Below are 69,661 nucleotides of genomic sequence, written 5' to 3' on the forward strand. Positions count from 1 at the left end.
AAGTATATAATGTTTTTCACCTCTCACACAAGAAGGCCTATAAATAAAGTTTTGAGACCACATATTGGGTATCGGTTGAGAAATGAGCCTATATCGGATCAAAGAGTACAATATTCTTGTGTGGGGTCTAGTTTTACATGCACATCTTGTACTTTTTTTTGACCAAATTAAACCCACCATGTTAAAGCTCATCTTCTATAGCAAGCTAATGAAAAGTAGTTGATGGTATAAAACAACAAGGATATATATATATTCATTCACTTTTAGGGTATGTTGCCAACTAGCATAATTTGGCATTTGCTTTATGAGCAAACCAATCTTCACGTGACATGCCCACTAGGGTTTTCTTTGTTTCCTTCTTCACTCCCATTATAAAACCCTCCTACACTATTCTTCTTCACTCCTCAATAACTCTTCCTTTCTTTCTTTGAAGAAATTAATCATGGAGCCCTCAAAGGTGTCAGCAATTCTCTTCATTTCTATGCTCTTCATTTCCTCAATCACACCAATTCTTGGACATTGTGGTTCATGTGGAAAGCCACCACCAAAACACAAACACCCCAAACACCCACCTAAAAAGGGTCCTATCACACTCCCTCCAGTCCACTTGCCTCCATTGCCAGTCCCAATTCCTCCAGTGACTACTCCTCCGGTGACCGTCCCGCCGGTTCCAAAAATCCCAATTCCTCCAGTGACTACTCCTCCGGTGACCATTCCTCCTGTTCCCAAAATCCCAATTCCTCCAGTGACTGTTCCTCCAGTGACAAATCCACCATCAAAAGGAAAACCATGCCCACCACCACCACCAAAAAAGGACACTTGCCCAATTGACACACTGAAATTGGGTGTTTGTGTGGATCTTCTTGGAGGGTTGGTGCATATTGGCGTTGGAGATCCTGCTGTGAATCAATGCTGCCCAATTCTTAAAGGACTTGCAGAGCTTGAAGCTGCAGTGTGCCTGTGCACAACTCTTAAAATCAAGGCTCTCAACCTTAGTGTCTATGTTCCAATTGCTCTTCAGCTTCTTATCACTTGTGGGAAGACACCTCCTCCTGGTTACACTTGCTCCCTCTAGATGATCAAAGTTAAGTATTTTGCATCAATAATCATCATATATTTTTTTATTTCAAGGCAATGATTAGGAAATTATGCATGAACACCCCCTTAATTTGTGTGTAAGTAATTTTAAAAAGGGTATTTATGTAATTACAAAAATCTTAAGTGGCAATAATGAGGAATGTTGGGTAATCTAAATCTAGTTATGATAGAAATTTTAGCAGCCGGTATCTCAGTTATCCGAACTGCTAAGTTATACGCATAAGATTTCATATACATCACGTGGGACGTGTGGAGCGCACAAATTCACTTGGATACCCAACTGTTGGGATTTTATCATTTTTGATATGGATATCTATATTGTGCTCTATATGTAAATATTTATATATTATAAGAAAAACATGAATGGTTAATTTGACTAATAGGGTTCACAATTTTATGGGTTTGCAGGTCGTCAGATTTCATGGATGAACAGTTGATATCGACATGAGAGGATGTCGATTGAGCCTGCTTTTATCTCTCTCTCTCTTCTCTGGGTTTTCAATTCAATGATTGGAATTGTTATTATTGTTGATGTGTTCTTTATCTTTTGTACAACTATTTCTTTTATAGTGGGGATTGTTTAATGTTTAGCAATGTGCTTGCTTTTCTCCCTTTGACCGAGGAAAATGGTCCAGGATGACTTTATTTGACTTCACTTTCTTTGATTTTCCACGTTCACTTCTTCTTTTCAATGGTCGATGCTTGAACTAATGCTTAATCGAGGACCTTAATTAATTGAATCAATGTCTAGTGTAATGTAACCAATAACAGGTGTACATAGTATGTGGGGTAAAAAGTTTTGTTTACATTCTATATGTCGACCTTGACCCATCATTGCAAAAGTTTTGTGCATAAAAGTTTTTTTTTTGACGAGGGAATCCTTTGAAAGCCTAGCCCATCGGATTAGACCCCAATGATAAATTTATAGACCACATGCAATACCTGTAAATCACATGGACCAATTAAGAGTGCGAAAATAACATCAAATCACGTTAGCGTTTGTGCGGAGAAGTTGTTTACCTTTTACTTATATTTTGGAAATATATGGTTAGATTGTGAAAAGACTACTTACTTTTTACTAGTAACTGTGAATGATGGAGGGTAGGACTAAGAAAGAAGCTTCCTTACCATGTTAAAGCAAATTCATGTAATATCTGTAAATCATAGGACCGATTAAGAGTGTGAAAATAACGTCAAATCACGTTAGTGTTTGTGCGTAGAAGTTGTTTACCTTTTACTTATGTTTTGGAAATATATGGTTAGATTGTGAAGAGACTACTTACTTTTTACTAGTAACTGTAAATGATGGAGGGTAGGACTAAGAAAGAAGCTTCCTTACCATGTTAAAGCAAATTAGACCCTATCTATATATATGATATATCTACGGTGAAACTAAGTAGGGACCAGTTTGAGATTGGCCACATGATTCTTGTTTGTCCCTTTCTCCCATAAAAGCATGTGATGCCCTGTTTTGCTGATAGGGTTCATTCTAGTACAGATCAAGATATTCCTTGTTTATTGATATACAGTGAGATCTTCTGATACTAATTAAGTTGATTGTAAGATTAGAGACAAGTCAATCATCAATGCAATAAGAATTTAGAATTATATAGATAAAAGTGTCAAGGCTTCTAAAAAGTCTCATATTGGTTTGATGTAACCCAACGATGTGTTTGTCTTATAAATGTAAGCCCAACATTATGCACTTGAATCGTCTTTTGAAGGACAAAGTCACTCGGGTCTCAAACCCAAAAGGGATACAATATCTCAAGTGGATTAACCTAACATCTCTTTTCAGATTATAACAAAAAGAGATATCAATCAATATTTTGTAAATTTGAAACAATAAGAGATGTGCTTTTATGTCATCTCATGCATAGAAAGAGAATCAATAATTTGGGTTGAAGGACCCGAAATGCCTTCCATGGTGTGTCAGACAGACATGTGGGTCAAGATTAGTATTCAGATGGACCCTCAATGTGCATGGGGTCTCAAGCTGTTCTCTTGGTTTCCCTCCCTAGTACCTACCGTAACAGGTCAATAATGTAGCATGGTGTGTCTATTACTCATGGTATTATTGGATGACTAATGGTTATCTCACGTTTTCATGAACCAAACAAACATGTTTACAATCCCTTTTCTAACCCTCTTTCCCTTTTTTCTTTCTTTTTTCATGGAGTTTCGTGAAAAATTAGTGTGAACGGAAAAAAGCAGGTATTTGACAATGATGGCTCGTGTAACTCAATACACAAATAAGACAACAATATCATATCCATTGCTTGCCCGAATGGGCTTCCTCCCTCCAGTTGTATCCTGTAAGCAATGATCTCAAGACAAAATTGCTTGATAGAGAAGTTACTGAAGGAACCAAAGAAAGAGATTTAAACCAAACGGAGAAAAACCCACATCATTCCTCTCTGGTCTCTACCAACAACAATGAACAGTCCACTAGTCAAGTATTCCTTCAACTGATGAGAAATTCAAGTCCAGCATGAACAAAAACTTTCTATTCCTCTATTCGATTTCAAGAACAGTAAATGATATATCTACTATTGAATGACAAATAGATTACCCACTAAAACATGAAAACAAGAATTACACTCAGCTTCGAGAGGTGGACATTTTGCTCTAACCACAAAACCCAGCCGCACCACCGACTAATCAACCCTAGATACGGGGAAGCAGAAAAGAATAAATGGTAAAACAAAAAAAGAGAGATTATTCTCTAAAATTGGACTATACTTATGTTACAAATCCCTCTACAAGGATTGATGATCTAACTGCTAACTAAAATTTGAAAATTTTAGATGTTACCGGGATGACCATCAAGAAGACTTACTCACTTGTAAACTGCTGGGAAGAAACCTGACATGACTACATTCTTTTAACTTGGCAAGAGCTTCTTGTGACTTACCAAACGTAAGATCCAAGTAAACTGCAGTCAATGTTGCTTGCGGATTATTTGGCATCAGGGACAATGCTTCAGTCACAAAATGGCGAGCTCGATCAAATTCACCTTGCATTGCAGACAAGGCAGCAAAATTTGCAGAAAGCACTCCACGTGCTTCATCTGGCTTGAGGAAGAGAGAACCTTGTGTACCCTCTTGAGGGGCACTCTTGACAGACCCAAATACTCCATTCAACTCTTCACAATCTACTGTTCTCTCAACTTGCAGTTGCTCCAAGTCCTGATGGTTGAATGGAAATTCAAAGCTGTTTCCTCCAGACAAATAAACCAACAAATGGTCAGCCGCTTCCTTTGGCTTGTTTAACATGCAGAGGGCCTCTGCTGCATACACATGACCTAGAAAAATATAAATCTTTGAACATTCCGCTAGTTCCAGAAGAGATCTCGCTGTCGACAAGGCCTTCAAAGGGTTTTTTAGTTCCAACTCAATATAAGCCAAATTAGCCAGAAGAGCTTGCTTAATCATCTGATTTTCCCTTCTTTGAACGTCTTCATGATAGGAAAGGGAATTCTGAATAATATCCTGACTTGATGTTTTTTGCTCTTTTGAATCCCCATTCGCATCGATCTGACTCAAGCTTGTTGATAAAGTTGACGCCTTCAAATTGGTACTCGGTAACTTCTTGTGATTAGAGTTTTTAAACGATGTTTCACTCAATTCGTTTTCCTCCAAGGAGATACTAGAAGGCAAACTGGACTCCCCATAAGGTGGTGGCTCAGAAGCGTTTAGTATGTGCAAAGCATTAAAAAGGCACTGCCGTGCAAGTGGCAGAGAGAGTTTGGGCTGCCCGTCACTTCCCAAAACAGCATTATTCTTTTCAATAGAATCTACCAGTCCATTTCTCGTGCTTCCATTTTCCACAGCGAGATGTCTCCACTTGCCCTTGCCGATAACATGAACTTTGATGTCTAGCCCAGCCTGACTAACGTTTAACAATCCCCTAGCAAACGCAATCAAACAGCATTCAGCGAGTCGGAGCCACAGGAGAGGTCGATTATAGAACATTACACTTGCTTTCTGGAAACAACGAGCAGCGAGTAAGGGTTTTCCACAAACCAAATACTGCACACCGCAGTTATAAGTTATAAGGAGCGATTTATCCTGTGAGAAAGTCAACAGCTTCAGAGGCTTCTCTTTCCGAAGAGATGAGCTATTACTCAGAGCCTTGGAAAACAATATTGATGCTGTATGGCATTTCCCAAGCTGATAATAAATGCATCCAAGATTATTGTGAAACATGCTCATACTCCCTGTTTCTGTGCGGTTGCCTGATGCCATCAACAGCTTGATGGCTTTGCGGTGGTTTCCACGAGAATATTCAAGCTGAGCCTTCAAAAAGAGAGCCATGGAAGAATCCCTTCCACGTGCAATGTTCATAGCATGCTTAACTTCACGCTTTGCTTGTTTTAGGTTCCCAGTGAGAAGCAGAAACCTAACCTTGTAAAGTTGCAGTTTGAGCTTGACATCTACATTTGTGATAGACCTATCAGATGGCGTCCTTGAGAAATCATTTGAAGGTGAAACACCAACTGGTCTTTGCAAGTTCTGTCCACCAATATCAAGCGAAAACATGGAATCATATTCTAGTGTGTCATCTGACAAAGTTCTTGATAAAGGATTCTCTGTGGCATTTACACCAGAAGCAGAATCTGAATTAGCAGCATCCGTCACGGATGCATCGGTTGGGACAGAAGATGATTTTGTGACAAGGTTTGCAGCTTGCTGCTGTCCCACGCTTCCATTGTCACTTTGGCTCAGACAACCAACCCCGTATGTTTTCTCCAGATACAGTAGCACATTCTAAAGAAAAGATAAAAATAGAATCAAAAGTAAAATCACCAAGCATTAATCTCGTGCTGCCACAAAATTCATAACAAGTATACTAACACAAGGAATACATCTCAAAAAGTTGCAGCATAACTCAACGGAGAAGAGCATGATATGTCGGGCTTTTTTTCTATAAGTAAGATATGTGAAAAGTAAAACTATGCCCCGATCAAAACCATAATCTGAAGAAGGTTAGGTAACAAGAAACCACTCCATGATAGTTTAAATTATCTGCGAAGGAGGCACGCCAAGGAGATCATGTTAAACAGAACTATCAACCATGCCCTGACAAGAAAAATAATATAGATTGTGGTAGGGTGCAATGCCATGAAAACTCGGTTATGTCGATATTTCACTTTCTTTAACCAAAGGCACTCCCAGCTCATAAATAAGGAAATCCATGTTAAGTTAATAACAAAGGGGTTTGGCACCTTAGTCCTGGTGGTAGCCACCCCATTCCCCCCACCCCCTTCCTTTTTACATTAGGTCATCCTACCCTCCCGCAAAAGTCAAAAAAAAGGGTTGATAATTAAGAATATAATATTTATTTTGAGAAGGTGAAGAAAAGAAAACAGAAGTGATAGGGATCCCAGTCATCCCAGTAACCAATCATGTCCCTTGATTGATGTACATCAGATTTTGTGGGCCCCTACACTTACATCAATCAATGGCTAAGATTGGTTACTAGGATGACTCGGATCCCAAACATTTTTGAAAAGAAAAACAAGCAGGATTTGTCAGGTTCCATCTAGGTTCTTATCATTAAAGCACAATAGCTGGACTGTAACAATACCCATGATCCCAAAGAAAAGATGTTTTATGCACACAAAAAGTACAGTTCTGTATATTGAACATCTTTTCTATGGTTTTAAATTACCCTCTCACCATATGTGGTCTTGCTAAAATTACGAGAAAGGTAAAAGCAATAAAGACCACATAAAGGCCACTTTAATGGTTACAAATGAACTGAGGAGGCCAACCCCATCACTCAATATTACAGCACTATCAATGAAACATAAATGCTAATTGGAGAACCACGTAATAAAGCTGGAAGCAGGGGAGACAGTCGCACAATTACAACGAGAACTTACAGCAGATTTTGATGCATCATTGCAAGCAAGTAAAACATCCAGCAACAGGAAGCAAACATTAAGAGCTGTTGTCTGTAGATAAGTAAATCAAGAGGAAGTTAGCAGGACACTGCGATCACCAAACCAAAAAGTATTACAGCTCAAGATTACAGACCTCATCTATGGGCTCAATATTTTGAAATAAAGGTTCCAGAACTGCTAAAGCCTTTGCATATTCATGAGCATGGAACCAAACAACTGCCTATACAGTCCAATATAGAACAGACACGTCATTCAAACCAGAAAATTAAAAAAAAAAATCGATAAGCGAATAACTTAAACAGTATCATTAACAGATTAACTAGACAGGGACCCAGGGAATATACCATGTTTAGTGTTGCCAAAGAAGTGTCAAATTCATCCACATAAACAATACTTGCACTACTTCCATCACCATATTGATTACCACTTCCTTTAGGCAAGGAGTTGAGTTTATTTCTGATATCCAACTGCTCTTCAGAATCTTGAGCAAGCCTTTTGTTTCTCATCTGAGTCAAAACCAACAAAAGGAGATGAGAAGATTTTTGAACAAATATGAAACAGTTCACAGCAGTTCAGATATATGATGTGGGTGTATGAGTATACTTGCAAGTTCATATGTAGAAACACAGGAGTGGACCAAAAGGTACGTGACCTGGTCCGAACAACTTTTCTCAAGAAAAATAGAGGCAGAAACGCTGGTTTTTGGCTAAAAGATTTAACTGCTTGTTGTCTATATTTGATAATCTGAGAATTAATAATGCTACCAGTTTCACAAAGAGCTAGCATTAAAAGATACATACACAATTTCTAAGGATGTGAATTACTACAATGCCACAACTTTGGCAGAAATTTTGTAAACAATTTAAAGAGGTTGACAGTTACTACATACCCACAACCTCGGCAGAAATTTTGTGTGCTCGTTAATTAGTTGTCACACTAGTCACTCATGACAACAACTGAGGTAAAGAGAATATGAACTTACAAGCAAGCTTCCAATTTATATTACAATAAAATGCATCTATAAACTTCATTCAGAAGGCACCATCGGAAATTCATCCAAATTCCATTCTGAGTAATGTCTCATTTTCCCTCTTTTTTCCTCTTGCTCAGAAAAATATCATCTGTCTTCGCATAAAAGGAAACTATATGAAAGGTTCAAATGTTTGTAATAAAGCACATAAATATAATAGAAACATCGTAATTTTGGAAAGGAAAAGAACATATGTTTTTAATTGAGTATACGAACTAGGTTTAGCATAGCATTTTCCTTGGGTTGCAGAATGATGTGCTTGCATGCATGGGGAAGCGAAACATTTTCACCTTCACATCCATGTTTCAAGTCACTTATTGACTTATCAGAAAGAACAACAATCCCCGCACATTACAATGTTACAAACATCAATTTTGCAATGCAAAATCTCAATGCAGTCTATAAATAATAGGTGTATTCATTGTGTTGATAAATGATGGTATTACATAAATCACAACAGACTTGGGGAGGGTTTTCTTATACCTTGACATCATCGAGTGCTTCAATCAACTTTTTTGGATCAGAACAACCATCACGACAGCATTCTGCAATTACAATGTTATGAATAACCTGGAACATTCACCAACAAAAAAATGAATATAACTTAGAAGAATATCAAAAAGATTAAAAAGAGAAAATATCAGAAAATACCACAGCATAAAAATGAGAACTCAACAACTGCTACGTCAAGAAGAGCCTAGAACATCTACATTGATTTAGAAATCAAGAAACACAACATGAAGGCATGCATAATTTGAACGCCATTTAAGTTAAATTGAGTCACAAACATCAGGTCTATAACCATTTAAATAATTGTGTATAGAAACAGAAACATGCGAAAGGATTAATCAACAGGTCTTGATCATGATATGCAAAAAAAAGACCCTAACATAGTAACGTTGCCCATAACAAGGTAAACAAAGCTCCTCAAAACTGAATTAAGCAAAATGTAATGTAGTAGTGATTATCCAAATGGAATTAACTTGTTAATGTAAAATTCGCAAAACCAACAGCCAAATATAAAACAAATGGTCCAATTGATGACCCACTCAATATGAATGCAAAGAGCTAAATGAACCCCTCATTTACTATTCAAACAAAATTATCATCAAACTGACAAGGGCTAATGTACAAAATGTCTAAAAGATCAAGACTTATGCTTCTCAATAAAGTGCAAATCATTGCATGAAAACAATCAATATCACAGCTGGAGCTGTTCTAATCTCCTGATCAGTTCATGGCAGTGCCTACTTACCCTACATACTACAAGGACCTTCGTGGCAGAAAATTTCAGTATTATAAATAAAACCACTCTTTCGCTGCCGTAACTGCCCACAAATATAAACTTGAGTGAAGAAAATATATCAAAAATTATGAACAGGTTTCTTTTTTTTTAAATGGGAAAATATATATCCAATATTATAATGCTATTTGCTTATTTGATAGTTCACAGATGAAGTTCTCAAAAGAAAAGTTGAACCTATCTAAAAAATAAAGGACTCAGCTCAAATGCTAAAATGTACAGTTTGGAGCTTGGACTACCATCATGGTCAAGCAGAAGCGCAAATACAATAACAGTGACATATTTCCTTTGAAAGGAAAATAATGTTATTCAAAAGGTTCAAAGAAGGGGCAACAAAGCTTACAAAGAGGAAAGACAGATAGCCTCAAGAAGTGCATTAGCGCATATAGTTTTTGTTAGGTGATCCAATTTATTCAGTAATGCCCCAAAATGTAATCTTACAAGTAGAAGTTCACTAAATGAATGCCATGAAGGCCCAAGTCTCGCTTGAAGGCTAAAGGGCTGCTAGGCCTCTCCTCACTTCACACGACCACTCAGAGCGCCTTCGACAACAATGCTTTATATACTAGGCCACACAACAAAAACCCTAATCTTGAAACGAACATCAACATAAAAATAAAGCTTAGACATCAATCAGATAGCAACCTCCATCTGTTCTAGTCATTTCTATCCAATAGCCTTTCTTCTTTCAATTTTACACTTGCAATTACACCATATATGGATCAGTGAAGATTTCTTTTTCTTCAATTCAATTCATGCACCCAGAAAAATTATTTGTAAGTTGATTAACACAACCTAGCTGAATATTAACACAACTATATCCCCCACAAACATATATTATCCACTCAACAAAGTCAAGTTGCCACACCTCGGATTCAGAACATGTAGCAACAAAGCACAACAATTTAGAAATCTCCTCCATGAATCCGGGGAAGGGAACACAACAACAAACAAAAGCCACATGCACGTCCCACCAGAAACAAAATGGCAATACCACTCACTCAAGGATCCGCACATAGCAAACCACACAAACCATTACTTCGATATCACCGTTTATCGAAGCAAATTCCTCCACACATAAGCATATGCGTACAAACATCAGCACACGGAGGAGTTATGTATGTTCTCAACTACCTTGGGATCGTCGGGCTTCTTCTGCAATAGCTGATTCAAGACCTCAAGGCACTCGACATACCGACGAGCCTGGAAGTGGAGGTAGGCTTCCTTGGCGATAGCAGCAGTAGCGGTAAAGAAGGCATCATCATCACCGGCGTTAGAGGAGGACACGTCTCGATTCGACGCAGGCAATTGAGAAGATGAATCTCGCGAATCCATGATCAGATCGACAAATACCACTCGTCTGGAACCCCCACTTGTATATCCGAATGCAGATACGGAAAAACCCTAGCTATATTTTTCACTGAAATCTGGATAGAAATGAACCGCGCAATTTGAACTTCATCCGAAATCGAAGGTAAAGCCCTAGGGTTTTGGAGAGAGCATGAGCATAGGTTTCCGCTTCAGATGTGCCTGATGCTTTGCAGAGTGAGATATAACGAGACCAATTTGGGGGGAGAGATGCGGATAGAGAGAGAAAATGTGAGTTCGGGTTGCTGGGTTATTACGACTTACGAGTTACGAGTCCGAGGTGAGTTAACATGAATGTGGGTTTTGCTTATATTTCTTTATTTTATTTTATTGGTTAGCTTTTTATTTTCGTAAGCTATTTAAACATTTTTTTAAAAACAGAACTTAACCAACTCTAAAATTAAAAAAGAATTTATGTTCACACATCATAACCAATCAAACCATCAAAGTGCTAATGTGCCATAGATCATAAACATCTCAAGTTAGGCACCAATGAACACATTAATTTATCTATGTCGTACAGATCCTTCATTGTCTAGACACAACGACGCAATTATTAAGTACAAGTTTTACCATTGAGTTAATAATCTCTCACGTGAGTCTCCCATTGGGGTACGCAATGTCAAAAATGAGAGAAATTATACCTCCTCTTTTATTTTTTACGTCCCCACATCGCCACATGGAAGAATCATGGGGACGTTGTTAGGGCTCATGATGCCAAAAGCGAGAGATACCTCATCTTTCTATTTATTTATTTTTACGTCTCCATGTCGTTATATAGAAGGGACATGGGGACATTAAAAAAATATCATGATCCGAGTCTTTATCAGAAATGTGTATTATCTAGTATTGTTTTGGGGCCATGTGTATAATATTTATTTAATTAATGTGTATTATTCTTTATGAATAGGGCAAAACACACCCTGAAACTTCCATTAAAAACCAAACACAATAACAGAACAGGACTACCATTGAGTCGAGAGCTTGTTCAGAAAAAGAAGCTTCATATAAACACAGTTTAACAAGAATATGAAATTCTACAATTCTACTATAATTTATACTGTATATGATACATTTTTTTTTTTGATAAATATAATACAATCGACCAATAGGAAATAACAATAAAGACACTATTACCAACTTTTATGTGCTCTCTGAAGCTCTACAAGTTATTTCCAACATCAAGCCTATAGTTTCAAACAAAAGGAACACATCCCATTTGAGAGCCACATGCTGTTGATTCCAATGCCATGGATGATTTTGAGGAGGTAAGAGCCAACAAACGGAAAGGAAGAGATGGCAGATAACAAGATAACCACGGTTACCAGAATCTGTTTCCAATAGTGAAAGATTTCCACACCATCAATGCTATCATTAAGTCATTCAGCTCTTCGTCTCCATATCCGCAATTGCTAAATCTCTGCAGCTCTTCTCGGCTCGGCTCTTCCAAGCAAGACTCTGGATTCTATATTTCTTGACTCTCTTGAGAGTCCCCATTACCTTGTGAAAAATCTACATTAGTATAAGTTTTGATTCCCGCACCATGTCCACTACAATCCCTCTCCCTTCCTTGCTGAGCGCGCCTGACTTCTTTTTGATGCTCGGTTAGTTCTATCCGCTTGCGTTTCAAACTAGAACACACCTTAACTGTTTGCTCAGATTGGTTCAGTGTATCCTCCACTAACTCTACTCTTTTTGATATGCTGTTGTTAGTAGCAGTAGCCCTATATCGATGACGAGCAAGGACCTCCGATGTGGATTGACATTTTACAAGAAATGGCAGGTTTCTCTTCTGAAGAGTTATTCTCTTGTTTCTGGAGAGTTTGTCTAAGACATTGACTAAATTCTGGGGAAATTGTAAGTTGATCTGCTCCCCATATGTGGAATTCCAAAAGGCAATTGTAGGCTCTGATATAGACGAATTGGGGTGATCAAGTGTCATCTCCAATAGAGGTGCATGGAGTTTGAGAGAGGCAGAGTCAAAAACTATTGGTGGCTGACACCTCCTTAAACAAAGAAGAATTTCTTCCCATAAAAGCTGAAGTTGATTACTGACGCTATCATCTTCTATAAGAGAAAGCCATTTAAGAAGTGGATAGGATATCATCTGCAAGAAAGTACAAGAGAGATTTATATGTTAGCTCAAAAGGGACAAAGGTTTCAAGATGTCGGTAGTTGAAAAGAACCAACTGATCACTAGCGCCTCTAAAGATGTTTCAGATCAAATAAGATGACAAACAACATGATGGCAGGAAGCAAGGTTATTTTATTATCAACCAGCCATACTGCTATGAATGGTGGCTCAATACACCTTCCCAGAACAGCTTCAAGCAAACTTTATGGCAACATGGCATGCACAGTGTATTAGAAATGAGAGGGTTACAAACCTCAATGAACGAAATAATTCTTTGCTTCAAATGAAGGCAGCACACTAAGCATGTTAAAGCAGAGAATACCCTGTAAATCTCATAAAGACGTGAGATACAGACATCAGTATTTTGCAAAGAAAAAATCAAGCGTAAAGCATACGAAACCAGTATTTTTTTACTTACCCTGACATCTCAAAATGGCCAGGTGATTTGTGTTTCTCTCTCTTTGTCCATGAAAACTCCAAGAATCTGTACCACGACATGAATATTAGCAGTGGCAACAGGGTTAATCAAGCAGCATAGGAAAACAAGATAAACAAATTCTTTCTTTTTCTCCTAAACTGACCCTTTGTCAACAATTCTTTCATGTAAGATATTTCTTGAATGGAATAATAGAAACTCATCTGAAATCCTTATCATCATAATAGAGATAAATTCACTTTGAATAAATAAGTTAAACAAATTATTGCCTTAGGAAGAAATAGATTATATCAGCTTACTATCATGTTCAATATCTCGTCGGGGCAAAGAACGCAACTTAGTATGAAACAACAGTATTCATCACAACATTTCCAACCCAAAAGAGCTTGAGGTACTACCAAACCACTTGACTAAACTATCATATTTCATTGACTATTTATGGGCTTTGCAAAAGTTCACCTAAACTCCATTGCCTCAACAACAAGCTCATCAGGAACAGCAGCCTAATAGAATTTATAAGTAATAATGAGTATATAAAAAATTGGCTTTTAAATATAGGAAAGACATCTCTCATTTGAAATTATCGGCAGCCAAGTTAATTTCGTTACACAAATCAGCTAGATGTCAATGAGGGTGTCTAGAGATTTATACATCAACAAGTGTATCCAAAACAGGGTACGATCAGATGCAAGCATGCAGCCTTGTTGCACCGCCAAAAGCGATGCAGTACAACCCTGCCATTGCCTAAGAAAATGTTGTGGGTAATGCGGCTTATTATATTGGATATTCCAAGTAAGCAAAATGTCAACACTTACCGGGCAGCAAAACCCAAGCGACAGTTGATTCCCCCTAATATTCCGTTATTTCCATCATGTTTACTTCTGTTTCCTTCTGAACTTGTCTCTGAAGTTGAGAACTGTTCCAGACCACATAGAACAATGCTGCCAAATAAATGAACGAAACCAAGATCCAGATTTTTGTCACTTAAATCACATTCAGTGTCAAATTCAAGCATGCTAGTATTTTTTTCAAAGCATTCGTTTAGCATTGAAAACAGCTCCTCAGGAAAGCATTGTATCGAAGACTCTAAGTTTGAGGAACTACAAGAAACATAAACTAACTTCCACACTTCAACAGCGCACCCAAACTCAAGTTTTTTCTCTGATAATTCATGGCTCTCAATTGGCAAGCCACTGATGTCCACTGGGATGATTCTTAGCTTGAGGCAGCAGCCTACAACAAATGGATACAATAAGAGATGGCACATGGTAAGATAACCAGGGCTATCAGACTGCAGTTTCAATAGAGAAACATTCTCCACACCATCAAGGCAATCTTTAAGTGCTTCAGCTATTGGTATCCATATCCATAAATAGCCAAATCCCAAGTATTTATATAATAAACCAACAGCTGCAGAAAGACTTTCCAGAGGATCGTATAAAAATAATATGAACTTAAAAAATGCATGGACTCGCTGTAGAATGAACTCTCTGCCATGTCCATTCAGGATTGACTCGTTTGCCTTACACATGTAGAGCACAACTAGATAAACTGCCGGTGAAACCATGTCCATGTAAGCAATGGAATTGATACCAGCAGGTATTGCATATCTACTATTATAAGCTAACTGCATGTTTTCTATGTGCTTTGGGTCCAGTGGAACCTTGTAAAGAGTGGATCCCAAGATTGAAGGCTCTAGCTCCTCAGTGACAACCTCTATAAACTGGAGGGCAGTAAGATGTAAGTCATTCCTTCCTCTGCCATCTGAATGTACATCTTCACAAGTCTTCTTCACAAAATGCAATAATGTATTCAAGCACATCATGATCTCATTATAAGTAGAAGATGAACTTTTTAACTCAACCTGGACCCCTTTCAAAACTGATCTAAGAATCCTTAAGGCCGCAACAGATGCTGAATTAACATTGTCGAGGGAAGCTGGTCCAGCTGATATATGGCTGGTGATAATATTTATCATCTTCAGAAAGAATTCGAACTGACTAAGGTCCCATGGCAACCATTTAACAGGATAATGTTTCAATGAGCATTTGGCAGATGTCCTAAGCATGCAGGCACCAGCTGATAAATTGTGACTCTCTTGACTATTGGATTTACTGTCTACATGTTGAAATTTTGCCAATATATAGTCGTCAAGCAGATCTAGGCAAAGATTCCATGACCATAAATTCTTACTGTTAGGTCCCATACAAAACACTGCTTGAAGGATTGGATCCAGTGTCAATTTTACAATTGATGGATGGTTGATCCAGGTGCCAAGTTTATCTAGTAGATAACACCACGTGCTCAAGGACGATGAGTGAACACATGCATCACATTTACTTGACATTATGCCTATCAGGGGTGTCATAATGAGCTTTATGCTACTACACATGCTACTAGCTGGAACTTTGCTGCTATTTTCCATGGAGGTTTTTCCTTCTTGAGCACTATTCTTTGTAGCTACATTTGTCACACAAGTAAAATCTGGGGGGTGAATAAGAGCATCAATAAGACCTTCGCATGCAACCTGCAAAACCAAATACATGACCAGTTTACTTAAAAACAGCGTTGAGGTGTTACTGTGACTAGGGCCATTCACTCCGTTCGAAAAAGAGAATTTCGTTAAACAGCACTGTAGTCATTGGGAGGCCTGAAGCTAACCCACGAAAAATTCAAAATATCAAACCTGCAAGCTTAGCACCAGAAAACTTCATCCGGAATCAGAAGAACACCATCTAAGCCAGCATTTTATGGCCCAAGCAATTGCTAACATATTAACTTGTACTGGCATGCTATCTACAGAAATCTGATCCTGGCATGAAAATGAATACCTGTGAAGCAACCTGGACTTGCGGATTTTTATCCAAAAATGTCTGTTCTGGTATCTTCAGCATATCATTAATTAAATGCCTGTTCTTCAAAGCACGTTGTCCTAATAAGCGAATAAACCATCCCCATGCTTGCATAGTTTGAAGTTTTCTCCCCTGATCCAACAGTTCTTTCATCCCAGCGAGCAATTTTCCATTCATATCTTCTGCAAGTGCCTGTCAATAAAAATACAATTGAATACTGTATTGAGTAGTAATTTTTTATATGACTGCATTTGTACATTAAGGATGAATCTCGGAAATTGAAAGTTTTAGTACCTTGGAGAGAAATGATGGAGGAGGAAATATCATAAATCTTATCGTCAATAGACACCTCTCTGACATATCACGCTCTCTCTTGTCAGCACTAAGAAGCCTTCTGTATATTGGAGGAGCCCATAAATGTGATGATTCTCTCATATTCTCACTTACTTGAGACGCCAACTTCTTAACAGCCTATAAAATAGTATCAGAAGATTAGGTGCAAATACAAAAAAGTGGGCTTTCAAATTCGATAGTTACCATAATCAATTACATAATATATCAGCTTAAAAGGTCTTGCAATGATAACCAAACAATTAATTTTCTCAAAAGTCAAAACTGGGAAAACTGCTTTATTTCCAGCTTCAGAAAAATCAAGAATTGATGTGCAGCTGCCAGATAAGATTGAGAATTTTGGTTTGTTCAAAAGGAAAAGCTGTAACTTTGTTTGAGTGGCTAACTTGCAAACAAATTTTTGTGCATAAATTTTTGATTATTGATTTTACTAGCCAAATTTACCTAAAAAGAAAGAGGATAACGTTTAACAATGTGTAATCCTCAATGGTATAAGAAAATCAAAATTTAAATAAACATCAAGTTCAGTACCTGCAACATGCAAATGAATATCAGGACGAACATAAAATCTAATGACTATATGAAAACTTTAAATTGTGCTATACCTGCATAGCCTCAAACGTCGTAGATAAGGAGCCAATGGGATTGTCAAGGGCATGAACAACTGCCCGCAAGAACAAATGGAAGTGAGAAGACAGAAATGATGCATTGATTTGCTGAACGGATATACACCAAATGCCCAAATTAGAAATGGTCTGTGATGGAACAACAAACATATACAGTCATTGGAAATTACAGGTTATCAAAACAATTGAAAACAATTATTTCTCAGTTAATGGACATGCACCTTCATTTTCGTGGATGTGATGAGTTTAGCCAATGATTGAAGAACTAACATTATGTCATCCGCTGCAACACGATAAAAAAAGATGAATTCATTAACAATAGAACATCCCCTGTAGGAAACTCCACATAATACAAACAGCAACAAGCCAACAACAGTCACAGTCCAATGTCCAGAGACCGTTTTGTTTAAAAAGTTCCACTGTGTTCCTTCATGAATGATCGTGCTGCTTATTTTATTGAACTGATATTCAATTAAGTGTTCCTGTCTCCCTTTTTTTCTTCGCTGAATGTGATTACTGTTGTCTACTTATCTTATTAATAAAAGGAAAACTCAACAGTAGCAAATTATCAGATTGGGACGCACAACTAGCAAGTATTCCAGCCTAGAAAGAAACTCCAGCTTATACAACAGACCTCCGCGAATTGCCCATGTCAGGTATCATAATCCAAATCGAGCAAAACATGGTACAAGGAATTAAGGAACAAAATTCATTTCTTTTAATTACTAATTCGCAGCCTGTGTACCTGAAATTGAGGCAACAATGGATGGATGGTATATCATGAATCCCAAACACTTCAAGGCCTGTGCAGCACTGAAATCAAAAGAAGACAGACATTAATTCAAATTTTGGAAAGAACAAAGGCCTTTTGTGAATACAGAGAGAAGAAACCCCAATTCACACGAAAATAAAATAAACATAAAAGCTATTGATGCATAACTCACATTTCTTCGTCATCATCCGCTATATCCACAGCTATCAATGAGATAAGAGCATGAGCTCCATCGGCCAGTCCTCCGATTGAAGACTGATCGTTACATGAGTGTTCCTGGAGGTGTAGGAGAGTCGAGTAACCAAAAGACTTGTCCGAATTCGATTCTGAACGAATTAGAGCTTTGGTTTCTTCGAGCTGATTGGAGAAGTTCGACATTGTTGAACGGATTTAGAGGATGAGGTGAAAAATCTTACGAGGCGAAACCCTAATTTGAGGGTTTTATTTTGGTTCCTGCTGCTTCTTCTTTTTTCGCGCCAAACCTTGTGCTTGATTCGGAGTAGCAACTCGTGTGGCGGGTACGAAGGATCTGTTTGGCTTGTTGGCAATTTCGCCCAAAACTTAACGCGAGTTAGTTTCCGGTATCGGATAATCCAAAACAATGTCTACATCGCACTTGTGCTAATACATAAGACTAACAATTACCCTCGAAAATTTAGAAATTTACAATCAATTAATGAATTGTGATCACGCGTCGGGTTTGACCCAACTTACCACGTTAGATGGAAAATTTTGTGCGTACGACCTTAACGATCCGAGTTTAAGCTCATATATATCATGTTCAAAGGACAAATTTGTAGGATATCGTTCTCGATTAGCCAAACAAAAAAGAATGTTTGAGTCAAATCAAGTTGAGCTACTGTAAACCCTAGTTTGTTCTAAAATTGATTTATAACTCGAATTGTTCATTAAACGAACCAAATTATACTCTTGGACTTTTCAAGATTACTTGAGCCTTTATAATAAATAAACTCCAAGTTAAAAACTAAATCAACTCATTTGTTATATATCAAAATTAAATCAAGCATTTATATAGTCACTTTATGATGTAGAACATGTTGCATAAAGGTTTATGCATCATTGTCTAATAGAAATCAAAAACTTATACCAGTAGCTATGCCACTAGCCCGGTCACTTTTCGGCCAAATTAGCATCTTTGCCATTATAAGAAATATTTGTTTCTTTTATATCTTTTTATTTAGAAGTTTGAATTGTGATTCATCGATTATGACTTGTTCCGAATTATCAATGGTATTACTTTGTAGACACTAGACGGTATTGATTTGTGGATCTAACCCGATTTTATAATTTTTGGCATATTTGTCAATTTTTAGGGTTTCCTTATTTTTGTTTAAATAAGATTGTAAAGCTGGGCTAAGTAATCTTGAAATAAAATAAATCTACGTTTTCAAAATATCGTTTGTGTTTCTTCTTTCTTGTAGGTATTGATGTAGTTCATATCTTTGACTCATTTCCATTTTGTGGTACTCTCTAACAACATTTCTATTCACTTGAGCCTCTACTTATTGGGAGCATGACTTGATCTAGCGGCCAAATTTTCTATTTTGAATCCCGTGTTTAAGAGGTCACAAATTCAAAACCCTTGATCCTATATGCCTACTCACATTCATGATATTATTCGTTTTGAATTATCTAGTTCTCGTAGATATATCGGGTCCGCACGACTTTGTTCATCTTGGGTTTTCTCACTTAATGGTCCTTAAACTCAAGAAAATGTCTCATACATGTGAGAGAGGGCTTACACTTATAAACCTACGTCATTTGGTTTAACCAAACAATGTGGGACAAATAACTTTCGTACACTCTCATAAAAATGTTTTCCATAGTTTCGTGAGCCTTTATACCGAACAATTCATTTTTTAATACATCTAAATTTAGTAAAGCACTTATAGGATCACTCTCGGACAACATTTCCATTCACCTATGCCTTGGAAGTATGACTTTATCTAGTGGCCAAATTTTCTATCTTGAGGCTCATATTTCAAGAGGTCACGGGTTCAAAAAAACTCATAATTCTATTTGCCTAAAAATAAAGTGGTGCTTTAGATAGTCCATGCGGCATTGCTTTTAAAATTTTAATAGTCTATAGATGAATCAAACTTCTATACCAACCACACTCAAACCTTTCTTAGAAAAAATAATTAAGAACGGTGTAACGATGTAATCTCCAGTCGTGTCGTGGATAACTTTATCCGCACTCTTTCTTTGAAATAGCAAAGTTTGCAAATGACATTTACCCTACCAATCATAATCCGACTATGAAAATTTGCAGACTTTCCACTCTTTCCAGGTACGCATGTCTCCAAAGTGGGTGGTCCAAGAAAAGCAAAATCCCAACAAACGAAAGCATATTCTCAAGACCCCAAAGAATCCTTTAACTCGATCACTCTTCTCGAGTATGCCAAACAAGACGCGCGCTCTCTAATGACTCCAGGTGGCGGACGTTATGTAGGGTCTGTTTGAGAATGTGTTGTGTTTTGATCTCTTACAATGAGGTGAGGTGAATTCCGAAATTATGATTAGAGTAGGTGAGTGCAATGACAAAAAAGTGTTTGGTACACTAATGTTATGGTGAGGACCGTGAGGTGGGAGTAAATTTTGATATTGTTCATAGAAATTAATTAATTTTTGGGTGAACTTTTTTTATCAGAAAAATGACAATTTCAATCAAAAATATAAGTGAAATAATAAAATTGATTGAGAAAAAAATTGAAAAAATTGTTTTTGACGTTAAAAATGTCGTAAACCGCGTTGCTTCAGGAGGGAAAACAACTCCTTACAACTTCATACTGACTTGGTGCAATAATACCATAATACATCGTTCGACCAGCCATTTTTCTGTCTTAACGTAACGCGTTCAAGTCAAAAGCGGTGCGATTGGGGTGCAAACACAGTCCAATTGTTATTGGACGATCCGCGAGTATTCGGTTTTTGATATACTCGCTAGATTTTACGTGTACAGCTATATTCGTTTTTGTCTTATTGAACGGCTTAGGATCTTGTCGTCATGCGCGTCCCGTATATTTTTATAACTCCCATGGAGATCCGTGTCTGAATAAGATATTTTTGTCCTGCAAAAGGCGTTGCAGATCTTGCACCTGCACGTGCTATGGTCCTCTTGTTGCCCTATAACAGCATGACACGTATGTGGTAGATAAGTAAAGATGGTTGGGGGCAAATTACGAAAATCGGATGGAAAAGGACGAATTACGTGGCACTAATGACTAAAAACATATATTAGGAAAAGAAAACGATGATTTAAATGTTTTGTCTTGACTTGAATGTCCAAAGAATTTGGCAATGAGAGGAGGACGAGAGAGACTTGGCTTCAACAATGTTGGTTTCTTAATCATTATGATAAGGTTGCCACACTCTATGCTTACGCATTCCTCCACGATTTGTTTCCATATACATGAAAAAATCAACATTTGGTTTTGACCTTTTTGTGGAGGTAGTTCTCCACCACTAAAATCTTGATTTTTTAAAAAAAATCTTGTGTGAAGTACATAATTTCTATAAAATGATTAGAAAACATTAGGGATTTTTGAAATTTTCTACGGCTGAATTGTATGAAATCGGAAGATCCTTGATTCAATTCTCACTGGGATGAGAATAATCTTATGGTTACATGTAGAGTTTTCGTCTAATTTTTGTATACATGGGCCTAACGGTCTTAGTTTAAACTCACTTCAGATGTCTAAAAGATAAACTTATATATTATTGTTTTTGGTTACCAAAAAAAAAAGATTTATAGAATTTTGAGCACAATATTTTTGGAAAACTTTAAAAATTGAGTTTTCCTAGTGAAATCCTTAACAACACCAAACATTCCAAGATAACAAACCCACATTCTTAAAATTTTAATTTATCCAACTTTCGTGCATCCTAATACAAGAAATGCACAAGAGTACACGATTTAAACTTGGACTCTTGAATTTTACTTTATTTAATATTTTGGTATTGAATGTTGATTTTGATGATCGAGTTCAATGAAACTTGAACAATAAACACTCGTCTATTTCCTTTTACATCTCCAAACCTAAATCATTGACATAAATATCTAATCATTAAACCTAGGTTGAGTAAGAAGTGGGAAGATTCAATCATAGTATCCCAACCATAAAGCATTAAATTCACATTTCAATGTCAATATTCATTGATGTTAACTCAACTCTTGATTAAATTCACAAGAATTCATGATATTTGGATCCAAAATTAATGAACCAAATAATTGGGGGTCAATAATTGAAACAATAAATAATACAAAAATTAAATTTCAAAGAACATTTGTGCAAAAAAAGATGCCACTTGCCAACATCCCCATGTGGGTTCACTAGTTGTTGTTGTTGTTTCCATCCCATGACAAAGATCCTTTACTTTCGGAGATCAATACAAATGTGTGGGATCCACTTGTACTAATGACAAGTGGACAACAATCATTAATTCATTTTTATGGTGGGAAAATTAGCACTAATCATTGATTCATTTTTATGGTGGGAAAATTAGCACTAAACGTAATACAATCAAACCGTTTGTTGAACGAAACTGAAATTTCATTTGGTAGAGTATATTTGAGAAAAATAAATTAGCATATAAATTGTCAAAAATAAGTTAGTTTATAAATGTTAAATAAAGTGTGAGATGTTTTGTTGATACTTAAAAAAAAAAGAGAGAAATTTGTGCGTTAGTATAACTTTTAGAAAAACACTTCATTTATAAGTTTTTAATTTGAAGCATATGTCATAACGGAATTGCTAGCATATTTAGGTCGTTGGGTGGAATTTTTAGGTAGTATAATTCGCTCCCGTTATAATTATATGAAGAATAGTGTTTGAAACCGCTTAAATATGACCCAAAAGACACTCAATTAATATGAAAATATAATATACATACGGGTTCTCCCCCCTTTTCTCCCCACCCCTCTCCCTCCTCTCTAGAAAAAGAAACACAATTTGAAAAAGTTTTGGGAGAGGAGGAGCCGCCCCCCTCTCCTCTCCTCTCCCATCTTCTCCCATCTTCTTTCATCTTTTTCTCCCATAAGTTAGATCTATCATTTCTCAATCCATATCTGTTTCATTTTGTGATGTTTTATGTTTGAATAAGGATTTTACAGGGATTATCTTCTTCGGATTTTGATCTCCTTCATATGTCCCGGATCTTTGATCATTGGCGTTTCCGGTGCTCTAGCGACATCCATTCAGAATTTTAGTGACTACATTTCAGATATGAGGGAGTTTGACTTCTCTTGTTACAGTGAAAGCCAAGATTCGTGTTGTAGATTCAAGTTACAGTTTGTGTTTGTTTTTTCTGTTTAGTTTTTGTTACCCGGCTTAGATTGGTGGAGTTGGACTCGTTGGACAGTGGTTCCGAGGTGTATGGTGTAATCCGGTGCCTTCTAACAATGTCTGGCGATTTTCGGTTTAGTGTTGTGTTTTATTACTTTGTTTTTGTGTTTTTTAGTCTTTAGTTTGTATTCCATCTTTATAGTGACCCGAGCGCCTACGAGTATCAATTATTCAATTTATTGGATAACCTAATACAATAAAATCTATGACCTCTTTTTCAAAAAAATTAATATGAAATGTGAAGTGTTGAATATTAAATCTACATTATGTAGTATATGTTTATAATTAACTATTATTTCAGACATAGATTTTGGGGGAAAAAACGAGGACCATATTTTGAATGGATACGTGAAGGTGTACGTGGACACAGATCAGCACATGAAAATAATGCGACGGGACAATTGTTTTAGCACAAAGCAGTGACGGGTAAAGAACCCAAGCCCACTTATCGCTTTACACGTATCCATCTGCAAGTCTCAGTTTTACGTAAAAATTTGATATCTACTGTGACGGGAGAAATATGACCGGAGTTCGTTGATTGATAAGACCTGGATCTGACGTGGTGGCGTGATCTGCCGTTAGAACTAACGGCCAAACCGACGGAGATTATTTTTTTTTTCATTTTTGGCGTCGTTGGATAATATGACCAAGTGTGACACGACACGATCCTACTGAACCGGACGAGAAAGTCTGTATTTCTAAAGAAGACGATTGGTTACTGACGATGGTGTCTATGCATCACAGTATTCGATCTCCCGCTATAAATATTGTCTCCCGCTTTCATTTTTCTTCACAATTGGCTTTGCGATCTGCGTATCGCCCTTACATTTCAAAGCCTCGCCAGAAGCGCTCTTCTAGTGTTGTTTCTGGTAATTTGCTTTTCCTTCTCTGTTCAGATTTTCTTTTTGGGTTATGGGAAAACAAAGAATTGGTTTTCCAATTATTTCTTAGTTTGCTTCGATTACTGACGAATTTTGCTTTCTGGGTTCATGCAGTGAATCTCCATAGAAAGAATTTTGGTGTTTACCTTTTAAAGGTTTGTGACTAAGCAATAAGCATGTTTATCTGGTTTTTCTATGTTGAATATTTGAATGTGCGAGATGAGCGATATGTTGAAATTTGGATTTGCAGAAAAGCGAGTTAACTGCACCGTTAAAAAGGGCCCAGGAGGAAGAGAAGAAAGAAGCGATGACGATCAAACCAGTGGTAAAAATCGCCGACAGGAAGGTAATCGTCAAAGACAGGACGATTCTGACCGGAGTACCGGACAATGTGATCGCCACGTCCGGTTCAGCCTCAGGCCCGGTGGATGGAATCTTCCTCGGCGCGGCGTTCGAGGAGGAGAACAGCAAGCAAGTGGTCTCGTTAGGCACTTTGCGGGACGTCCGGTTCATGGCTTGCTTCCGGTTCAAGCTCTGGTGGATGGCCCAGAAAATGGGCGACCAAGGGAGGGACATTCCTCTCGAGACTCAATTCCTTCTGGTGGAAACCAAGGACGGCACCCCCCTCGAACCGGACGATGGAAATGAAGAAAATCAGATCGTCTACACTGTTTTCCTACCTCTGATCGAAGGATCTTTCCGATCTTGCTTGCAAGGCAATGTCAACGACGAGCTCGAGCTTTGCCTCGAGAGTGGCGACAGCGACACTAAAGCGTCGTCGTTTCAGCACTCTGTTTTCATCCACGCCGCGACAGATCCTTTCCTCGCAATTCACGAGGCAGTCAAAGCCGTGAAACTCCACCTGAAGACTTTCCGGCAACGCCATGAGAAAAAATTGCCTGCAATCGTCGATTACTTCGGTTGGTGTACCTGGGACGCCTTTTATCAAGAAGTGACACAGGAAGGAGTCGAAGCCGGCCTCGAGACCCTTGCCGCCGGCGGCGCTCCAGCTAAATTCGTGATCATCGACGACGGATGGCAATCAGTCGGCGGCGATCCACGAGAAGAAGATACCAGTAATCAGGACAACCAACCTGCGCAGTTGCTAAGGTTGACCGGGATCAAGGAGAACGACAAGTTCCAAAAGAAAGACGATCCGACGGTCGGGATCAAGAACATCGTCAACATAGCGAAAGAGAAATACGGATTGAAATACGTGTACGTATGGCACGCGATAACTGGATACTGGGGAGGAGTCCGACCCGGCGTGAAGGAGATGGAGGAGTACGATTCGGCGTTGAAGTTCCCGATGGTGACCAAAGGTGTTGTGGAGAACGAGCCGACGTGGAAGAACGAAATAATCGCACTTCAGGGAGTCGGGGTTGTGAACCCGAAAAAAGTATACAAGTTCTACAACGAGCTTCACAGTTATCTGGCGGCTGCCGGGATTGATGGTGTGAAGGTCGACGTGCAGTGCTTGTTGGAGACTCTCGGTGCCGGTTTGGGTGGCCGGGTCGAGTTGACTCGGCAATACCATCAAGCCCTTGATTCGTCCGTTGCAAGGAATTTCCCTGACAATGGTTGCATCGCTTGCATGAGCCACAATACTGATGCACTCTACTGGTAACTCTCCTTCCTCAAATAACAAATGCTAATAATCCTAATGTTTTTTTTCCCCCAAAAAGATAAACATCCGAACAGTTAGGATCCGAGTTATTCCAACTAATGAGTTAGACGCATAGGATCAATGAATTTGTGAACTTTACATATCTCACATAATACACATGAAATCATGTGCGTACAACTGGATAACTGTAATATCAGTTGTTGAGATCCATGTCATGACTATTTTTGCCTAAGTAATTTTAAATTTTGAGATAGATGCACATAATTCATCTAAATCATAGGCCCTATATAATACATATGAAATCGTGTGTTTATGTCGAATAAAAAATGTTAAAGGATTTTAAGGTTTTTTTGTCCCACCAATCACAAATTATGATATGGATGCACAGGATTCTCACGAAATTATGGACCTGTAGAAATCATGTGCATCTATTTTAAATATTTTAAATTAGAATAATTGGGATAGAAAACTCTGTGATTCCTAAGGCTGTTTTGGAATAACTATTATCATTTGTTTTTCAATTTTTTAGAGCTTTTGTCTAATGTGGGTTAATCCATTGGGTCTTGCGGTGCAGCTCGAAGCAGACGGCGGTGGTGAGAGCATCAGATGATTTCTTTCCACGTGATCCAACTTCCCACACCATTCATATTGCTGCGGTTTCATACAACAGTGTGTTCCTTGGAGAGTTCATGCTACCTGATTGGGACATGTTCCACTCGCTCCATCAAGCGGGTGAGTACCACGCATCAGCCAGGGCCATTAGTGGTGGGCCAGTCTACGTTAGGTAATTAATCACTGCCGTTGAATTTCATTTTCATCGTTGATTCAACTCAATAGGTTGTGATGTAGGGTGCCTGATGTTGTCCTGATCTGTTGGTTTTTTGCAGCGATGCTCCTGGGAAGCACAACTTTGAGTTGCTAAAGAAGCTGGTCCTCCCAGATGGGTCCATTCTTAGGGCCCGTTTGCCTGGCCGGCCCACTAAAGATTGTTTATTCACTGACCCAACCCGAGATGGTGTTAGGTAAATGATTTCTTCTTAAGCTTTTTTTTTTAAAAAAAACCTAGAAAGTAGAAACCATCCAGCCCAATATACCATTTGAATGTTGAGTTGGAATAAATCTCAGGTATGAAAATGAGGTTCCTAACCCTTATTTAGAAGTGAGCCTAAAACTCACGAGACCAGGATAACATAAGGGAAATAGTCCTAACTAGTTCGAACTCCCGATCTTAGCAATCAAAGCTGAGAGATATAATCAACTGAGTTATTGCTCCGTGATTCTTAAGCTTATTCACTATAAGGTTTAAGGTTTTATGTTATGGTGGATTTAAGTTTGGTAATGTCATAGGGGTTTTCTTACCAAAATGGAACTTTTGTCTGATTTCAGCTTGTTGAAAATATGGAACATGAACAAGTACACTGGGGTGCTGGGAGTCTACAACTGCCAAGGAGCAGCATGGAACAGTGTTGAAAGAAAGAACACCTTCCACCAAACCGGAAGTGAGGCCTTAACCGGTGCCATCAGGGGTCGAGATGTCCATCTCATCGCTGAAGCTGCGATCGGCCCTGACTGGAATGGTGATTGTGTTGCTTACTGTCACCGGAGCGGCGAACTTGTGAGCTTGCCTTACAATGCATCATTGCCAGTTTCCCTCAAGGTCCTTGAGCATGACATTTTCACTGTGACGCCCATCAAAGTTATAACTCCTGGCTTCAGCTTTGCACCTCTGGGTCTGATCAATATGTTCAATGCTGGTGGTGCCATTGATGGGCTTGAATACCAACTCATAGATGCTACCTGCAAGGTTTCAATGGAGGTTAAAGGATGTGGAAAGTTTGGTGCTTACTCATCGGCTCAGCCGAAACGATGCATTGTGGATTCGATTGAGGTTGATTTTGAATATGATTCATCGTCCGGGCTGGTGAAATTCAATCTGGATAGCCTGCCTGAGGAGGGCAAGAAACGTGCAGTTGAAGTGGAGTTAGTTTTGATGAATGTTAGGCTGTAGGATGGAGGTCTGGTAGGGCATTTCATGGAAGGAGATTTGACAATTTTCCCTTTGAATTAGCAGTTGTCATCTTGAATCTTATGTAGTTGGAACTTGGAAAGGGAAATTTTAAATAAAGTTTTATTCTTCTCCTTTGATACACGCAAAAGAACTCCAATCCATGTCTAGTCTGTTAGTTCTCCTTCAGTAATAAAAATTTTCATGCTTTTAATGTAACAATTTCAGTTCAATTATCTGGTCGTGCTGTCTTGGCACACCATGTCATATATGCTGATCAGTGTTCCGGCACACAATGCATGAATAGTTGATAATAGATTGTAATTCAATTTTCAAAAATATACCAACCTCCTCTAAATTAACACCTTCCCATTGATTTTGGTACCATCACATCAACATATGCGTCGTATGCCAAAACCATTGAATAATTAATATCTTGTAATAGATAGAGAGCTGCACAAAAAAGAAGAGAATCAAGTTTTTAAGTCCCAAATACTTTAAAACAGAGCTTGGAACGTGAACATTTCCTTATGATGATCATTCATTTTCCAATCTTTAAAGCAAGCAACTCGGCACCACACAATAAAAAATTTTGAAAATTTTCTGAACTCCCAGGCAAAAAGGGATAATAATATAACAATTCATTAGATGTTCCATTAACGACCGACTTGGAAAGAAAACATTAAGTTAATTTTTTTATACAATAGAAGTTGTATAACCATCAAAACAAGGACAACAAAACTAGTTAACAAGAACATTTTATAGCCAGAGTCATGTATGACCCTATCAAGCAAAGTGCCACCAGACTCTAATCTTTGAACTACTTCCACACTCATTCCAACAATTGCAAAGAACTAAATATTTAAAACAAAGAGCTTGGAACACCAACACTTCCATCACAAATATGATCCTTCGTTTTCCACTCTTAAGGCAGCACTTGGCACAACACAAGTAAAAAATACGTAAAAATTCGCTAATCCATCTAGCAAAATGGATGATAATATGAGAATTTATTAGACGCTCCTGGCATATCCACTGTTCACAATGACATTTTCTGCATAATGTACATTCCCTTTCAAGATAAATACCTTTGTAAACTTCACAATCACATCTATCAACGGGAAAGATTGTGAGATAATAAAATATTCACTCGAAATGCCTATCAGGTTTATTTTTATATTTTGAGCAAATCTGGAAAGGTCTTACTGTATTGACCAGGAAAACAATGAGAGTGTTGGATCAGCAAAACGCATCAACTGCTTCACCTCCAGAATGATGATTTTGCTCGACAGTAAATGGCCCTTGAATTGAAAATTCGTATCCTTCCACGTCGCTGTAGCATATCATGGATAATTATTTTGCTAGATGATTCATGCTTTGCTACCCAAATTGCAATATTCTCGTATCCTGGTTTTAAGTTTGAGATAGCATCAATTCCAGTTCACGATCAAAGCCATCATCTTCTTGATCTTCATGTGGCACTGATTGTTGTCGTACCTCCAGGACCATCTGTCCAGTGACTCCAGTTTGTTCATAGAACAATTGTCTTGATGCATTCCAGTCCTCAGAGATTTTCTCTACTACATCTCCTATCAGTTCCTTATCATCTGATATATGCTGTATGTTTTGGACATCCACCACCTCACTTGCCTCTATAAAAAAAAAGGGTAGACCAACAAGTAGTAATTAGTTCACATTCAAGTAATAACTTGACACGCAAAATGATGCAAAGTTGAGAAATTTTTGAAATATTAGGGCGCGGAAAGTGAAAAAGAACGGAACTGAAACATATTCCAAAACTATGAATCCGTTTCTAAAGTCAATGTTGAAGAAACATGTAGGGGATATCAGATAATTAAGCAACAAAGTTACAAGCGATTTGCAGCGCTGATATGATTATAATATTTGGATGCATAAACTGAACTGTAAGAGTTACAAGCAAGATCACCATTTGACATCATGAACAGCAAGTTTGGGTTCTTATCTAAACGTAAATGCATAGCTTAATTTTCTATTTGATAATGAATATACCTTTGATAGCTAGTTTCTTGACATTTGCATATTCTGTTGACATTTTCTTTAGTATGCCCAGATCAACTTCCATACCCTGGGATACAAAGGAACAAACACATGAGGTCTTGGTGAATACAAACACACTAGCATCTGTACAGAAATACAGAGCATCATTTAATGCTATGTTGCTCAGACTCAGGACCAATATAGGATGTTGTAATGTGTGTAACAATCAGGTTCTTCATTGTTTTGACATATTTTGTTATTATATCATGCCTGCTACTATAAGATTCGTGCCAGATGCTAGTACAACTATAGGGAAGCTAAAAAAAACTGAATAATGCAGACTTAAAAAAATCTTGACAGGCATGCATATTTTATCAGTTCTCTAGGAGAGACAAAAACCTAATAGCTCTGTGAGTTTGGTAACTTACCAAGTCCATGTTAAGAAAGTCCTCAATCTTAGTGTTCGTAAGTAACCTACCAGTCAAAAGGGAAAAAGGAAAGCAATAAGCAAGAATGTAGGAACTGAAATCAGGATGTGTTAAGGCTGACAGAGAATACAACATGGAAATAACATAGTGAGAACATACTTCTCATATGCAACTTGAATCCGGGCATTCTGGACCTCCGTAAGCTGGTTCAGTGTCTCCATAATAGAGCCTTCATTTACATCCACAGATCCAAATAGAAATATGTTCCTTTTTAGCATGCTTTTGATCAAAACATGCACTACTTTTATATCTTTTTCTTTTGCCTCCACAACAAGCTCTTTCAGTCTCTTCAGCTCTCCTGGAATGGAATTAAGGCAACTGGATAAGAGAAAAAGTGCACATAGAAAAAGTAAAGAAGCAACAAAACGCAAAACGCCATAATCAGACCTCTGATTGCAGTTCTGTTACTACATTAACGTATTAAACATGCAGCGTGATAGGGATCACAACTACCTTAGCAGTCCGAATTACTGAGAACCAATGAAGGAGCCTCCAAGAGAAAATTATTTAAGTAGGTACATACATTTCAAATAAACACTCATTCAAATATGTTGGAAGTTTAAATAACATGTTTTTGCAGTGCACTTGAGGCCTAAAAATCAGACCTATTCACAGTAGAATCATACATAAAGCGAGGAAAACTGTTTACTTGTGATTGAATTGAAATAATGGCCCGACACAATGGAAGAAATCTCATAAAGCCAACTACAAGATCGCAAGTCTTAGTTGACATTGTGGCATCTAACGAGTATATATTAGTTATAGTCAACCCAAAGCCACATAAATGTTGCGCTATAAACACATCATGCTCAAATTACCAAAAAGAACAGCAGATGTACATCATCTCTATTCCATGCAGATGAGTAGGGAGATGGGAGAAAGTGAGAAACAGCTAAATAATGTGAAATTTAAATCGCATTCATCTCAGTGTTGTTAAAGGCGAGAGGCACACCACCCATCAAACGCCCGAGGCGCAAGGCGAACGCCTAGGCACGCGCCCGAGCGAAGCTAAGCGCAATTTTTTAAAAAAAATGATAAAACTTAAAATTCCTGGACTGCACAAGGTATCCAGCTCATTGTAATATAAATAACTTCATTTATATTATAAATGGATTACCATTACTAGTGTAAATTATAATATAAATAACTCCTGTTATGTGTTTTTCACTTTTTCTTGAAAAATTCAAACCATTTTATAATGATAAATTAAGGAAAATTGAACAGACCTGAGAAAATAGGGTCAATAGAGTAATTGTGCTCTGATATAATGACAGAGCATGTAGGGTCACAAAAAATAGATTAATAGAGTAATTATGCTCTGATATGTGTCATGTCTACTTTTGTACGAAAAGTCAACATCCACATAAAAAAAAACTAATTTTAGAAGAAAAAAAGAGTCTGTCTTCTTCACTTCATCTTCAACCTCGAGAACAAACCAAACGTTGCTTATAAGCCTTCCCTTCACCATCAACAACCGAAATAACAACACACTTAACCCTATTTCTCCTAGGTGCACGACTGACCAGCCTTGCACCTAGTCTGAGGCGCGCGCCTAGGCCATGCCTGGCGGAAGCCAGGCGATTGAGGCTAGGTGACGCACCTAGGGTGCGTCTCGCCTGGCCTCGCTTGGAGCGCCTAGGCGCGCGCCCGGCCACCTCGTGACAACACTGATTCATCTATTAATACAATAGCATGATTTGAGATTATAAAATAGCATGATTTGAGATTATACGATAGCATGATTTGAGATTATGCTCATCGCCTTAGCATCATGTACAATGCAGATCAAAACGGGCACACAACAGTTGAGTCTCAAAAGCAAAGTGGAAACGTACCAATTGAAATATAGATTTTAATAGGAGGCCTGAAGGGTTGGGTCTCATAAAGGCAGTAAAGGCAATACAGGCCAGCCAGTCTATGTAATAGCGAGGTAGTGTTGATCACATGACCTGCATATAAGTATTTAAGAGCCAGCCAAGTAAATAGTGGAATAATATGAATGTAAAGAACACAAAAGTCTAACCTCATTGAGAATGAAACAAATAGTTATTGCATTTGCAGATGTAATTTGATAATTGACCATCTTTAGGGAAATATTTAAATTGTTCGTTTTCTGAAAGAAAGAAAATTAAAAGGATGGACAATGCATTTTGCTTTATATAGTTGTTGCTGAAGGTAAAAATAAAACACCCAATCTCAGTCAACAACAAAGCGCTAGGTACTAATTCTGCAATTTATTTTTTTGAAAGAAAGCATCTATCAGGAAAATTCTCATATTGAAACTAATCATTCACAAGGAAATTCTTGCTTGAGATTGTTATATGCTAGGTGACGTTACATTGTGTTGAAGAGTAGTGTTCTGTACGTACACATCACTTGGGTTAGTATTTAAAGAACATCACCTCACAATCTCTATATCCAGAGGTATGCAGGGAACATTGCACATCTTAACAGTAGTTGCTAGACGCAAGGGTAAAAATAAGAGACATAAAAATTCAGAACCTGCAAGAAGTGTCGCAAGAATTGCTCACCTCAGTGTCTAATATACAAGAAAGTAATGTATCAAATAGCTTACCAATCGTATGGGCGTATAATGACTGCATAAAGAAGGCCAAATTGGTTGAAGGTCTAGCCTCGTAAATGTAGGAGAATTTCTTGGAGAGCCAAACCCTTTTCATAGCAGCAAAAGTTGTTGATCCTTCCTACCAGTTATCAAACTCCAACATAAATATGAGCTATTACAATGTAAGAATAAAAAAACCTATTTGACACAAGAAACCAAACCAACACATATTCCCACATGAAAGTGAGATAAAGTTGAAAAAGAAAACCACAAAAATTAAAGGAAGTACCATAACAAACTCATCAATAAGTTCATCAATGTCGCGCTCAAAGGAGGAGAGATCCATTGTCCCCAATGTTCTTGGTTGGCCAATGGCAATAATATGACCTTGTATCTGGCTATTTGCTCATCAAAAACCCAAACATTATCAAAAGGAAAACATGCAATTCTAGAAAGAAAAAAAAAAATCAGAGCAATCATGACAATGAAACAGTTTTATGAAATTCAATGCATCTCCTCTCTATAAACTCTCCAAATTAAGCCCCCGCTTGGTTTTCAAAAAAAAAAAGAAAATTGGAGACAACCATGATATTTTGTGCTTCGCAACAAAACAGAATGATACTTAACAATGGCTTTCAAAAACCTATGGCACCAGTGGAGCAAAAGTTTTCAACTGCAAGAAGGCAGTGCTAGAAGAATGCAATTAAAATTAAGCAAACAATCTAATTCTTAAATGAATAATGGAATTCACCGACAGAACAAGACAAAAACAGGCTTGCAGGTATAGCTTGGCTTAGGAATAGATCCCCACACAACTATTAGCATGCCCCGGACGAGACAACAACTCTTTCAAAGGTGGGATTCCCAACCCCCTATTCAGATTAGCCTAACATTCTCATTCTCGGAAAAGGAGGTCAACATCATCACTTTCAACTAGGGTTGGCATTCCAATCGCGGGAAGGAATAACAAAGCCAGCTCTTCTTTCCTTTCTCCTCAGCTCGATGGGCAGGCTTACGGAAAGACCAGATGCAGATAGCGGATATTGATTACAAAACTCCTTAATCGCTTAGACAACCTTCTAACTCGCTGCAAGGAGAGACTGGGAAGCGTGACTATTCTGAAGTAAGAGGTATCGAGAGTAGGCAGAGGCTTATAACATAGAAGAATGGATGGATGCCCGGTCTTTTTCTCTCGAAGTCAACTCTTTTAATAGAAAGAATCTCTCGCTGGTCTAGCTCCTAAAGAAGTAGGGCGATCAGTCGAATCAGAACCTAAAGGTCTGGAAAATTTCTGGTATAATTTCCTTGAATCTGAAAGCGATGGCAGCTAGTCAGCTTAACCTGCCTGTCCGCGGAAAGAAAAGAAGGATAGTTGGTAAAGGGGGCCGCCCAGAGTCGAAGTCGTGTAACCGTGTAACTAAGCACATAACAAAAACACTAAACATAAAATTGAATCAGAACATAAATGGATTGAAAATTTTTTTACCTCTCTCGTTTGCAAAGGCCAACAGCTATTTGTTGTTGGATGCTTTCACACAACCGCGGGCACAAGATTAAGCGTTTCAAACCTAACACGAATTCTGCATATAATGGAATGAATTTAGTCAGTTATTCGTCTTCTGCGCGAAAGGATCGTCGAAGATTGATAAGCTGATACTCGAAGCTTCCATGGCGCGCAGATGTTCTCCTTCCCTCCTCCTGTGAAGATCGTGCTTCTCTAGAAGCTTTGGATTGAAATTGAATGCCCTGATGTGAGAGCTGAATAGTGGGCTTTGTCTTTGCTGTAATCATTCTGGGCTTTTATCCATTATCTTCATTGGGCTTCTTTTATTGGTCTTGAATCTTCTCTCATGGGCTTCTTCTCTACATGGGCTAAATTACTTTAATGGTTTGTTTATAACGTGAAACACACCGTTCCATTGGTATTTCTTTCAATCAAGTTTTTAAAGCAGTCACATCACTGTGACCGTTAACTCCTTTTACAGGGAGAAAGGTTAGAAAGTCATTGAAGTGACGCTAGTCAAGTGGGCCTTGGGGTCAGGCTCACCTTCTAAACCCTAACCAGTAACCAGCTGTCCAAAAGAGGAACATATTGTCAATTGGGCCTCAGCCCAACTCTTTTTATCAAAGGCATGTTACATGATTGTTTCACAACAAAGTCCATTTCCAAAGAGAAGAATTGGGTCTACGTGATGATATACAGGCTTTGATACAAAAGAAATACAAATGCTTTGAAAGATGACCATAAATATACTTCCAGTAGTATCAACATGGTAAGACACCGATAGAAGTAGTGAGATAAGATGCATTATAGCCATACGCAAAGATTACAAAGAAATTCGGGAAAAAAAAACATGAACTTTGAAGCACAAAACCATATTTAGAGCTTGGAGAGCTTATTGGAACTTATCAACAACAAAATAGTAGCAAGTGTCGATCCATACTTGCATGTGGTAAAACCATACTGGTCGCCAATATGGATTTATGTACAGGACTATTGCCATACTCAATAGTATCACGGCGTAGGCCACCACAAAACTTATCCAGAAATCAGTAATTTCCATGAAATTATCATCCTCGCTTTGCTCAATAAAGGGATATCTAGCTGGTGAATCAACATTAGTCTCGTTGCAGCTCTTATTTAATGGGAGTCCACAAAGAAGAGGATTTCCTTCATAACTAGTCTCATTGAAAGTCCCAAATTGATTTTCCAACGGAACTGGGCCTGATAAGTTGTTATATGCCACAATAAACACTGCCAAAGAGGTTACCTCACTCAATTGTGTAGGGATTCGACCATGTAAGTCATTGTAGGAAAGATCAAGACTCTCTAGCTGCTTCAAGTTCGAAAACATTGTAGGGATTAAGCCTGTCATATTGTTGTGTGATAAGTTTAACGACCTGACATTGCTTAAGTTTCCGAATTCAATGGGGATTTCACCGGAGAATTTGTTGCAAGAGAGATCGATTCCATACATGTTATCAAGGATATATCCCGTGTAATTGAGGGAGTTGCTCTTTGTTCTGAACTCCAAAACTTCTTCTACCTTATAAGGTTGTTGAATAGTCATTTCTCTGTCATAAATGTTTGTGTAATGATCATAATAAAAAGACAGCGAGCCTGTTGTTGTCGACAACAAATTGCTTAAGCAGACAGGTAAATTTCCAGATAGATTATTGGAAGAAAGAACCAACATGTTTAATTTGTGCAAACGACATAACTCAATGGGAATCTCCCCATGTAAATTATTCGCTTGCAAAAAGAGAGCATTCAAACTCGAGAAGTTACCGATCCAATTTGGTATTGGTCCGTTGAAGTTGTTACCTCCAAGATCTAGAATCTGCAAACCAGTGCAATTAAGAAAAGCTTGTGGAATTGGACCCCTCAATTTGTTTCCTCTCAAATGGACATGCTTTAGATTTGCTAATTCATTGAAACAAGGTGGTAAAGACCCAGATAAATTACTTCTGGAGAGATCCAAGAATTGAAGCTGATGAAGTTCGCAGAATTCTAGCGGAATAGAACCCTCTTCAAATTTATTATCGGCCAGAACTAGCGTGCTCAAGGTTGACATATTAGCCACCCATCTGGGAAACTTGCCTGACAAAGAGTTATGGCTAATATCCAAATTTTCCAAATATTCCAATGATGAGAGATCAGGTATTTTCCCAACGAAGTTATTTCCATCCAGCCGTAAAATTCTCAAATTTTTTGGGTCAAACATGGGAGGAATACACCCAGAAAATTTGTTGTTTGAGAGGCTAATGTGCTCCAACGAACTGTTAGCAAACTGCTCCTTTATCTCACCAGAAAATTGATTGTTTGAGAGGTTAATGACCTTCAACGAACTATTAGCAAACTGCTCCTTTATTTCACCAGAAAATTGATTGTTTGAGAGGTCTAGATTATATAAGGACTTTAGCTCACCCAAACTTGGAGGGATGGTACCTTGAAAGGAATTCTTAGATATATCTAAGCTCTCAAGATTTGGGAAAAGAGAAGTTATATTTGATGGGATCTGACCCTGCAACCTGTTTAGGGATATGTCTATCGAATATATGTTTGGAATAGGATGTGATGGAGGATGAAATGGGCCTACAAATGAGTTATTGGCCAAGTAAATCTCTTGTAATCTTGTGTTGTTCTCAAACAACCAACTGGGGAATGCTCCGCCAAACTTTGAATTGGATAGGTCAATATATCTCAAGTTGAATTGATGGTATAAGAAGTTGGGAAAACTTGCATTTGAATTCTTTGGTATGCAATTTGACAACTGCAATTCCTCTAGTTGGAATTTAGGTGTCCAAGGTTGAGAGGCTGCTTCGTCAATCAACTCGTTACCATCAGCCCAAAAATGTTTTAGACTTAAGTGGTTTGCGAATGGCCTGAGGCTTATTTGAAAGTGATTATATGAGAGATCCAAAATACGAATGGATGACAAGTTTGCCATACATGGTGGAAGTGCTCCTTCGAGTTCATTGTAACCAAGATCAAGATCCTCCAAGTTTTTCAAGTCACACCAGCCTGTTATTGAATCATAATTTGAGAAATGAATTTCATTCTTGTTGTTGATAAATATACATAGTTGATGAGAGATTTTTTTACCTCGATCGGATAGGGTGCCTTTGAGACCACAGTAATTCAAATGAAGAACTTTGAGAGAAGTGTTAGATCCAACATGAGTTTGGAGAAAATCTTTGTGGAGGCTAGATCTGTCTAGAAACAATTCTTCCAGTGTACTCAAATTAAACAACTCTGCAGTATGCATGTTAATTCAATTAGTACACATCCACAAGCATTTCATAGCAAAGGCTACAACAGAAATCCTATCTATATTATTTACATTTTCATACCTTGAGATGTATTTGTTTCATTCAAAATATTATCTTGAAGATTAATCGTCTTGAGAGTTGATAGTGCCCCTAACGATTTTAGCAGAGTGCTTTTACCTTTGGTTTTGAGATATGCCAGATCAAGTACCTTTAACTTGTTCAAGGTTGTTTTGTCTGCAATTCAAAAATGAAAATTTCCCAAATATCAAATGAATTGAAGATATTAGCGAATTTAGGATCACATCCATACATATTACCTCGAGGGCTCACAATCTCTTCAATGTTGTTATAGTTTAGTTGAAGATCCTCCAAGTTTCTCAAACCTATCAACTCTGAATGGGTTTCAAAAATAATAAAACATTTGAATCAATCAAGCCGTAATAATGTATTATCAAGTAATTAAAATGAACTTTATTCAATACAAACGTGGATTCATAAATACATTTATTAATAAGTTTTCTAATTTACCTTGAAGGTTGACTGATCCCGTTAATTGATTTCCTGATAAATTTAGAGACTTCAGTTGTGAAAGTCCATTAAGGGATCCAAAAACACTGTTGTTGAAGAAGTTATAACTCAAATCGAGGATCTCTAGATCACCTGTAAAATTTCATTTGTGCTAGAATTTGATATGCTCCCATAGAATTATTATTCCCAACAAAATAAATAAAGAAAGAAATTTTGATTATCATAATCAATCATTACCTTTAAATGATCCAAAGCCTGTAATATTATTTGAACGCATATCCAACTTCTTCAAATTGACGAAATTATTTAAGCCTGCTCAAAAAAGTTAATTGATTGAAATACTCCCATACATTAATGTTTTAAGAAAACACAATTAATATTGAATTGCTTATGAATGAATAAATATTAAATACGTACCTTCCGTATTAATTGTTCCACTTAATTGGTTGCGCGCAAGATTTAAATCTTTTAGAGAAGAAAGACCACTCAGATATGATATAATTTTGTTATCGAAATGATTCCCCCTTAAGTCAAGGACCTCCAGTGTCCTCAATCTCGACGGTAACATTTTAAATCCTGCAAATAACTCCAATAATAGTCTAATAAGAAATTTTAATTAAAACGTATAACTGATCAATATTTAATTTTAAATACCACGTAAGGATGACATGATGCTATTGTTTAATCTGTTCCAACTCAAATCAAGAAGCTCTAGATTTATTTTAAGCTCTGTTTCATTTCATAAATAATCATACCTTTGGTATCTAAGGTTGTTCCCATTTCATTGACCCCTAGATAAAGAGACTTAAGAGAAGAAAAACCACTCAATGATGATATAATGCTATCGTTGAAGCTATTCCAACTTAAGTCAAGGATCTCCAGTTTCCTCAACCTCGACCATAATATTTCAAACCCTGCAAATAAGTCCATCTCAGATAACTTTAATTAGAATCCACAGATACGCCTACAGAACAAGGTATATTAAACTATTAAATAATAATAAAAATTTATAAATATGTCTTATTTAACGAATTGGGAAAATGATTGAGGACCTTGATTCTCCAAACAACCAAGCATCCAATTGACGCTCAAGTCGAGACTTGTGAGTTGTTCAAAAGGAGACAAATAAGAGGCGTTGAGATACCACCCCTTCATCTCTGTTCCAACACCAAGGGAAAGAAAGAGTTTGCTTATTCTGCCAGTAGTGGTATTGCACTCCACCATTGTCCACTCACAACAATCTAAACTAGTCTCCTTAGCCTTCACAGGCCAGTCGAGATCCTTGAAGAATGGTTTGAGTTGTAAGAGAGCCTCCCTCTCTTGGTCCACACACCCATCACTACAACCCAACCCATTTAGCAGCACCAACATAATTACCACCACTTCGATGGAACACATCATACTTTTCATATTTTGTATATAGAATTGTTGCGCCTACAAGAATTTATATATATAGATGTTAGGAGATCATGCTTGTTGACAACTTGTAGGCTTTGGGAACATATTGACTTGGGGTCAACCAAAAAAATCAATTCGAAGTCTATTTTCTCCCAACCCCTAATTTCACGTTCATTTACTCTAATGACAACAATGGAGTTACCAACTCTGATCATTATCATCATCTCTCATTGTCATCAACCCCCATAATTTGCTTCCATAAGTCTTAATCACATGCCACTTACGTAATTGAAAAACCAGTTAATCCATTATCATCATGTTGTTACGGTGGGTTCTAGAGATCATTAGCTTGAGATATCGTTGCATGTTATTGCTGAAACCTTAGACTCAAGATTGCCAGGATGATTGATCCAAATTGAATGTAGTATTCTTACTTGATACATGATCCACTCATAATTTTGTGGGTACTTGTGGTTTTGTAACCTGACAGTTAAGCCTAAAACTACTCTTTTGTTAAGATAGCCAATGGGTTTCAGATTGATGTGTTGGATATAATCCCTATTTACTATTCAAATTGTAAGCTTTTGATTTTGAGATTTATATTCTGGAGTTAAGAAGGTGTGCTATGCTATGGTTTTTGGGATTATATGATTGGCTGTTTTAGTGATGTTGTGTAAGGTTGTGGTTTGGATGAACATTTGTGGTGGTGAATTAGATTGAGTTTGTTTTGGTATTGAAATAAATAAGATATGTTCTTTGATGACATTGTCATTGAGCCTCTAGAGTTTAAATCTGGATAAGTTTTATTTAATTGTCAACAACTGGGGTTCCTAAATGTGGAGTTAGTTTATGGAGATGATTCTGGACTCATTATATTAATTGAGAATTTGATATTTTTTTTAGATAGTCCCTAGAAAGGTTATTATACGTTGATCGGAGTGGCGCAGCGAAAAACGTTATGGAGCCACAGCTCAGATTTCAGAGTGTTGAAATATTAGATAATAACAAGAGTCAAATTAATTGAGGCATGTAGAAGGATGTACTATAATCTTTGCTCGAACAATTGTGACAAATAATCGGTCTATTTGGATTACCTTCAAGACTGCTAATGTATGCTATGTTATGGACAAAGACCATTATATTACATGATCACTACCAGGAAAATTTTAGATCATTTACTGTAGCAGGATTTTTTTTTTTTTTTTTGTGGAGGATTGGGAAGGTAGAGATTGCAGGCATTACACAATCATGAGACAGGTAACTGGGTGTACAATTGGAGTTCAATTGAATAGAATTTGACCTGACAAGGTTGTGTGATACTAAGTATAATTGTGAAATAAGATAGTTATTTGTTGTAGATGTTTGACAATGAAGACATGAATGAATAAAATTATGGTTGTTAAGCTTGTTGGGTGAGCGGTGACAAGGATAGCTGGTGGTTAAAAATGAATCCACATATGGTTAGGCAAAGATAATATACAAGCATAGTGGAGCCTAGGCAATATGAAATGATGGTAACATGTCTGCAGAAGGAATTTCTGACTTTGGCATGCGGCGAATCTCGAGGACGAAATTCTTTTAAGGGGGAAGAAATGTAATACCCGGTCTAAAACAAAAGAAAAAATGTTGGAATTAACAAATAATGGTAGTATTGTAAATCTATGAATGGTAACTTCTGATAAAGTTGGAGGACATAATGGTCTTTGAAAAGGGTAAAGAAATTGAAATGTAATGAATGATAAATGAAATTGAAATGCAATTGGTTAAAGCTTAAAGTTATATAGATATTATGTTTAGCTTCCCGTGGAAGTCAAGCACCTGTAGCCAATATGAGAGTAGAGACGAGAAGGATCTAGAGATACAAACAAAGGAGATAGAGCTAGTCAGAGAAACAAGAATTGAATTGAAATTCATCTGTGTTTGTCCTCAGCAGTTGGAACCAGTTGAGTGGGTGTGGGGGACTCTCAAGAGTTTGGGTTCAGGGATCCAACAAGTGTGAATCGATGATGCACATACAGACCATCCTCAAGAGTGACATGAAAATGATTTTGGGGCTAAAGCAAGAAGAGATGTGTTCTCGGGTACACCAAGGTAAGGGCTTTAAATCCATGTCTAAAACTATGATTTGTGATTTGGGAATAATGTTTAATTTAGGATTGCTTTCGCATATGGCTTATACTGTAGTCTAAGCTGAGTTTGAGTAATTGAGGTGTAATTGTTTTGAGATTGTTGGGTATTTAAAATTTCGAGATTTGTCGGTTCAGATGTCGCTATGCTGTCAAACTGTGAACAAATTGCGAAGATTAGTGGGGGAAAATCAAGAGATTGAAGGTTGAAGATTCCAGAAAATTGTGGTATTGGGTAAAATTGGTTTAGTACGGATTCACTAAGTTTGGATTGCTTTTGAGTTATTGGTTGGACTAAGGTAGAGAAGATGTTTGGAATTCAATTACTGATGCTTGGGTTGGTGTATATCAAATGGAATAACATAAGTTTTTCAAAATTGAATTGGATATTTATTTAGTTTTGATTTCTAGCATTGGGGGCCATTATGTTGCCGAACTTTTGTGAGATGTGTTGGTAGTAATTGGAACGCTTGATAGATGTCTCATGATGTTTTTTTGTGCGTCTTAGGTAATTTGTTGTCTGGTGGATTTTATGATTTTGCGAGGGACTTGGGAGTAGCAGCACGTTGGCTGCGATTCCGGTGAGTGGATATATAACTTATCCGATACATTGTACACACTCTTATGATTCCGCATTCTGATCTTTGATCTGATATTATTTTATTCGTATGACCCATCGACTTCTATTGAAATCCTTTGACTGATATACATGTTGGGACAGGTACTGGGACACCAGTTTGTTATGCTGGTTCCATTTTGATTCTGTTAACCGTTCAAGTATCGTTTCTGAAACTTTGACTATTTGGATTCCAATTCTAGTATGGTGATGTTGACCTAATTCTGATTTTGTTTCTGTTTCCGACTTTGGTACTGTTTTTGTATCGTATGGGTTATGTTGAATCTGACTATGGTTATGAGTTCCTCTCATTGTGATTCCGATATTGGACATGATATCTGATTCTTGTCTCGGATTAACCGACTCTATTTCTATCTAATTGACAATTTGACATTTCTGATCTTCTGTTATTCGGGAGTGACTTTTTATCAGGATGTTGTATGCTAACGACAGTAAGCGTTAGCCTTGGTGCACCAAGTATGTTACGGCACTTCACGTGCTGCCTGTTACGGCACTTCACGTGCTGCCTGTTACGGCACTTCGCGTGCTGCCTGTTGATTCTGTGTAGAAGTCCTCCCTCCCAATTATCGCTAACTGGACAACTATTGTTTCTTGTGACCTGAGAAAGAACTTGATTTCCATGCTACTTGATTATTCGTCGTCTTTAGTTTGCTTGTCCCCTTTGTATTGCTTAAGTTATTGTTCATTCACTGAGTCTTACGACTCACGCATCATATGTTCATTTTTTTTCAGATAGAACTGACCCAGCAAGTTTCAATCCGTTCTGAGCTTGTTAGAGTATACCTCGGTTCTGGTAAGCCCAGCACTTGTTCGTGCGGGTACCCCTGTATTTCGCCCATATGTCCTGGTTTGCTATTGAGTTATGTACTTAGACGCTTCGCTGACTATAGTTAGGATCATTAAATTTGTATGATCATTGGGTCCTATTTATGTGTGAAAAAAATTGATAAGGTATTGAGTTTGAAATCATGATCTGTTATTAGGTATGGATATTAATGTTCAGAGGCTTGCTTGACCTTTGTGGGCCTTCAGTCCATCGGGGTCTTGCGCCGGTCACGTGCCCCACTTTTGGGTCGTGACAGTTATGGTCGTTAACCGCAAACTTGCAAATTAGTTTCTCTCCTTATAAGTCCATGAATAATAGTCTAAAAGAAATATACACCTACAATTAAATTTAATAGCTAGGTTGTTACATACAATTATTGATCCTCCATTATATATCATCATCGTCCTTGTCATCAACCCATTAATTTGCTGTCAATTAGTCTCCCTCCTTATAAGTCTTGATCACCAGCCCATTAAATAATCGAAAAAATCAATTAGTCTATTATCATGATCGTAGTAATTACGTCATGCATTTACTTAGTCTTGATATTCCTATAATTTACAATTTCCAGACTCTGGACAAGTCTTGACTTTGGAACAAACAAGTATCAATTAATCTATTATCATCGACGTAATAAACACGCCATGTATTTAATGGTCTTGGTCTTGCTCTTCTTATAACTTACAACTTGCCCTCTTGACATGGGAACAAAAAATTTCGCCTTTCACTTAATGTAATGGGTCCAAATCTCATTTAAACTTCCACACATTGAATTCTGTCCGTAGAATTTAATTATGAGTAATTGGTTTTTGTCAGTATGCAAAAACTATTGCTTATCAAAGAAAATGTGGACTATAATACAACTGCATCATGGTTATCTGCCACAAATAAAAGGAAGAACGTGTCAACATGTCCTACGAATGGATGTCCGCAGAAGATTAAAACGACATATCACAGTCCACCTAAGTACGCAATTGAAAAAAAACCAATGAGTCCATTATCATCATCGTAGCAAAAACGTTATGCATTACATTTATTTGATTTTGGTCCTAGTCTTCCTACCATTTATTACTTAACAACTTTCAGGCTTTGGATAAGTCTAGACTTGGGACAAACAAATATCAATCAGTCTATTACAATCATCGTAGTAAACATGCCACACATTTATTTGATTTTGGCCTTTTTATCATTTACAATTTCAAGCTTTGGGTAAGTCTTGACTTAGGAACAAACAAGTATAAATGAGTCTATTATCATCATCGTAGTAAACACGCCACACATTTATTTGGTTTTGGTATTTTTATCATTTACAATTTACAAGCTTTGGGAAAGTCTTGACTTGGGAACAAACAAGTATCAATCAGTCTATTATCATCACCAACGAGATGTGGTTCGATTGACAATCGACTGGGTTAGTCATATATGTGCACAAGGTTCGATTCCAATTGGAAGCAAATTTCTCAATGGTATTTCAAAAAAAAACAATCTATTATCATCATCATCGTAATAAGCACGTTACGCATTTATTTGGTTTTGGTTTTTTTATCATTTACAATTTTTAGGTTTTGGGTAAGTCTTGGCTTGGGAACAAACAAGTATCCATCAGTCTATTATCATATCATAGTAAGCACACCACACATTTATTTGGTTTTGGTATTTTTATCATTTACAATTTCCAGGCTTTGGGTAAGTCTTGATTTGGGAACAACCAAATATCAATCAGTCTATAATCATCATCGTAGTAAGCACGTCACGCATTTATTTGGTTTTGGTCTTTTTATAATTTATAATTTTTAGGCTTTGGGTAAGTCTTGACTAGGGAACAAACAAGTATCAATCAGTTTATTGTAATCATCGTAGTAAACACGCCACACATTTATTTGGTTTTGGTCTTTTTATCATTTACAATTTCAAGCTTTGGGTAAGTCTCGACTTAGGAACAAACAAGTATAAATCAGTCTATTATCATCATCGTAGTAAGCACACCATGCATTTATTTGGTTTTGCTCTTTTTATCATTTACAATTTTCAGGCTTTGGGTAAGTCTTAACTTGGAAACAAACAAGTATAAATAAGTCTATTATCATCATCGTAGGAAGCACGCCAAACATTTATTTAGTCTTCATCTTCTTATCGTTTACAAGCAAGTCTTGACTTTGGAAGTACTATCAATTAGTTTTCCCTAATTTCATCTTCACTTGGCGTACATAATGGGTCCGGATCTCATTTATATTTCAATAGACCACTTGTATATAGACAAAAATCAATTACTCATAAATTCCACAAAATTCAATTTGTGGAAAATCATATATGTAACTTACCAAAACCATTGATTATTCAAAAAAGAATAGACTATACTACAAATATTCGTGAACCTTAGTTCATGACTTGTCATTCTCGTTAACCGCAAACTTGCCAATTAGACAAAAATCAATTACTCATAAATTCCACAAAATGCAATGTGTGGAAAATTATATATGTAACTTACCAAAACCATTGATTATTAAAAAAAAAGAAAAAATAGATCATACCACACGTATTTATTTGGTTTTGGTCTTTTTATTATTTACATTTTTCAGGGTTTGGATAAGTCTTGAGTTGAGAACAAACAAATATCAATCAATCTATTATCATCATTGTAGTAAGCATGCCACACATTTATTTAGTTTTGGTCTTTTTATCATTTACAATTTCTAGGCTTTGAGCCAATTTTGACTTGGAAACAAAGTATCAATTACTCCGCTGTAATTTCGCCTTCACTTGACATAATGAGTTCAAATCTCATTTACATTTCACTAGACCTCTCGTATATATCCACACAAAAATCAATTACTCATAAATCCCATTTAATTCAATGCCTAGAAAATTATGTATGGAACATACAAAAGCCATTGTGTTTTATCAAAAATGACTTTCAGTCATATATCAACACGTGGCATTATGGAACCACTATTGGGTGCTCTCAACAAATCAACAGGCGACGTGTGACAAGGCTAGGAGATTCTATTCTAATCGTTAGTCTATTTTGCAAGGATTATAATCATATTTGTCTAGAATCCAGGATTAAGTTGCTGGAATTGTCCAAAAAGGTTTAAATCTAGGGGTTTGCTAGCAACAAGGTGAGATTTTTGCTAGATAAGATCGTAGCAGGTGAGAAAATCAAGGAGTTTAATGCCCATACGCTCTTAATTTTCCCAAAAAATGTTTCCTGCCACTATGTATCAACTAAGGACTAAATCTCTTGCACTATAACAATTAGGAGCGTTCAAAGATTGCAACCGCCAATCTCAATCATCAACAACACGCAAGCAGCCAACACAAATAGGAAGAACATGTCCTAGAAATTGATATCCGCAGAAGATTAAAATTTAAAACGCTGTATCAGCAAACAAAGTTATAAATAACTTGTCCTAAGGCAGTTAAATTGTACATCTCCAAGCAAAAGCTAATTAAGTCTCACGTCCAAGCAATCAACAAGTCTTTTGAACACTTCAAATCATAAACTAATGGTCAACTAAAATGCTAATGCTTACTAACAAGCCAACCTACAATGATGCACAAAGTATTCTAGCTCAAGAGTAACATACATTTAATATTCAATTTTCACAAGTGCATTCGAGACTTCTGGTGATCCATGCTGAAGCCAATCCTTTGCACATACAAGGGCTTCCACTGTCTCTGGTCGCAAGGAACTCCGGTACTGGTCCAGCTCTTTATCCATGGTATCGAATACAGAGTCGGGGGCGGCGGTTGACACTGGAACTGTTAAGATATCACGAGCCATCTTTGAAAGAGTTGGGTACTTCAGCCTATTAAGTTTCCACCAACCTAACACATCAAACTCTTGGACACGCGGCAACAAAGACTCCTCCAAATACTGGTCCAGCTCCGATTTCATCTGTTGGCTAGTAGTTTCCATGATGTAAACATCAAAATCCGTTAATCCATGATCTGACAGCAGAGTCCCCTCTCCCTTCGCGGCGTTTTCAGCATTTCCATCATCTGCATAGGCTGGGGTAAGAGGTAGAGGGAGTGCCACGTATTCTAGAAAGAGCCCATGGATTCCATCATCAACACTCTTGATATACGTAGGAGCTTCTTCTCCAAATATCTTACCAAAACTGAACTCAACAAGTCTCATCTTAAACCGGGGATCCATGACTACAGCAACTGCCAAAATCAGGCTACAATCTTTCAAATACTTATAAACCTTTTCCTGCATTACTTTTGCAATGCTGCTGACGAAGGGTTCCTCACTAGTAACAGCACGAGCCAACTCTGTCTGAATCTTCCACATTTCGTGAAAGAATGTAATTGCAGTTGGATTAGATGTAGTGGTAAGAATGTTCGCCGCATCATAGAGAAGCTTCAAGTATGTGCATATAGTTTCAACCTGCTTCCAGTCTTCCATTGATGGGGGTTCTCGGTAATCAGGATCAGAAGTATCTAAGCAAGAAAATACTTCCTTTAGCTCAGAAGCAGCCACCAGCATATGATATGTTGTATGCCACTGATTTTGATCATCAAGAGACAGGCTACTTTCACTGGGGACTTGAAGTTGCTGCTTGAGCTCAAGAAACTTCTCTTCGTGTGAGTCTGATGTCTTCACATACTTTATACTGTCACGGATTTTCTTGACAACTTCATGTCCTTCCCCTAACAAATCTTTTGCTATGCTGCTCAAAGTACGAGCAATGCACTGTGAAATCAATAACTGACCACTAAAAATGAGTGGATTCTTGGCACAAAGTAGCGCCCTAAGATTTTCAAGCCCTGAATCACTCAGTGGATGATTAAACGTCACCGAAAACAACTTGTTCTCCAAACTCCAATCTGAGAGACAACAAGCAACGGCATGGCTGAGGGCAGTATCAGAATCAAGATATGGTTCCATCACAACATTGAGAACCCGCCTTTGGACCTTCCAATCATTATCAATGAAATATCCACTAACAAACACATAACCTAAGCCCTGAGTTGACATCCACATGTCCAATGTAAGGCAAATGCGTCCAGGTATCCCCTCAATGAACTTTGTAAGGCTTTGTTTCTCCCTTAGATAAGTGGCAACACAATCCCCTTGAACAGTGTTGAAGCTCACCATCCCAAACCGGGGCTGAAGATTCTGGACAAAAGTTACGAATCCTGGATGTTCAACCATGTGAAGAGGGTAGTCATGCATGATAATCATCCTAGCAATTTCATGGCGGCAACGATCTGAATCAAAAGAAAGATAGGGCGAGCTAGAAGATCTATAGCGTCTCTTTGGTAGATTAGAGGTACTGCCATTTCCAGTCATCTTAGAAGGCGGGGTATATGGTGTTAATTGATTGCTATCCTTATTACGTAAAAGTGCAGGGCAGGTTCCCTTGGCAATATGACGCTTAAGGTGGCTGGTACCTGCTACCTTTGAGCCTGTGCTATAAGCAAAACTTTGCTTGCACTGCTTACAGCATGCCCTTCTACATCCAGCACTTACAGTTTCTATGGTGAAGTGTTCCCAGACTATTGACTTCTTCTTTCTTCGCTTGCTAGGCTGTGTTTCTGGAGTTATTTCCGCAAGTGCAAGCTCATTGTTTTCCTCAGGAGTGGCCATGTTTCCTCAAGCTGTCAATGTGTGCTTCAGGCAGCAAAAAAGAACCCTCCTGTACGAAATTTCACATTCGAAAGAAAAATTAGACAAGTATAAATTACATAATGTGCAATGTATGTTTCAGTAGAAAAATAATTACAACTTAAGAAATCAAATTCAGTAAATCAATACAGAAGAAATGCAGGTGATCAATTTAGTTTTAATTGGAGGGAGCTATACTCTAATAGCGTATGCTTAAGAACCGTAGCACCATATGTAGGAGCCACATTAAATGGTAAAGTGTAAACCAAATAACAATTTTACCACTTCCAAACCTCATACCATTGGAATAACAAAAAAAAAGTGTGCATGTACTCAGGGTTATGATCCTTCAACCTAGGAAAGGGATTACATCTCAGTATCCGCCCATACTTTCAAACCATGAAAAAATTAAAATATTCCAATCATGTACTTCAAATTACAGCTTCAATACATTAAAAGTTAATAATTCTCACAATAAAAACAAATAAACTATAAAACCATTCGACAATTACAGTCAATGAAATTCAAAAGATTGAGAGAAAAGGAAAAGAATTGTCAAGGAAATGCATGTGGTGTACGCGAAAATCAATTATATGCAAAAAGCACCCAAACACTAAAATCATATAAGGTTGAAACCAAATAACAATAAACCCATCAACCGAGCAAACGGCGAACCAAACCAAAAAACAGAAGCCCAATACGTAAGTCCACAAAACATATTGGTAGTAGAAAGAAAGGTCTGGGTCTCTTAACATATATATCAAGTCGGCAAATACAGATCTCCTACCAGAGTGGATAAGAAAGGCTAAGAGACATGTACTGGGCCATAAGCCCAAAACATCACTAAACACGTCGACGGACTATACCATACCCGAGTCACATAAGGCCGCCATCTTAGACGGCCATCTTGGACCTCACAGTAAATGTAAATTGGCCTATGTAGCCCAGTAGCGGACCCCACCTTAATCATAGTCGACAGACTCAACACCAGCAATACACCACACCCTAAAATAAGTCACGGAGAAAAACCAGATCTAGGACGTATCGCGTTTGGGCTTCGCCGATTCTGGAGAAATACACCTAAAATAAGCCCAGATCGACAACATCCATGGATGAAACAATAAAGAGACAAATTTTCTCTTGTAAATAATTAACCCATCCAACCCATCAACGAAATTCCTCAACCGAACAACGAAACCTCAAACCAAAGACTCACCAAAGAAACCAAAAACATAACAAAAAGCCCACCGCAAGTATGAAATTTGAAGAAGAAACACGAACGAAAAATTAGGGGAAACAAAAGGTTAAGGTTCATACCAAATATTACACCGAACAGTAAGCGATATCGGTCACGAATCTTCTGCAACCGCGAGAGATCTAGGGTTTTAGAGAGAGAAAGACAGGAGAGAGAGAGAGAGACGGGAGAGAGAATTGGGCTTTGGAACCAAGCCAACCCGAAATGGTAATTGGACCTGGGAAAGTGCGAGGTATTTAGTTGGGAGTTTGGTTTGTGAGATAATTGTCATAAAAAAAAATAGGGCGTGAGGTTTGAATTATTTTTGGATTCGGACTCTCAGGCCCAATACTCCTCATTTACCAAAGCCCATAGCCACCCCGTTTCTCTTTCATGCCACGTCACACGCTTCACTGCGTGGATGTTGACAACGGTGATGTTGAAAGCCCATCTAATACTGACGGACCCCTTTGACAAATATGGGGCCCATGGCCCAGTAAACAATGTTCAAATTTTCAAACGGTAAAGGTTTTAAATAAAAATGATATTTAAAGATCCAATAAAACTTTTAAATAGAAGCGTATATGGGGGCCACACAACACTAAGAGTCCACTGGACAAATTCTGAGCCCATATAAGCCTTTTTGGTTAGAAGTAGGACTAGGCCAATTGCCAACACCCAAAGTTTTCAAACCTGGACAATGGCACATAATGGATACATGGGCTTAGCTTTGGTTCCCAACTTGGTTACAAATGGCACTGATTTTACGACAAGAAATGCAAGCTCAAACGCATCAAAAAAAAAGAAATTCAGCCCGAGATGGCGTTAGGTAAATGATTTCTTCTTAAGTTTTTTTTTTTTTTAAGAAAAAACCCTAAAAAGTAGAAACCATCCAGGTCAGTATATCCTTTGGATGTTGAGATAGAGTAAACCTCGGGTCGTAAGAACAACTACACCACATTGGTGACCGATAAAACTAAATCGAAACTCATGTGGGTGAAAATGAGGTTTCTAACCCCTCTTTGAAAGTGGGCCTAAAACTCACGAGACCAAAATAACATAGGGAAATAGTCCTAGCTAGTTCGAAATCCCGACTTTCGCAATCAAAGCCGAGAGATATAATCAACTGAGTTATCGGTCCGTGATTCTTAAGCTTATTCATTATAAGGTTTAAGGTTTTATGTTATCGTGGATTTTTAAGTTTGGTAATGTCATAGGCGTTTTCTTACCAAAATGAAACTTTTGTCTGATTTCAGCTTGTTGAAAATATGGAACATGAACAAGTACACTGGGGTGCTGGGAGTCTACAACAGCCAAGGAGCAGCATGGAACAGTGTTGAAAGAAAGAACACCTTCCACCAAACCGGAAGTGAGGCCTTAACCGGTGCCATCCGGGGTCGAGATGTCCATCTCATCGCTGAAGCTGCGATCGGCCCTGACTGGAATGGTGATTGTGTTGCTTACTGTCACCGGAGCGGTGAACTTGTGACCTTGCCTTACAATGCATCATTGCCAGTTTCCCTCAAGGTCCTTGAGCATGACATTTTCACTGTGACGCCCAACAAAGTTATAGCTCCTGGCTTCAGCTTTGCACCTCTGGGTCTCATCAATATGTTCAATGCTGGTGGTGCCATTGATGGGCTTGAATACCAACTCATAAATGGTGCCAGCAAAGTTTCAATGGAGGTGAAAGGGTGTGGAAAGTCTGGTGCAAAGTTTCAATGCTGGTGATGCATTGTGGATTCGATTGAGGTTGATTTTGAATATGATTCATTGTCCGGGCTGGTGAAATTCAATCTGGATAGCCTGCCTGAGGAGGGCAACAAACATGCAGTTGAAGTGAAGTTGGATTTCATGAATGTTAGGCTGTAGAATGGAGGTCTGGTAGGGCATTTCATGGAAGGAGATTTGACAATTTTCCCTTTGAATTAGCAGTTGTCATCTTGAGTCTTACGTAGTTGGAACTTGGAAGGGGAAATTTTAAATAACAGTAGTATCCTTCTCTCTTAATGGACGCAAAAAAGAACTCCAACCCATGCCTAGTCTGTTAGTTCGCCTGGTGTAATAAAAACTTCCATGCTTTTAATGTAACAACTTCAGTTCTCTAATCGTTGATGTGCTTTTAAAAATCAGCTATGGGTTATGAACATATTAATTAATCAATAGTTCTCACCTATGTAGCATGGGTATGGATACGGACACGAGATGGATATGTGGATATGTGATTTTTCAAAAAAGTAGGATACGGATATATTGAGGACACATTGAATATAAAAATTCATAACTATGTTTATATGTACATTCCCTTTCAAGAGATACATTTATAAACTTCACTGTCACATCTATCAACGGGAAAGATTGTGAGATACTAAAATATTCACTCGAAATGCCTATCAGATGTATTTTTATTTTGAGCAAATCTGGAAAAGATCTTACTCTATTGAGCAGGAAAACAACGATAGTGTTGGATCAGCAAAACACATCAACTGCTTCACCTCCAGAATGATGACTTTGCTCGACAGTAAATGACCCTTGAATTGAAAATTCAAATCCTTCCACGTTGCTGTAGCATATCATGGATAATTATTTTGCTAGATGATTCATGCTTTGCTACCAAAATTGCAATATTCTCGTATCGTGGTTTTAAGTTTGAGATAGCATCAATTCCAATTCACGATCAAAGCCATCATCTTCTTGATCTTCATGTGGCTGTGGCACTGATTGTTGTCGTACCTCCAGAGCCATCTGTCCAGTGACTCCAGTTTGTTCATAGAACAATTGTCTTGATGCATTCCAGTCCTCAGAGATTTTCTCTACTACATCTCCTATCAGTTCCTTATCATCTGATATATGCTGTATGTTTTGGACATCCACCACCTCACTTGCCTCTATAAAAAAAAAAAGGGTAGACCAACAAGTAGTAATTAGTTCACATTCAAGTAATAACTTGACACGAGAAATGATACAAAGTTGAGATATTTTCGAAATATTAAGGCACGGAAAGTGAAAAAGAACGGAACTGAAACATATTCTAAAACTATGAATCTATTTCTAAAGTCATTGTTGAAGAAACGTGTAGGGGATATCAGATAATTAAGCAACAGAGTTGCAAGCGATTTGCAGCGCTGATATGATTCTAATATTTGGATGCATAAACTGAACTGTAAGAGTTACAAGCAAGAGCACCATTTGACATCATGAACAGCAAGTTTGGGTTCTTATCATGAACAGCAAGTTTGTAAATGCATAGCTTAATTTTCTATTTGATAATGAATGTACCTTTGATAGCTAGTTTCTTGACATCTGCATATTCTGTTGACATTTTCTTTAGTATGCCCAGATCAACTTCTGTACCCTGACATACAAAGGAACAAACACATGAGGTCTTGGTTAATACGAACACACTAGCCTCTGTACAGAAATACAGAGCATCATTTAATGCTATGTTGCTTAGACTTAGGACCAATATAGGATGTTGTAATGTGTGTAACAATCAGGTTCTTCATTGTTGACATTTTTTGTTATCATATCATGCCTGCTACTATAACATTCGTGCCAGATGCTAGTACAACTATAGGGAAGCTAAAAAAAAACTGAATAATGCAGACTTAAAAAAATCTTGACAAGCATCCATATTTTATGAGTTCTCTAGGAGAGACAAAAAACCTAATAGCTCTATGAGTTTGGTAACTTACCAAGTCCATGTTAAGAAAGTCCTCAATCTTAGTGTTAGTAAGTAACCTGCCAGTCAAAAGGGAAAAAGGAAAGCAATAAGCAAGAATGTAGGAACTGAAATCAGGATGTGTTAAGGCTGACAGAGAATACAACATGGAAATAACATAGTGAGAACATACTTCTCATATGCAACTTGAATCCGGGCATTCTGGACCTCCGTAAGCTGGTTCAGTGTCTCCATAATAGAGCCTTCATTTACATCCACAGATCCAAATAGAAATATGTTCCTTTTTAGCATACTTTTGATCAAACCATGCACTACTTTTATATCTTTTTCTTTTGCCTCCACAACAAGCTCTATGAGTCTCTTCAGCTCTCCTGGAATGGAATTAAGGCAACTGGATAAGAGAAGAAGTGTACATAGAAAAAGTAAAGAAGCAACAAAACGCAAAACACCATAATCAGTACTCTGATTGCAGTTCTGTTACTACATTAACATATTAAACATGCAGTATGATAGGGATCACAGCTACCTTAGTAGTCCGAAACCAATGAAGGAGCCTCCAAGAGAAAATTATTTAAGTAGGTACATACATTTCAAATAAACACTCATTCAATTATGTTGGAAGTTTAAATTACATGTTTTTGCAGTGCACTTGAGGCCTAAAAATCAGACCTATTCACAGTAGAATCATACATAGAGCGAGAAAAACTGTTTACTTGTGCTTGAATTGAAATAATGCCCCGACACAATGGAAGAATGGAAGAAATCTCATAAAGCCAACTACAAGATCCCAAGTCTTAGTTGACATTGTGGCATCTAACGAGTATATATTAGTTATAGTCAACCCAAAGTCACATAAATGTTGCGCTATAAACACATCATGCTCTAATTACCAAAAAAAAACTCAAGGCTAATAGCAGATGTACATCATCTCTATTCCATGCAGATGAGTAGGGAGATGGGAGAAACGGCTAAATAATGTGAAATTTAATTCGCATTCATATATTAATATGATAACATGATTTGAGATTATGCTCATTGCCTCAGCATCATGTACAATGCAGATCAAAATGGGAGTACAACAACTGAGTCTCAAAAGGAAAGTGGAAACGTACCAATTGAAATATAGATTTTAATAGGAGGCCTGAAGGGTTGGGTCTCATAAAGGCAGTAAAGGCAATACAGGCCAGCCAGTCTATGTAATAACGAGGCAGTGTTGATCACATGACCTGCATATAAGTATTTAAGAGCCAGCCAAGTAAATAGAGGAATAATATTAATGTAAAGAACACAAAATTCTAACCTCATTGAGAATGAAACATATAGTTATTGCATTTGCAGATATAATTTGATAATTGACCATCTTTAGGGAAATATTTAAATGGTTTTCTTATTCTGGAAGAAAGAAAATTAAAATGATGGACAATCTATTTTGCTTTATATAGTTCTTGCTGAAGGTAAAAATAAAACACCCAATCTCAGTCAACAACAAAGCGCTAGGTACTAATTTCCTTAAAGGGAATAGTTGAAAATGAGAATAAGGGGTCATAATTCTGCAATTTATTGTTTTTGAAAGAAAGCATCTATCGGGAAAATTCTCATATTGAAACAAATCACTCACAAGGAAATTCTTGCTTGAGATTGTTATATGCTAGGTGAGGTTAAATTGTGTTGAAGAGTAGTGTTCTGTACGTACACTTCACTTGGGTTAATATTTAAAGAACATCACCTCACAATCTCTATATCCAGAGGTATGCATGGAGCATTGCGAATCTTAACAGTAGTTGCTAGATACATGGGTAAAAATAAGTGACATAAAAATTCAGAACCTGCAAGAAGTGTGACAAGAATTGCTCACCTCAGTGTTTAATAGACAAGAAAGTAATGTATCAAATAGCTTACCAATTGTATGGGCGTATAATGACTGCATAAAGAAGGCCAAATTGGTTGAAGGTCTAGCCTCGTAAATGTAGGAAAACTTCTTGGAGAGCCAAACCCTTTTCATAGCAGCAAAAGTTGTTGATCCTTCCTACCAGTCATCAAACTTCCAACATAAATATGAGCTATTACAATGTAAGAACAAAAAACCTATTTGACACAAAAAAAAAACCAAACCAACACATATTCGCACATGAAAGTGAGATAAAGTTGAAAAAGAAAACTCAAAATTAAAGGGAGTACCATAACAAAGGCATCAATAAGTTCATCAATGTCACGCTCAAACGAGGAGAGGTCCATTGTCCTCAATGTTCTTGGTTGGCCAATAATATGAACTTGTATCTGGCTACCTGCTCATCAAAAACTCAAAAATCATCGTAAGTAAAACATGCAATTTTAAGAAAACAAAAAAATCAGAGCAATGATGACGATTTTAAGAAACACGATCTTCACGTGGAGGGAAGGAGAACATCTGCACGCCATGGAAGCTTCGAGCATCTAGCTTGTCAATCTCCGACAATCCTCTCGCGCAGAAGATGAACGGACAAAATTCACTCCATTGTATGCAGAATTCGTGTTAGGTTTGAAACGCTTAATCTAGTGCCAGCGGTTGAGTGAAAACATCCAACAACAAACAGCTGTCGGCCTTTGCAAACGAGAGGGGTAAAATTAAAAAAAAAAAAAATCAATCCATTTATGTTCTGATTCAATTTTATCTTCAGTGTTTTTGTCCATTATTTATTTAAGGATTAGATTGCTTGCTTAATTTTAATTGCATTCTTCTAGCACTGTCTTCTTGCGTTTGAAAACTTTCGCTCCACTGGTGCAATCTAGACTCACCAAAGCAACCAAAAACAGAACAAAAGCCCACCGCAAGTATCAAATTTGAAGAAGAAACACGAACGAAAAATTAGGGCAGAAAATTAGGGGAAACAAAAGTTTAAGGTTCATACCAAAGATTACACCGAACAGTAAGCGATCTCGGTCACGAATCTTCTGCAACCGCGAGACATCTCGGGTTTGAGAGAGAGAATTGGGCTTTGGAACCAAGCCCCAACCCAACCCGAGATGGTAATTGGATCTGGGGAAAAGGTAGTTTATGAGTGGGAAAAGGGTAGTTTATGCAGTTTTATCAGAACCGACCCGTGTATTGATCCGTGAAAAGAATTTTTGAAGGTTTAACCGGTTAGTTCGAAGGGTCAAGGGTTGAACCGCATATTTTTTTAATAATTTATTTTATTTATAAATAATTAATAATAGTATAAAAATATGCCCTACAAGAGTACAAGGTAAAGCACAGGTATATTTTATTGCATTAAAAAAAACAGATCATATTCTTCTCCTGTAGTATGCACACCACCATATCATATCCTCCAATTTCAACTTCCAAGTGCAGTAATACCACTAATCAAATACCACTAGTAAAATACCCATACCTGACATCATTAATTGCCCAACACGAGAACAAATCTAGACGACATTTAGAGTGAAACAAAATAAGAGTTCTAATCGGAAAGTGAGCCAAAGGTTTCACGGCCTCACGGGTTATAGCAGTGTTATAATGGCATAATATAGGTCGTCGTCTAGAAAATTAAAAACGAAAGAGAGTCAACAATTAAAGCACATCAAAAGTGTAGAAGAATGAAGAACTCACCTGGACAGAAACCAACGAAAGTTGATCTCAAAGGATGAGGGAGAGAGAGGGTCTATGGGAGACGATAAACGGAGGAGATAATGTCAAGAAAGTCAACCGTGGGTCTTTGGAATTTCACTGGTTGAGCGGTTAACCGCGGGTCTTGGAGGGTCGTGACGGGCGAACTGCTGAAACGGTCTAACATCGGTACCGACCCGACATTTCTGATAAACACTGGTTGAACCGGTCTGACAGACGGGCCGGTCCGGTTCTGATAACACTGATTTTATGATATTAAATATTATATAATTAATATGTATGAAAATATTTGTTTAGGAAATTCAATTTATGTATTTAAAAATAATTAAGAGTTTATAAAATAATTGTGTGTATTGAGTATAATCTCGTGTGTAAATATGATTCCCAGCGAGGTATTTAGTTGGGAGTTTGGTTTGTGAGATGATTCTCATAAAAAAATAGGGCGTGAAGTCTGAATTATTTTTGGATTTGGACTCTCAGGCCCAATACTCCTCATATACCAAAGCCCATAGCCACCCCGTTTCTCTTTCATGCCACGTCACACGCTTCACTGCGTTGATGTTGACAACGGTGATGTTGAAAGCCCATCTAATACTGACGGACCCCTTTGACAAATATGGGGTCCAGGGCCCAGTAAAAAATGTTCAAATTTTCAAACATGGACAATGGCCAGTAAAGGTTTTAAATAAAAATCATATTTAAATATCCAACAAAACTTTAAATGGAAACGTATATGGGGCCAAACAACACTAAGAGTCCATTGGACAAATTCTGAGCCCATATATGCTTTTTTGGTTAGAAGTAGGACTAGCCCAATTGCCAACACCCAAAGTTTTCAAACCAGTACAATGGCCCATAATGGATATATGGGCTTAGCTTTGGTTCCAACTTGGTTCCAAAAGACATTGATTTTACAACTAAAAATCCAAACTCAAACGCATCAAAAAAAAAACGGTTATAGGTTTTGTTGACTCTTCGACTCACGCATTTGACGGGTGAGAGATGTTTGAATTAATTTTGTTTATATGACTTGGGTTATGTCAATCTGATAAGAAATCACAAATTTTAATGTGGAACGTTGAGTAAAAAATTTGCTAAGGATCTGTTTCGATTCTGTCAATGTCATGGTAGAAATATTATTCTCTGAAGATATACTTTTGCTGCTACTAATTTCTTTACATCAAGTCATCAACATTAACATTCCTATCAGTTTACAAGTACTTCGTAAGAAGTTTGTATTGTACCAGACAACATTAATAGTAAATTACAAGTACTTTGTATATTGTACCAGACAACATTAATACTTCACTAGTAAACAAAAAATATTTTGCTTAAATATATGTTTAAACAGCACATTCATGGGCCACGTACTTCGCTGGCCATGACTGTGAATTCTAATTAAATAATTAACTCCATTTTTTGGAAAAAATAAATAACTTGATGGGACACAGAGAAAGGCTGCAAATTGGGGAAGGAGGGAAGACAAAGTCGTGGGTTAAATATTTTTCTTCAATCGTGTCGGGCATGTGTGTGTGTGTGTATAGGTGTAGTGTCAGCAATATGCTGACAAAAGAGTATGCATGCATTTCCATGCATTTGTCCCCATTCTTCTACACGTGCGATGCCAAACACCTACCTCCTACCTCCTGACTCTGCACACTCTGTCACTCTCTCGTCTTCTTCTCAATTTTCAAACGACGGCACCACGGTAGCCGGTAGGGTTGAGACTTGAGAGAGCATAGTAAAATAAGTACAATAACCCAAAAAATTAAATAAATAAATAATAAAAAGACCATTCTAGGCATGGTGGTGTGAGGGAGGAAAGTCGATGAGAGAGATTTCTTATTTCTTGACTGAGCTTGCCAGTACTTATGACGGGAGGAGGGGTGGCGGAGGAGGGCATTTTTAGGGTTTATTTAAAAGTGAAGAAGATTGATTTATCAAAATGATAAATTAAAATATTAAAAAATTCAAGTAAATTTACATGTGTAAATTAAATAATTTAATTTTTTATTTATATTGATAGTTTAATTACATAATCAAATATTTCATAGGTTTGACTCGAATTTTTTAATTTTATTTCCTTTATAAAGAATTTAATATTGTCCTATCACAAGTTCAAATTACCTTTATTTTTTTTCATATTTTTCAAAATTAATTTGAATCTATAGGGTGGACAACTTACATGCCAAAATGGTACTATATATGTTGGATATGTTCATAAAAAAACAAGATTTAAATGGAATATGATACGCTCCTTTTGGGCCAGTGGCCCATTATCTTATGGACTCAAAAAATATATTTTTTTTTGAAATAGTGGTTTAAAGAGAGGTAGGATTCAAACTCACGACTTAATGAGTGAGCGATCTCTTACATGTAAGGTGATTGTCGTTTAACTAATGACTCACACTTTATGGATTCAAAACTTTAGCCCCAGTGGCCCATTGATTTTAGAATTAATCGAGTTCTAGTGGGTATCACTCACCATACATGAACCATGAATGGTTACACAAAAGCTTCATGCACTCAAATTTTTTTTTATGACCAAGAAGAACAACATAAAAATTCACAATTTGGTCATTTATATGGGTCTAAACTCGCCTATCAAACCGCCTGTACAGATGTATTGTCGGTTTCATTATAAGAGAGAGAAAGGACAATACAATAGTTAAAGTAATCAATCAATTAGTCCCAATCAAAAGTATTAAAGCATTAGTTAGTGAAAAGATGTGGGCTACAACTTTGATTAGTGAGTGCCAGCTAATTTAAACAAGCTAGCTAGAAACCACTCGACCACTCTTAAAAGCTGAAAGGTCTATGTGTTTCGTGTGTGACACTCACGCACGTGTATGTTTCTTCTTCTCTTAACGTGCCCAACCATTGTTGTTTTCTCTTTGCCATTAACGTGCGCACCCCCCTCATTGTTTTTTGTTTCTTGTAACTTGGGTAAATACTACTTTGCTACTAAACACAGGCGCCCCGACAAGGAGACCTCCATCCCCGGAAAAACGGGGTGTAATGTCACAGTTCACAACTCACACCCTCCCCAACGGTGGGGTCAACCCTCACATGCCTCCATGTGAACGGGAACGGGAAATGTCTCAAATCCTTCATTCTAGTTAATTAACATGTAAAATTTTAGACTTTTGAAATATCTTATTTCATGGATGGATTGAAAGCCCCAATCGCAATTCTTGTAGTTTGTATCTCACATTCCAAATGTTATTTAACATGTAAAATCTATACCATATCATACATGTCTGTTATTTGGATATCCGAGATGAGCCAAAACTCAGGCCGTCATGCCTGAGCTCACATAAGTTTTTCACCGGATGATAGGGTAGGTTGGGAAAAAATTCAACACGTGCCCATAACTATATTGTTCTCAGTGAAAATCGAAATCAAGATCTTCCGAGTTTATACGGTTTGATCATAAGGAGATTCAACATTAGACTATCAACAAAATGGTTGGGAATGAATTATATTGGGAAATTTTGTTGTGTATGTCTTTACCTGAAAATTCATGTGATTATATTACAAGTTTCTTTGAGAGAGAAATAGCTACATAACATGTAATATATAATGTTACGAACAATACATTACAATGTCCGATCATTATGCTTCGTACAATTAAGCAATGTGAATATATAGCTAATAGCAAATTAGGGATTTTGTGAGTAGATTATGAAATATATATATATATGTATGTATATGTTAGAATATTGAATACAACCTAATTAATATCTCATCAAAAGGTTTGTTAAAAGTGTAACATAGTAGAATTTTATCCTGAATTTACATATTATGAAAAAACTTTAATTCATATGATAAATACACACAAGGTAAATCACTATATATACTTACCCTTTTTATTGGCAAAAACTTATTTAAAATTAAAGAGTACTAGAGAATCACTATAACTCTTATTCTATACAAGATTCTTAAGAACTCAAGATAATACAATTTTTCAAACCAAGAATAACACTATATAAGTTTGATTTTAATTATATTAAAGAGATCATAGTCGACTTCCTACACAGCGCGTAAGCTTCCGACTTTTCTTCTCCTAATTTCCAATCGCTTATTGGACAGATCTTTAAGTGTGGGACCATGTTATGCTTCCCAGTAGGGTGACTGGCACCGTCAGATCTGGAAAAGTTCATCATAACCGCACGTATACTTGTGACTTTTCAACAACTACAATTTACAAGTAGTTATTATTAAAAAAAAGATTTATTCTTTTACATGTATTCAGTATTCTTATATATATACATATGTATATAATTTTTTAGGGTGAATGGAATCAAACGTAGTCAGAGTGTACGTAAAAAAAAAGGAATAGTGGGAGAGGAGGGAGGTTGATCAGTAATCTTCATGAGCCCCAATATTCTTCTCGGGATTGGTGGTAAAAAGACCTTTAATTATCCTATAAATACCCTTTAACACTCCCAATCTATACACCTACACAACCCCCCCCCCCCACCTCTCTCTCTATCTTTCTCTCTCTTCTACTCTCAGCCTCTTCTAGTCCTTTCCCTTTTTTCCTAGGGTTTCTGATGGAAGGTGAAGCTTCTATGGCATAATAATATTTCAGCAAGAGTGACTCTCTTTGTATTCTTCCACAGCTTTCTTGAACTGCATCTCTTAGATCGTTTGTTGTGTGACACAACAAAATTCGTTGTCTTTGCGGTTCAATAAAGCTGTGGGAAGATACAGACATGGTCAGTATATAATTCAAGATCCAGATCCGATTCATATCAATATTCAAAAGGTATATATTCTTTTTGGGTTTTCCGAATTCTCTTTTGGGTTTGAATTGGTTTTGGCTTCTGGATCTATTCATGTTTACACTTTGCATACTTTTTTTCTTGATTTTATGATGTTTTTGATACCTAACCCTACTAAATCCTGATTTGTAGTGGGTGGTTCAGGGCGATTGGGCTCTATTTGTTAACAAGTTTTGAAAGATATAATTTTTGTTTTCACCTTGAGTAGAGCATCTTATGATATTTTAGATAACATTAATTGTCTGTTTGGTTGTCTTGTCTTGTGAAAACTACATATATATACACATCTGTTTTCTGTGGATCAAACTGTCGATGGCTTTCATATTTTGTAAAAATCATACGCTAATGGGTCCATTTTGATCTGTATTTATACTGTGTTGGTCCACAGTCATAGTTAATTCAATCATTTTATACGCACACACCCAACCAATAGATTCGATGGAACTTAATTTTATTCTGATTCAGTATAGCATATTCAATTTTTGTACCACTATATGTGTTGTTCTGTTCTGTGCTTTTGTTTTATATTGAGCAATTATTTTGCTTTTGATCACAAGTTGTAAATGATTACACACATATATATATTGATGTAGATGTAGATGTAGATCGGTCTCGAGGTCTAACTATGAATGTAGTGCTACTTTATACAAACAATGACAAGTAATAATTGTAATATATGAACCACGACCTAGCCTAGCTACAATGAATTGTACAAGGGGTAAAAAAAAGTGTACCATGCCTGAATTTAACTAGAGTTCGTAGTGGTGGAGGAATTGGATATGAAAATATAAGGATTGTAGTTATAAGATATCTAATGAGACCGTCATTGGAGGTGAAGTTTCAATATTGGAGATAATAAACATAAGATCTTAAAAGAAGAAAATTAGGGTTTTTTGTTTTCTTTTTGTTGTCACTCCTTTTACAAGAAGAAAAAGGACAAGACAGCAGTGGCAAACAAAAGTTTCTTACTATCACATTCAAAAAAAAAATGCATTGTCTTGTCTTGTTAGGAACAAGTGGTTTTGTAGATCTGATTCTAGTGATCCTGTGCCCCTTCTTCTTGGATAGTAGAAACAATAAAGCTTTCTTCTTTGTAAGTACAATTCTGATTCTTACATGATAGAAGTTAGAACATTGTGAGCTTCATCTGTCCTACAAGTCCTATATTGGCTATATTCACATTCATAACACTTATGAAAGAGTTGGGTTCTGTATTTGTGACAAACTTAATTAGCTGGATTTTCAGAATGCAATCACGAGGACTTGAATCTATGTAATTAATAACTCCCTCCTCCTTTGTTCTTTATTAGGTACTTTAACTATGTAGATGTATTTTACTATGTATTTTAATCTAATTGGGTTGTGTGAAGCTTCTTTTATGATCTTGGACTCTTTGTTATTAATCTCTACATATACTATACAGAATTTGCTTTTAATTAAGGCTGGCCTTTTAAATCCACTAATAGTGTTAACTTAAAGTAAAACAAATGGAATTAGATAACCATTATATTAACTGAAGTTAGGTCTTTTGCTTTAAATTTCACTCATACACATGTAAGAAGTTAAGGCATTATTTGTTTGTTTGTTTATTTATTATAGGGTTAACCTTTAGGGGAGAAAGATTAGGTTGAAAAGGTTGAGATTTCTTGTGCTTTGTGTGTGTATATATATATCAATAGAAGCTGATGCACATTAATCCACATAACCTCGTATTGGAATATTAGAACTTTTGCTTTGTCCTGTCGCTTTAAACTTTTCATAAATATTATATAAGGGTAATGACTTCTATTATCATGTGATCATGCTGTACATAGACATCTTTACTAACCACGACTAAGAGATAACCTACCTGGTTTTTTCTGCAGACTTAGAGCTTAAAGAATCTCGCTCGAGATCCGAAACTCGATTCTAAATTGATAGAACTATTTACAGGTGCATTGGGCCAAGCCTGTCAGGGAGGGTTTGCGGTGAGCATAGTCTAGTCTGGCCTGACAGACTTAGTGCCTTGGTGGGTTGTCAAAGGGCACGAATGCTAAGTTGCTTTTGGTTACCAAAATAAAATTGACATCTTTACTTCTATAATCTCTGTTTTTTTTTAGATAAATCTGAGATTTTATTAAGACTAAATCAAAGATACAAGATGAGCCTTCTAGCCGAAGATCAATATTACGAAAGAAAAAAAAAGGAGCTGAAAGACAATACCCGACCTGCCAGAAGGTCCAATAACTAGACCAACATTAAACTAAAGAGAATGAAACAGAGAGCCCTTGAAAATTAACCTGAAATAGATTGGTAATATGCCACCACACACTTGTACGTTGATGCCAATTTTATGGTACGGGTCACAAATCAAAAATTATTTCTATATCATTATGTTACAATCTTAATTAGTTGTTGGGGTTATTTCTGTACAGCATAGATGGTTCCTGGCAAAAGGATATATATGATGAGATGGAGTAAAGTCTAGATATCATATAGAGAAAAATATTAAAGCAAAGACATAACTTTGTAACTTAGCACTTTCCTTACCTCTTATTTGCAAAACCAACCTTTTCTGTGGCTTCTCTCCTTTTCTTACACATTCATGAAAGATTGAATCTTCATCATCTACTCTTACTGCTGCTTCTGTATATCCATGATTGTTCATTTTTTGTTTGCAGCAATAATTTTAACATCCCTAGCCATCAAAAGGTCAACAAAGTTGCCTTTTATCGTTTGTTTTTGCATGCACTCTCACAATCAGTCAGGAAAAAAATATACAGGGAGGCAGTGTTATTTATATATATATATATAGTTTTTTGCTCTTCATATATTTTGATGTACCTTGTTTTTCCAATGTGGTTGTGCAGATAGTCTGTTTTGAATAACATAGCGACGTGACTGTCCCACTTCCCCCAAATACACATGGGAGACTCATTATTGCTTTCTCTTGCTAATTTCACTTTCATAACTCATAAGGTTCTTGTATATATTATATATATACATATATCATATATTCGCACTGTAATGGACCCCAATGTTGCTGCTGTTGTTGTATATTAGTGCGGTTAAACATACATTATATATATGTAGTGTTTGCTATATACAATTGTTCATGTTTAATGTGTGAAAACACAAGGCTAAAGGTTCAGTTAATAAGGCCTTATTGAAATTGAGTGATAGATAATGTTAAAGCCCAAACATTAAACTCCTATTAGTGAAAAAAAAAGGTCCACCTCAATGAAGGTCCACAACTGCATTCTTTATGTCCTACTCTTTTGAAAATGTTCATTCACCCAAATAGACTGCTCACATGCAAATGTCCGTAACTTTATATATCACGAATATTCATTGGTATTGTGAATTAGTGGGGCCCGAACTATTGATCTCATCTGTTTCACTTTTGAATATATACAAAAAAGCAGAAATGAGCAGTAAACTTAAACTTACCGACTTCAGCACCTGAGAACTCGTGTATATATATATCCATCACCTTCCATATATACGTAATACGTTTGAACAAAATAATTACCAATGACATGTAGCTGCACCACCACAATGTCCAAATTGATCATGCATACATAGACATAATTTTGAAATATAATTGCAACTTAACATTATTGAGATTTCACTTTCTTCGGAGATATCCATCTAGATTTGATTGGCATCCAAGAAAAGAAAGGTAGCTAGCTAGTTTTGGTCCATAAACAGAAGAGACTAGATGAATAACTTAGCTTCTTATATTAGCAATAATTGCCATTATTTATATCATAGTGGACAGATTTGCCATGCCCCTTTGTCCGCCCTATCATAAACCAAATGTCTTTTATGGACCTACATCTCACTGGTATTGTTGCAGTCACTTGGCCAAACAATTAAACCTCTTTTGCTTTCACTTGTTCCCTTTTTATTAGGTAAAGAACTAAAGTTTCCCCTTAACAACAATTCCACTTACTCCTCCTAATTTACACTCTCAATTATGCATCATTGGATACTCCAAGAAAAGACCCAATAAGAAGAAAACAAAGAGGGAAATGAAAACTAGTTGAAACAACTGGGGATTGCTTGCAATTTGCAATAGTGAGTGAGAGTGAGCCCAACTAACCTTTGAGTAATATATTTGGATGTTACTGTCCCATTTCATGCCTGTGCTGCTATTTCATCAACCATCTAACCATAAAATGCCAAAACACCATGGCAGAGGAAAAAATTGGCACTATATTGCTCCAGTGAAAACTAAGAATTCAGCAAACCCAACAAAAAATGAACTGAATTTTCCACAAATTTTTGAAATTCAACAAATGGGTATGGAGCTAATTGTGAATAAGGAGTGTTATGAAGGACTAATTGTGAAAATAATTAGTCATTTGCTTGTGTTAGTCATGTTATGAAAAATGAAGAAGGGATAATTACTTTTAAGAGAGAGAGAGATAGGGGATGGTGAAATTGAAAGTATAAAAAAAATAGTGATGTAAGATTGAAGGGGGAGGGGTTAAAAATGAGGTCAGAAAATGACAAATGGTAAAATATCTTTCACAGAAATGTAGGAGATCATGTAAGAGAATGTAATGTAAAAACCCAATAGGAAGAAATGTAGGAGATGATAGAGAGGGAATCTTCTCTGCAGTCATAATTCCCTTCTTCTATTTTCCTTTTTATTTTAATTTCTTCCCAAAAATAATTACCAAACAATTTGTATATAGACAGAAAATTCACTTAAAAATCTACTGACACCCATTAAAAAAAACAATTTAATATAACATTCTAGGTGTACTTCCATGCATGGGCCAAACGTGTTGCAGTAGATGTAATCAACATAGAAAATTAAAAAAAAAAACCAAAAAAACCATAAATAATAATAATAATTCCTTTAATTCAAAAAATGTTATCTTTAAGGATAAAATGAAAATTCCAACAGAAGTTGTGAAGAATTACCAGTTATGAAGAACAATTGAAGCAGCTCCAGCCGTTGATTTTGCATTGCCTGGAATTCGATAGATCTCGACCCTGGAATCCATGCAATCAAAGTCCTGAACTTTGTCATGTTCTCCCACAGCTTTCTTGAGCTTGCAATGGTAATTCAAAGGCCATGGAAGTTCAAGAAAGCTGTGGAAAAGCATGACCAGGACTTCCCCTCCATAAAATTTCACATCTCTTCAGATCTCTCACACTCGCAGCTTCTTCTTGCAGTGATAATGTTCAGAAACAGAGAGAGATAGGACAGGTCCATAGAAAGGTTATCGTGGACCACTCATATATAATCTTCTGCTGAAATCAGCTTTATAGAGATAAGGAGAGAAAGGGAGAGGGAGGGTAGGGGGCGGTTGCACATAAAAAAAAGTCCTTTACTTGTGGGGTTAGTTTACAAAAGATAGGTAACTTTAGAATTTTTTGAGTTTACAATTTTTATCCAATAGTACAAAATAAGTTTAATGGAGAAAATATAAAAGTGTGTGGTGATATCGCACATTTCTCAAATCATTGGATGAGAATTGATCATTCTGAGAATTGCAGAGTTTTCAGATCTGTTAACGAGATCGTCAGACTAGTAAGATACCCAATCGGATTTTAGAATAAAAAATATGTATAATTAAATATATTATTAATAATTACAAATAACTTTGAAGAAAATTAGGGAAAGAACTAGCTAGCTTGTGAGTTGTGATCATCTCCCCATCACCCTCACATGTGCCATGTTATATTATCACAATATTTTTATTTTTTTCGATTGGAAACAAAAAGAAAAATAAAAAAGGTATGGGTTGTTTATGGTCCCCCAATCTTTATGTTCTTTCCTCTGTTTTTTTATTAAATTGATTAAAATTAATTCATGCATGCAATATGTGATCAATTCTAATTCTTATAAATTTTTTTAAAATCTCATTCGGCTTATATACAATACAAGAAAATTTTCTGTAATAGCTATTATGCATAACTCTAGTGAATCTTTACTACCATAATTTTTTTGTAAGTGATAAACGACATCATACAAATTTACATTTCGAACATTTAATATGGGTCTAAACTCGGACTATCAGACTTACGCACACAATAGTTTTTTACTAAAGGTCAACGCGTGATTATAAGGGTATTACTTCCAATGAAATCAAATTCAAGACCTTCTCATCCATACACTTTCACGCAAGAAAGATTCTCCATTAGGTTACACCAAATTACTTCAATTTGTTTCTATCTTATGAGTACTACTAATGGCAAAAATATACCTGAAGAGATCAAAAATCAGAATCATCAAACCAACTTCAAAAAAAGGAAAATATGTGTGTGTGTGTATATATAAGAAAAATGAAAAGAGACCAATAATGATATATACAATCATTTCATTTTCATGTTTGTACGATATAATGTAAATGATGTTGGTGATGATGGGATGAGGACCTGATGGGACATATTTGCACATGATTTTTTTAAAAAAAATAATTTCTCTTAAATTTTCATATTTTTATAAAATTATTTTAAGTAATATATATGTGTTGTTGGGGGCACATGATGCATGTTTTTAGGTTATGACGTATCACGCAATTGGTAACACAAAATTATGTATATATATATTGGGATAACATAAAATATTACATGCACTATTACATAAATTATACGTTCATAAGGGTTTGGCTGTACGTCACTAGTTGGAGTAGCGACAATGGTGTGTATATTTTGATGATCACGAATCAAATCACCCTCCTCCACTTAAAAAAAATGTTGGACTGTCAAGCAATCATTCCAACGGTACCATGGGGCCGTGAAAACAATAAGGGAATAAATAAATATGATAATTTATGAGTGTAATTTTCAGTTTTTCTTTTGGTTCCATTGGTGTACGGAGTGTGTGTGTGCTCATCTGCAGCCACACATGTCGCACTTGATGATCAGATTTAACATCGGCCCCTTGATTCTGATCCCTGATTTATTTGTCTTGATCTGGATTTAAAAATATATATATAATGTGATCATTCGTTTCATATATTGAAGTGGGTTTGTCCAAGTTAGATAGTTGGCTAGCATCTAAAAGTCCATCGATCTGCTAATGGACTAGTCCTTGATGTGGCGAAATCGGTCGCGGAAGGACTTTCGTCTGGATGCATTAATTCCCAAATGTGTTTTTGTTTGAACCAAAAGTGACCTTCAGTCACTTGATGATACGTGGCGTTGTAGGATCCACCACTTAGAACATCTAATCACCAACAGACAGGTGGCAAGGATAAATGAATTTTATGTTAATGTTTGTTCATTTTACAAATAATCTTGTATTATGTGAGCTGAACTTAAGGAGGTCGCTGTTGGGAATGTCAGAGTCTCTGAGAGGGTGCTTGGGGGCTGCTGTATGTAGCAGATTTGAGGTAGTAAAAAATTTTTATTTTTTTAAAAAAAATTATACATGTATAGTATTCGGTCTAACGAATCCAACAATATTTTTTTTTTCAAAACAAAAATAAAATTCATCGTGATCGAAACATCAAATGTTTTGAGTTTATATTCAACGGTTTATAATTGTTATGTCATTTTTATGTTGGATTTGATTTTTGTTTTGGACAAATGATATATTGTTGGATTCGTATAAACGATCAAAATATAAATATAATTTTTTGAAATTAAAAAAAAACACTTGAAACTATAATGAAATTACA

The 69,661-nt window shown here is 36.9% G+C and overlaps 10 protein-coding genes and 1 long non-coding RNA gene across 16 annotated transcripts; 4 read left to right on the plus strand and 7 right to left on the minus strand.

The window, feature by feature from the left end:
- The first annotated feature begins 344 nt into the window (after window positions 1-344).
- Window positions 345-1,763, plus strand: LOC119996289 (36.4 kDa proline-rich protein-like). The gene is made up of 2 exons (XM_038842870.1): window positions 345-1,085; window positions 1,507-1,763. Exon 1 carries the CDS (start codon window positions 443-445, stop codon window positions 1,073-1,075), a length of 633 nt encoding a protein of 210 aa, XP_038698798.1. The 5' UTR covers window positions 345-442; the 3' UTR covers window positions 1,076-1,085; window positions 1,507-1,763.
- A 1,820-nt stretch (window positions 1,764-3,583) lies between these two features.
- LOC119997189 (CCR4-NOT transcription complex subunit 10-like) lies at window positions 3,584-10,970 on the minus strand. The gene is made up of 6 exons (XM_038844045.1): window positions 10,474-10,970; window positions 8,520-8,606; window positions 7,351-7,512; window positions 7,140-7,226; window positions 6,986-7,057; window positions 3,584-5,867 (listed from the first exon to the last, which is right to left on the minus strand). Exons 1-6 carry the CDS (start codon window positions 10,672-10,674, stop codon window positions 3,924-3,926), a joined length of 2,553 nt encoding a protein of 850 aa, XP_038699973.1. The 5' UTR covers window positions 10,675-10,970; the 3' UTR covers window positions 3,584-3,923.
- Window positions 10,971-11,751: 781 nt separating this feature from the next.
- On the minus strand, window positions 11,752-13,210 carry LOC119997769. The gene is made up of 2 exons (XM_038844958.1): window positions 13,095-13,210; window positions 11,752-12,814 (listed from the first exon to the last, which is right to left on the minus strand). Exon 2 carries the CDS (start codon window positions 12,812-12,814, stop codon window positions 12,173-12,175), a length of 642 nt encoding a protein of 213 aa, XP_038700886.1. The 5' UTR covers window positions 13,095-13,210; the 3' UTR covers window positions 11,752-12,172.
- A 45-nt stretch (window positions 13,211-13,255) lies between these two features.
- On the minus strand, window positions 13,256-18,256 carry LOC119997040. Its single transcript, XM_038843812.1, has 11 exons — window positions 18,051-18,256; window positions 17,852-17,919; window positions 17,328-17,629; window positions 17,086-17,235; window positions 16,424-16,600; window positions 16,109-16,321; window positions 14,093-15,804; window positions 13,957-14,011; window positions 13,737-13,780; window positions 13,423-13,488; window positions 13,256-13,325 (listed from the first exon to the last, which is right to left on the minus strand). Exons 1-11 carry the CDS (start codon window positions 18,254-18,256, stop codon window positions 13,256-13,258), a joined length of 3,063 nt encoding a protein of 1,020 aa, XP_038699740.1.
- Window positions 18,257-23,871: 5,615 nt separating this feature from the next.
- LOC119996786 (probable galactinol--sucrose galactosyltransferase 6) lies at window positions 23,872-27,976 on the plus strand. Its single transcript, XM_038843583.1, has 6 exons — window positions 23,872-24,113; window positions 24,240-24,280; window positions 24,376-25,748; window positions 26,327-26,536; window positions 26,640-26,774; window positions 27,139-27,976. The coding sequence occupies exons 1-6, from the start codon at window positions 23,969-23,971 to the stop codon at window positions 27,758-27,760; spliced, it is 2,526 nt and encodes an 841-aa protein (XP_038699511.1). The 5' UTR covers window positions 23,872-23,968; the 3' UTR covers window positions 27,761-27,976.
- A 750-nt stretch (window positions 27,977-28,726) lies between these two features.
- Window positions 28,727-34,588, minus strand: LOC119997241. Of its 3 annotated transcripts, none has more exons than XM_038844125.1 (8): window positions 34,314-34,588; window positions 33,117-33,221; window positions 32,840-32,966; window positions 32,100-32,213; window positions 30,364-30,562; window positions 30,205-30,250; window positions 29,789-29,864; window positions 28,727-29,409 (listed from the first exon to the last, which is right to left on the minus strand). In XM_038844125.1, the coding sequence occupies exons 2-8, from the start codon at window positions 33,171-33,173 to the stop codon at window positions 29,171-29,173; spliced, it is 858 nt and encodes a 285-aa protein (XP_038700053.1). In that variant the 5' UTR covers window positions 33,174-33,221; window positions 34,314-34,588; the 3' UTR covers window positions 28,727-29,170. The 3 variants fall into 3 exon arrangements, with proteins under 3 accessions (XP_038700053.1, XP_038700052.1, XP_038700054.1); XM_038844124.1 differs by having other exon boundaries at window positions 33,117-33,225; window positions 34,314-34,586; XM_038844126.1 differs by lacking the exon at window positions 34,314-34,588 and having other exon boundaries at window positions 32,840-32,962; window positions 33,117-33,225.
- A 635-nt stretch (window positions 34,589-35,223) lies between these two features.
- Window positions 35,224-37,596, minus strand: LOC119997041 (receptor-like protein 15). The gene has a single exon (XM_038843813.1). The coding sequence runs from the start codon at window positions 37,594-37,596 to the stop codon at window positions 35,224-35,226; it is 2,373 nt and encodes a 790-aa protein (XP_038699741.1).
- An 8,854-nt stretch (window positions 37,597-46,450) lies between these two features.
- On the minus strand, window positions 46,451-50,228 carry LOC119997239 (zinc finger BED domain-containing protein DAYSLEEPER-like). The gene is made up of 2 exons (XM_038844119.1): window positions 50,047-50,228; window positions 46,451-48,760 (listed from the first exon to the last, which is right to left on the minus strand). Exon 2 carries the CDS (start codon window positions 48,709-48,711, stop codon window positions 46,705-46,707), a length of 2,007 nt encoding a protein of 668 aa, XP_038700047.1. The 5' UTR covers window positions 48,712-48,760; window positions 50,047-50,228; the 3' UTR covers window positions 46,451-46,704.
- Window positions 50,229-51,096: 868 nt separating this feature from the next.
- Window positions 51,097-52,469, plus strand: LOC119997042 (probable galactinol--sucrose galactosyltransferase 6). The gene is made up of 3 exons (XM_038843814.1): window positions 51,097-51,649; window positions 51,829-51,917; window positions 52,277-52,469. The coding sequence occupies exons 1-3, from the start codon at window positions 51,197-51,199 to the stop codon at window positions 52,467-52,469; spliced, it is 735 nt and encodes a 244-aa protein (XP_038699742.1). The 5' UTR covers window positions 51,097-51,196.
- Window positions 52,207-56,685, minus strand: LOC119997240. 4 transcript variants are annotated; one of them, XM_038844120.1, is made up of 9 exons: window positions 56,534-56,683; window positions 56,034-56,226; window positions 55,824-55,930; window positions 55,545-55,671; window positions 54,758-54,871; window positions 53,818-54,016; window positions 53,659-53,704; window positions 53,243-53,318; window positions 52,207-52,851 (listed from the first exon to the last, which is right to left on the minus strand). In XM_038844120.1, exons 2-9 carry the CDS (start codon window positions 56,050-56,052, stop codon window positions 52,607-52,609), a joined length of 933 nt encoding a protein of 310 aa, XP_038700048.1. In that variant the 5' UTR covers window positions 56,053-56,226; window positions 56,534-56,683; the 3' UTR covers window positions 52,207-52,606. The 4 variants fall into 4 exon arrangements, with proteins under 4 accessions (XP_038700048.1, XP_038700049.1, XP_038700050.1 ...); XM_038844121.1 differs by lacking the exon at window positions 56,034-56,226 and having other exon boundaries at window positions 56,534-56,685; XM_038844122.1 differs by lacking the exon at window positions 56,034-56,226 and having other exon boundaries at window positions 55,545-55,667; window positions 56,534-56,651.
- Window positions 56,686-61,595: 4,910 nt separating this feature from the next.
- LOC119996529 lies at window positions 61,596-64,171 on the plus strand. The gene is made up of 2 exons (XR_005467879.1): window positions 61,596-62,023; window positions 63,905-64,171. It is a non-coding gene; the product is annotated as an uncharacterized LOC119996529 (long non-coding RNA).
- Window positions 64,172-69,661: the final 5,490 nt, after the last annotated feature.

This window comes from Tripterygium wilfordii, chromosome 4 (genome assembly GCF_013401445.1).
Source record: "Tripterygium wilfordii isolate XIE 37 chromosome 4, ASM1340144v1, whole genome shotgun sequence".
Classification (NCBI taxonomy): domain Eukaryota; kingdom Viridiplantae; phylum Streptophyta; class Magnoliopsida; order Celastrales; family Celastraceae; genus Tripterygium; species Tripterygium wilfordii.

Coding starts and splice junctions, on each gene's coding strand:
- LOC119997241 (XM_038844125.1), bottom strand. CDS start 33,173: ATGGATCTCTCCTCCTTTGAGCGCGACATTGATGAACTTATTGATGAG. Junction 32,214..32,839: donor ATTATACGCCCATACGATTG/GTAAGCTATTTG, acceptor ACTTATATGCAG/GTCATGTGATCAACACTACC. Junction 29,410..29,788: donor CAAGAAACTAGCTATCAAAG/GTATATTCATTA, acceptor TTTTTTTTATAG/AGGCAAGTGAGGTGGTGGAT.
- LOC119997769 (XM_038844958.1), bottom strand. CDS start 12,814: ATGATATCCTATCCACTTCTTAAATGGCTTTCTCTTATAGAAGATGAT.
- LOC119997041 (XM_038843813.1), bottom strand. CDS start 37,596: ATGCATACTGCAGAGTTGTTTAATTTGAGTACACTGGAAGAATTGTTT.
- LOC119997240 (XM_038844120.1), bottom strand. Junction 55,672..55,823: donor TTATTGATGCCTTTGTTATG/GTACTCCCTTTA, acceptor GATGACTGGTAG/GAAGGATCAACAACTTTTGC. Junction 52,852..53,242: donor CAAGAAACTAGCTATCAAAG/GTACATTCATTA, acceptor TTTTTTTTATAG/AGGCAAGTGAGGTGGTGGAT.
- LOC119997239 (XM_038844119.1), bottom strand. CDS start 48,711: ATGGCCACTCCTGAGGAAAACAATGAGCTTGCACTTGCGGAAATAACT.
- LOC119997189 (XM_038844045.1), bottom strand. CDS start 10,674: ATGGATTCGCGAGATTCATCTTCTCAATTGCCTGCGTCGAATCGAGAC. Junction 8,607..10,473: donor AGAAGCCCGACGATCCCAAG/GTAGTTGAGAAC, acceptor TGAATGTTCCAG/GTTATTCATAACATTGTAAT. Junction 7,513..8,519: donor AAGCACTCGATGATGTCAAG/GTATAAGAAAAC, acceptor GTTTTGACTCAG/ATGAGAAACAAAAGGCTTGC.
- LOC119996289 (XM_038842870.1), top strand. CDS start 443: ATGGAGCCCTCAAAGGTGTCAGCAATTCTCTTCATTTCTATGCTCTTC.
- LOC119997040 (XM_038843812.1), bottom strand. CDS start 18,256: ATGTCGAACTTCTCCAATCAGCTCGAAGAAACCAAAGCTCTAATTCGT. Junction 16,322..16,423: donor CTCCATCATTTCTCTCCAAG/GTACTAAAACTT, acceptor TTTTATTGACAG/GCACTTGCAGAAGATATGAA. Junction 13,326..13,422: donor GAAAGAATTGTTGACAAAGG/GTCAGTTTAGGA, acceptor GTCGTGGTACAG/ATTCTTGGAGTTTTCATGGA.
- LOC119997042 (XM_038843814.1), top strand. CDS start 51,197: ATGAAACTTTTGTCTGATTTCAGCTTGTTGAAAATATGGAACATGAAC. Junction 51,650..51,828: donor CCAGCAAAGTTTCAATGGAG/GTGAAAGGGTGT, acceptor CATGAATGTTAG/GCTGTAGAATGGAGGTCTGG. Junction 51,918..52,276: donor GTTGTCATCTTGAGTCTTAC/GTAGTTGGAACT, acceptor TTCCCTTTCAAG/AGATACATTTATAAACTTCA.
- LOC119996786 (XM_038843583.1), top strand. CDS start 23,969: ATGGTGTCTATGCATCACAGTATTCGATCTCCCGCTATAAATATTGTC. Junction 24,114..24,239: donor CTCTTCTAGTGTTGTTTCTG/GTAATTTGCTTT, acceptor GGGTTCATGCAG/TGAATCTCCATAGAAAGAAT. Junction 26,537..26,639: donor GGTGGGCCAGTCTACGTTAG/GTAATTAATCAC, acceptor GGTTTTTTGCAG/CGATGCTCCTGGGAAGCACA.